The sequence below is a fragment of the Nelumbo nucifera genome, chromosome 3, assembly GCF_055504915.1.
Source record: "Nelumbo nucifera cultivar China Antique chromosome 3, China Antique-T2T, whole genome shotgun sequence".
Lineage (NCBI taxonomy): Eukaryota > Viridiplantae > Streptophyta > Magnoliopsida > Proteales > Nelumbonaceae > Nelumbo > Nelumbo nucifera.
Window position 1 is genome coordinate 13515265 of NC_142651.1, and position 71146 is coordinate 13586410.

Genomic DNA, 71146 nt, shown 5'->3' on the forward strand with positions numbered 1-71146 from the left:
CCTTTCTTCCAGTTGTTCGTCTTCCCATTTCTCATCTCACTGAGGCTTTCGTCTGTCACATTAACATATTCATTGACCATGCTTTCTAAATTAAAACCAGACAGCAGGCACCTCCCTCTCAACAACTCAGCTAGCTATCTACATCATAAACTAAATTATCAGAAGAAAACCCAAATTTTTATAAAATTTGGTTAGTTTGATTGGTGCTGGTGGAACCCACTGGTTTCAATAATTTTAAAATACACAGAAAAAAAAAAGTTAGGTCACTCCTCCTTATCTTTGGTCATTTTCATTTGTCTCCGGAGTTGCGTAGTAAGATGCATTTCGTCTGTAATTGATCAGTAGTGGACTGTCATGAGAAGATGAGATGGAGTTACTAAAGCTGCCTTCAAGTGCTAAGTAATAGCCTTGTGGTCAACTATATATGGGCTGCTGGATGAGTTGAATTGTTAATTTAGAGGAGGAAGGTTGTGCAAAATGGAAACACATCCATGTGTTCGACTTTAGTCCATCACTCATCTGTTCATCAACTCGATCACCTCTTCCATGCATGAACCACCAAACCAGGCCTATTTGCAGAGAGAGAGAGAGAGAGAGAGAGTAGGTAATTTGTAGTAGGATGACGTTAACCATCTAATTTGTAGAGTCTTGTAGTTATCCTTGACCATAAAATACAACTAGTCGGCGTTTTGTTAATGAATTTTGTAGGAAAATTTCCCTCTCACGTAGAGTCTTTGTCTCCTTCGAAATTAATATTTCTTGGCTGCTTAGCTCCTCCTTCCCATGTTATATGATCATGTCAAATATATATATCTAACTCAACCCGTGTTATTCTGGACCTTGGAGTTGACCATGAATCGGGTCCGCTTGGGTTCGGTTTAAGCAGGTCCAGGTCCTGCTTAGCTCCTCCTTCCCATTCCCATGTTAACACCATTTTCATATTAAAGTTAAAAGTAACAACGATTTCTTTTCTTATACAAATATAGGGGTAAATTGGTCAAAACAATTAGGATCCATTACGGTATACGCACGTAAAAAGATGTGAAAGCCGAAAGCGGGGGGGACACACAACATAACAACAGTGTAATGTTTTGGATGTGCTTAAGTACAGCCTGGGAGGATAAAGAACAACTCGAGAAGGCGGTGCGGGTGCGCGCGCATGGAAATTGTGAACTAGCGTAACCGAGATAAGGGTATGATAGTCATTACACGATCCTGAAGTCATAGCCTTCGTCAACTTTTGAAAGCCGAAAACGGAAATCAGAGAAAGAGACCGGGAATCTTGATGAGAAGAACTACGGAGAGAGAGAGAGAGAGGTCGGCCACGGCCAGTCCAAATTTTCTACGCTAAACAAAAGCTTGCCATCCAAATCCGACGGAGGAAACTCGGAAAGTCATGACAAACTGGGACCCACAAGAGCCTAGCTGCCGGAGTCTGACGACTGAAAGCACGTTTATTTGGCAAAGCCACATAAGCCACCTTGACTCATTACAAGACAATAGGTTCTTTTCCTTTTATTTTATTATTCATATTTTGGTCTTTAGGTAAAGATTCTTTTTCTTTCTTTTTTTTTCCATTTTATTTTATTTTTTTTGGGGTTCAATTCTTTTTATAATTGAGGTGGGGACTGGGGATGCAGGATGCTTACATTATCTCAAAATTCTCATCTGAGTCTGTTTTCTTTTTCTTTTTTTTTTTTCTTTATTCTGTCAAAGGGTAAAAGCTCTTGGGTAACCGAGACAGCCACTTAATTAGATATATAGTTTTTTTGTTAACCTCCTGCAACCCAGATAGCCACTTAGCTCTAAACCCTGTTGGTTTATTACAATCAAACACTATCAACTTATGAAATCTATTCCACCCCAATTCGTTTGACGATGGTTCTTCATAGAAATGGTTGCTTAATTATTAAATGTTATTTAAACTTTTGAGCTAAGTTCTGCTACCAAGAAACAAACCATGAGATGTCATTGACTTGATCCAGAAAATGTGGCGAAACATAAGGAAATTAGAATTAGAACTGCATCTTCACAGTTGCAAAAGTAAGACCAGTAGCTAAGGTTCTGTATCTTATAGACATAAATATTATTATAGCTTGCTAATAATCTTCATCAGCATTAATTCGAGATTCAGTGGATCAACAGGGTGTTGAATAAAAAAGGTTTTAAGTAAGTTATAATATGACTAATATATCATAAATATTTGGTATTGGATAAACAGGAATATACATCTGACACAAGGAAAATATAATGTAATGTGCATTATGTTTGAGCTACTATTTTCCATTAACAGATTTTTATGACACATCTTTCTTAATGTTTTGTATGTAATTTCTACAAACATTTTAATTAGTGTGTCCCTACATGCATTTTAGTCCAGCTAGCATCTCATAATAGTCTGAGTCACTCATCATTTCACATAAAAATTTAGATGAGTAGTTTCAGAAATCCATCTTATCAAAAATGTAAAAAGGGATCTGATCAAATTTGTAATCAATTAAGGGATTGGGAATGAGAAAAGAGAAAATTGGAAAAATCTGTCATGAACCCTAATGATTTAATATTGGAGAGATAGGACGATTAGATTGAAGGGCTGTTTGATAAGTCTTTCTAAGTAGATCTTTCAACAGTTCAGTAAATGAGAAGACACATGGAGTTTCTGGGGTCTTGTCTTTAAAGACCAAGACTGTTAGGTAAGCGTTGTGGTTTATTGAGCTGTTAAAAATGGCAGAAAGATCAAAAGCTTCATTTGAGCCTTCCTGATTTTTAGTTTTTTCGATATTTCCACACACTCATCTTTGGGTTTTTCAGTCTACCTGATACCAAATGGGAAAAGACCTTTTTTTTTTTGTCTTTTAATTAATCTTCTTAGAAATTGAAAGAAACGTTGAAAAGACCCACCAAACACCGCCTGAATTTTTCATATCTCTTAATGGAAGGGGTAAGTGTGTTTGTATTGGAAGTAATATTACAAATTACAATAACTTGGTCTTTTGGTTCTCCAGATTTCATGGCCAGCATTTTAGTGGAGGAATCCATCCTTAGAGATATCAAAAAAAAAAAACATGGAATAAAAAAATAAACTAAGCTACCAGTTTATTAGCAAGTTCCAAATCCCAATACTCTGGAATTATATAAAGGAAATAAAAAGCTTTAATGTTTACTGATTCCAATTTCATACGTGTTGCTTATGTCAAGTTAGCAGAGATTTCAGCGCCATAGCATTGGAAGTTGAAACTTAGCTCACAATTATTTAATCTCTTACTACTACCTATGTACATCTATCATCTTTACTATTATAATGGAGAATTAGATAGTAGAAGATAGTAGGTTTACACTGTTTACACAATTACACCTCCACCCCCCCCTGTAATTCAATGAGCATGGATGGATCTCTGATGTGTTTAAACGATATAATCAATATTAATTACCACTTGTTAATTTGAAGGATGTCTTAATTAATGATCATCAAGAAAAAAGGAAAAAAGAAAAGAAAGAAAAAGCTGTTGGGGTTTCATATAAGTTGTGGTCCCTATCCTCAACCAGAAATAAAAATAATCATCTGCTGGACCTTCTTCTACTTTCACCCCAGAATATAATGAACGTCCTCATGCAGACATTTATGAGTTCGAGTTTGACATTCAGCGTAAATCTGTTGGTTGGGGCCCATTTGAAGGATGGCCCAGATCCCCACCGTCCTGCACTCAGACTCAGTCCGTCACATGGATATGATCCATAAATTCTGGGGACTTCTGGGTGGGGCCGTAACATAAAACCGAGCCATCGACTGGTCAGATGTGTGGACGGTGGGAATTTGTGACATGGACAACATCACATCTCGCCCCTTGTGTGCTAACACGCGTTTTGAGTTTTGACAGAAATCTGACAATAAAACACGAACATCTATGGATTCTACTGACTAGGAAAACACGTAAAAACAGAAACTCCAGTCACCGGAATCAGTTGACGGCGGCGTAAGTTTGACAAAAAACCAGTGGCCCTCTGACGTTTACCCGGTACGAACCTTCAACGATGGTACTTATTGGGATTGGAGCGACTAGAGCGGCATGAAGCACTGCTCTCTCTTTCTATCTCTCTGCAGTGGGATCACAAAATGGTGTAAATTATTTCTTGAGCGTTGAAGTTGAATTCTTCTTCTCTCTTCTTTTCTATTGGCCGAAAAAACAATTAAAAAAACGTATATTTGCTTCTAAGAGTGAACTTGGGCGGTTGACATTTGTGTGTATGATGGACGAAAGATAAGCACTTGGGGTTAGAATTTTTTTAAACATTAAACAAGTCAAACCAAGGTTCTTCTTTATAAAAAGAGAAGTGCTGTATATGGATGTTACAGAGAGAAGAAATTGATGAACATTTTAGACAAGAAAGAGAAAGAGAAGATCTTCCAAGTGATGGAGGACACGAAAACAGCGGGTCTTGGAGGTCTTGTTAAGGAGGAGAAGAGAGCTGAGTCCAGCGGTGACGAGGATAACTCTAGAGAGCTTGGAAAGGTGAACTATTCTCTTCTCCTTCACCTTTCGAACTACACTAGTTCTTGGTTTTCTTCTCAGTAATCCTGGTGAAAAATATGCGACTAATGGGATTTCTAGATGAAGAATTGAATTTTCTCTAGAAGGTCTCTCTCTCTCTGGTATGACCAATTAACTGGGTCTTGGGTATTGGGTTGAAATAATATTGGAATTTGTTTAGAACTGCATCGTTGATTGATTGGTGAAACTTTAGTATGTCGTGGTTAATTTTGTTTTTCCTACAGAAGCTTCTATACCCTTTACGTAGTTTATCCTAATATGCTTTCAAGATTGACAGTACAATTCAATCTTCTCGAGAATTTCAGAAGCTTCGCTTCAGAATGTTGGGTTGTTTAGACTCTTCTTTGTCTGCTTAAATTCCATAGGGAATACGGATATCCTTGTTCTAGTATACAGAAATAGAAATTTCAAATAAGGATGCATTAATTTTTCGTCTTTCAGATCACCAACGGAAGACAAGTCTTCGAGGACAGTAGTTCTAGTTCAAAATCCATCTTCTCCTAGCCAAAAAGATTCAGCCAATAGCAAACACAAACAGGTAGTCAGACGATCGAAACAAACTGAATTGTCTGACCTTAGTAATAATTTTCGACTATTCTTATTTTGGTTATCAAACGTTGAGTAACAGCTGGATACATGACTTATATTAAATGCTTAATTTGCTCCAAATAATTGAAATAGAATGGTCCCAGAATCCCAGAACTCTCCATATTCCAAGCTGGTATATGGCTTTCTAATTAAATACCTCTCAAATTCAATGAACAACTTTAATTCAAAATGAGGAAGGTTTCAGTTTTCTGAACTATAACATAAATATATTGAAATGGTTGTGGATGTAAATGGAAATAGTTCATCGTATTCCATATATAGTTGAAAAACTACAAGCGCACGCAGATGCAGCTGCAACCACTCTTACCGAATAACCAATCTATGGCTGTTAGCTGAAAGTGATGATTGATCCATTACCATTGATTTCTCTGCCCATTTTCGTGGATATGAGGTCCAATGATGCTGGGAAATCACATCAAGGTCTCATGATGATGTTGACCATAAAATGAATATATAGTACTATGCTACAGAGCGGGATCCAATTGCATATGACTTTTGAGCCATGGCGCATGGATCTCCAGCAAAGCTCCATGAATTCAGTCGGTGGGTCACCAATTCTTTAAGTTCTGAAACCCGAGTGAGAGAAAGGTTACCCATGACTTTTTCCATAGAATTTTCTGTAAAATAGGGAAATTGTTCTTCTGATATGCAAATATGATCTGAATTATCTGTCTTTATATAGTTCAGTTTGACATGTTTTGTGAGTGCTCGATCTAACCAATAAGGTTTGATTGATCGATATGCAGATTCCTACTGTAAGGACTGAAATGTCGTCCATGGAAACCATTTTAAGAGCATCATCCACAATCAAAAAGGATCAGGTAAGATCAGAACAGATTGCCGCCTGTACTATTTCTTCTCAAATCGTATTATTTAACGCTTTGTTATTTCTTAATTCACGGAATAGACATGCTCGAAACAAATTTCACTGTTAGGAATTGGTAAAAATTAATGAACGCATGAAGAGTGTGTTGCATTCTCTGAATTAATTCAATTGATTTTGCCGTTTTGTTGATACAGGAGGACCCGCTTGAATCTGCCAAAGCAGAAATGGGTGAAGTGAGAGAAGAAAATGAAAGATTGAAGATGATCCTATCGCGAATTGTTAAGGATTACCAGTCTCTCCAAATGCAATTCTATGGCATCGTTGAACAAGAAGAAGCTAAGAAGTCTGGAGATACAGCTCCTGTGGATCAAGAAATCGAAGAACCCGAACTTGTTTCGCTTAGCCTAGGAAGAACTGCGAGTGAACCCAAAAAAGATGAGAAGAATAGCAATTCCAGCAAGAGTAAAGAAGATGATGACCAAGAAGGACTATCTCTTGGGTTGGACTGCAAATTTGAAGTGTCTAAGCCGGCTTCGACTGAAAAGGCGTCAAACCCAAGCCAGGAAAATAGCTTTGAAGAGCCGAAGGAAGAGGATGCCGGGGAGACATGGCCACCCAGCAAAATTCTCAAGGCCATGAGAAGTGGAGATGATGAAGTTTCACAACAGACTCACGTCAAGAAAGCTAGAGTTTCTGTCAGAGCAAGATGCGACACCCCAACGGTTCGTTTCAATTTTTAATCTACTCCATCGGTTAATATGGATTATATGTTGAATGGGTTTCAGCTTTCAAGAGCCAATATGTTTACTGGTGCATGTGTTCGACAGATGAACGATGGATGCCAATGGAGGAAATACGGGCAGAAAATCGCTAGAGGCAATCCATGCCCTCGAGCATACTACCGCTGCACTGTTGCACCAGCTTGCCCAGTAAGAAAACAGGTATTATATTCTTTTTAGTCTTCTCCTTCACGCACCACTTGATCAGTTATTGGCTTCTTCTTAGCAAATATTCAGTTGAACCCTTCTGAGTTCCGACTGTCAAAGGTCGATAGAATAATGCAAATCAACCTTAACCTTACATTCTTTATATCGAAACCTGCTTGTTGGTACAAAACAAAACTTGCTTCAGCAATCAGCACATTGGTGGTCTTGGACTGTTCAACCCAATGAACCGTGGACCGCCTATTGGTTTTCAAGATATAATATCTTTCAGCAATATATGTACGCATACAGAATTGTCCGCTTGGCATGACCAATGGATCAGTTCTTAATCTTTCATTCTCAAAGACGTTTGACTACTCTTCATCTTTCCCTGATCACTGTATTTGTTTGCTTTCATGGAATTTCATCAGGTTCAGAGATGTGCCGAGGACATGTCCATTTTGATCACCACATACGAGGGAACCCACAACCACCCACTACCGGTCTCAGCCACAGCCATGGCTTCCACCACCTCCGCGGCCGCTTGCATGCTAATGTCCGGCTCATCTAGCTCCCGATCAATCCCCGGGTCCTCTGCTACAAATACCACCTCTGCTGATCTCCATGGTCTAAACTTCAATCTAGGAGATAATACAAGAGCCAGGCCATCGTTCTACCTACCAAACTCTTCAATCTCATCCGCTACTTCACACCCCACCATCACTCTCGACCTTACCGCTCCCCCTTCATCGTCAGCCTCTTCTTCCTCTCAGAATAATAGGCTATCTCCAAACTTCCCGGTTCAAAGATACTCTTCGACAAGCTTTAACCTTTCTTCTACAGAACCTAATAACTCCCAACTAACCTGGGGAAATGGATACCTAAGCTATGGCGCCCAGCCCTATACTAAGAACCAACAACTTGGGCCTTTAAATCTTGGCAGGCAACCTCAACCTCAAGAGCATTTCTACCAATCTTACATGCAAAAGAATAATCCAGCTCCTTCTCAGCAGTCTTTAACCGAGACCATTGCAGCTGCAACAAAGGCCATTACATCAGACCCAAGTTTCCGATCGGCGCTAGCAGCGGCAATCACATCAATCGTAGGTGGCGGCAGCACTGGAGCCCAGGGAAACCAAGGTGGATGTGAGAATTTTGGCCAGAATTTGAAGTGGGGTGAGAACATTAATACCATTACCTCCTACACATCGACTCCGAATGGGAACGGATGTGCATCGAGCTACTTGAACAGATCGTCTTCTTCAAATACTCAACAAGGAAGTTTGATGATTCTCCCACCTGCGCTGCCATTTTCAACCTCTAAGAGTGCATCTGCGTTTCCAGCTGACACTAGGGACCATATCAACTGATGTCTTTTTGTAATTATTGATCGTTTGGAACTCTCTAAATAATTACAGTTGCTTGGCCGCTGTGAAGAAAAAATTGCATGGTGCAGGTGATGACAGCAAGCGAAGTATGTTGAAAACAGTTATTAATTAATTACCAGTGTTTTGAACGGGTTTCTTTGACAACTTATGTTGATATATATATATATATATATAGTATAGTATAGCTAGGATAATACGGCATCAGGAGAAAGGCTGAAAATTCAATGCCCACAAAGTGGAGCTTCACTTTGGTTAGGTTCTGTAGTTTATATCCACGACCACGTCCACGTGAATGATAAAGACATTGTTTTCTTTTTGTCAAAACTGAAGCAGGATACGTTCATCCTCCACCGTCGCTGCAACAAACCCAGAAGCAGTGTCGTTGCTTCCTATCCTTCTTCCCTCCTCTCTCACTCTCTTTCTCCATTTTCTTAAACACTGAACAGAGACCGCCGAACCCGCCAGTTACAGAACGCGGCAAGTAGAGAGACGAAGTTCAATCTGATCCGATCACCTCCAGTCACCACAACCTCTCTTTCCATTTGTTATTTCAAGCTGTTCCTTTCCTGTACTTTTGGCTAAGAGAATCTTGGTTATAAATACTTCTTCCCCACAGCCATGGAAACGTGTTATGGTCTTGCAGGAAGCTACCAAACAGCCAAATTAAGTCATCCTTCAGGAGCAATCATCTTCTTACTTGCAAGATTAAGAAAACTCCACATATAGTGATAGCATGGATTGTTGTTCACATTTGTTAGTCTACCCCGAGTTCATTAAACCAAGTGCAACAATAACTCTCCAGTTTTAATTCATCTAAAACTCGGCTGAGTCCCCACCAGATTGAGACACGTCAAAAATAACTCATTAACTACTTGATTATTAATTAATATACTATTTTCTTGAGACGTTGTTTTCTTCTAACTAATAAGCTTGGAGATTATTTAATGAAATCTTCAAGGTGTGGAGCAAATGATGGGATATTTTCTTAATTTCTAGGATGGACTACTTACTCCTCTCATTATAGGCTGCAAAGACAATCACTATAGTTCATCTTGACTACTTTTCAAAATTTGCAGCCAAATTGCCTACTATGGATACAACCAAGAACTTAGAACTTAAGACAAGATTCGACTGAAAACCAAGGTTCTGGTCATAATGATAAGATATTTGCCATGTGTGAAAAAAAATTGGAATGCTAGATTTTCTCCACTTAACTTTGAAGCCAATTATATAGTTCTGTCTGTCTTTGTTGTTTGTTGTATGCCTACTTTACTAAGTAGTAAGTACACATACATCTTATTTAGGGGTGCATTGGGTCAGGTTAGGTTGATAATTTGTTAAATTTTCAATTGGGTCAAACCCTAACCCTAGCGAGATGGGTGTATATGTTAAATTTTCAATTGGACTGTAACCCTAACCCAAGCCCAATATAGTTGAAATTCCTTAAACTGAACAACCCAACTTGAAGCCCTAATCTTATTCAATTGTTTCCAATCAACAAAAAAATGCAGCGCATTATTTCATAGAACTTTTGACCTAAGAATCCGAACCTTTGATTTGATTATTAGTGATTGTGAATGACACTCAAGATGGTTAGGTGCTTGAATCTTTCTAATGTGCAAAGAGATTGTACCAGCCATGCAAATGGACTGCTTGACATTTTTGAAAATGGGGTCTTTGTGTATATATATGTGCTTTTGGCATAACACAATTTAATGCGAACGGAGAGTCAAACACAAAGGATCGATGCATTGTAGGTTAATGACCTTCAGCCTCCATTTCTTTATTGCAGTTTAATTTAGAATAGTATGGAAGTGCAAATTTTGGTTTATACTGCGTTTGGAAACAATGCAAATGGAGTGTAAATCCCAGTTCAGGGTAAATTGTATTCCGGTTTACTTTTGCCAGTATTTGGCATCATTAATTACATTTATGCATTGGCAAATGATAGACCAATACATATTTACATTGATAATAAGATGTAAAAGTACATCAATAAAAAAGAAGTAAATTTACATTTCAAGTGGGCTTTTGATAAAAAAAAAAGCATATGCTTTATTGAAATTCATGTTTGCATCCATTCCAGCTAAAAATCTGTTTGGTAAGAAGATAAATTTCTTGGTGCAAAACTAACTCAATTTTACACTCTACATATTTGCATTCACACTTATTAATTTGCATTGTTTCCAAATGCAACATTTGGCTCAGTTTGAAAGTACAAATACAAATATATGCAAAATATAAGGATTTGCACTCTACATATTTGTATTTGTACTCCTTCCAAACTGAGCCTTCATGTTTCACTTTACTTCATCTACATTACAAACAAGCAAAAAACACTAAAACAAAAGATAAACCAAAATTTAAACTCAGCTCATTTGCATTCCCACATATGAACCTTTGTTTAATCCAGTTCAATAAAGACTATAATAATAGAGCCCAAAAGCTTGATTACTAAGCTGCATTTGGAATTCTTTATTCCTTTTTGCTTTTAAAAATTCAGTGTTCATAGGGGTATTTTAACTGCAAAAAGAGATAAGTCCTTAAAATAAGGTATGCCAAATGCAGCCTAAATGACCTTCAATCTAATCTTCACCAAAAAAAGGCCCTTCAATCTAATGCTACGTACATACTTAGCAATATCATCCAACACAAAGTTTTTGTCCATGTGGCATAGATGCATAGATATGGACTTAAGCAATGTTTTAAAAACCCAGCCTAGAGACTAGAATATTTTTTTTCTTGGCTAGACAAGTCATCAGTTCAACCATCTTTAGAGTTTGGATTTCCTCCTCAGAATCTTCCTCACACCACGTTGCAGTTGCACATCAGAAACATCTCTCATACTTGTATGTTTTCATTCATGGGGAGATGTTCCCAATGCATGGCTGCAAGTGCTGACATGGATGTGAGGAGGAAATCCGGATTCCCATCTAGATCAATAGGTCAACTTGTGACATCATGATAATAAAGAATTAAGGCTCAATTAAGGCTCATGATAATAAAGAATTGTGCAACACTTGGTTGGTTCGGTGTCAGTTGGGGAAACTTCTACTGATAGTGGTATTGGGAGAGGTTGTGCAACACTTGGTGCTGGTGAAGCTGGTGCTACTGGAACTGCTGCATTTGGGCTTGCACTGCCCGCATGCATTGCATTAAGTCGTCCAGCCGATTTTGGCTAGCTGCCAGGGGGACGGCGGTTGGTTCAGTGAAGGTAGTCTCGATGGGAAGAGGGAAGGGGATGTTTGCGGAAGGCAGGCTTACAGGTGCCACTGCTTGTGGCGTAGTCAGATTGGGGGTTCCATCCACTGTGAGGGGGATGGTGAACTACCCAACACACACCACGGGAACTTGGAGCTGTTCCCCGGTGGTGTTTGTCTCTGTGCCACGTCCGGCGTTGCTGGATGAGGCCATAAGTAATGAGTTTTTCAGAGAATAAGGAAAGGGTATGAAAGTTTTGGAGGGAGGCTTTTTGAAGCGTTCCCACAGACGGCGCCAATTGATGATGCACAATCTGGCCGGTCTTAGCTGTCGATGATCTTACCTCTGAACCGAGCGACAGGGACCTGAAACGGGAGGAGAAGAGAAGCTCTGGGGAGAACCCGGCGTAAGGGCTCCGAAGCTCAAGTTAGAATCCTTCAAAGGCAAGAATAACCAGATAGCGCAAAAGTTAGCATACCTCGTCCCTGGGGGGGTAGAAGCCATTTATAACCACCTCACGCACTCACTTCCAGGCCTCCGTCAGGTCGGGCATGATTACTTCTGAACTCCTGCCAGTTCGGGTGTCATTTCCTCTGGTCGGACAGAACCGCCACTGTTCCTATTGTCGGAGCCGTCTCTGCAGCTAGTGACGACGTTTGCAGGTGGCGGTGGCAGGAAGCCGTTTGAAATGCGGCTGTTAGGCGTCAGATCCCAAATTAGTCAGGTACGTCGCCCTTGGATAAAGACGTCCTTGGTGTCGAGTACGTTTGGCTGGCCTGGTGTTTTGGAAGTGAAGTGTTGGAGTGGCGAGCGAGGTGCCTTGAATTCGGTTTGGAGTGTTCCGAGCTGCCACGGGTCAGCTCGGGTCAGCTTTGTGAGGCTTGGGGCCCAGTACAGTTCGTGCTCCTTGCAGGGAGCTCGGGTTCTCAGTAGGGAGCTCGGACTCCCAGGAGGGAGTTTGTTCTCAATAGGGAGCTCGGGTTCTTACTTGGGGAGCTCGGACCCTTAACAGGGAGCTCGCTCTTAACAGGGAGCTCGGGCTCCTAGTACCGAGCTCGGACTTGGGGAGCTCAGGTTTTAGGGAGCTCCTGTCCCGAGCTCGGACCTTTGATAGGGAGCTCGCTCTTAACAAGGAGCTCGGACTAAGTACAATGGTATGGAGTTCGGGCTCGGTAGTGAGTTTGGACTTGCTTCCGATGTTCGCTTTGGGTGTTCTACTGTCCCGTGCTGCTTGCCTTTGCCACGTGTCAGGCGATCGCGAGGTCGGGCCAAATTTCCCTTCATCAATTGCCCCGCACTACCCCCACACCGAGGTCGGGCCAAATTTAGGGCGGCGACGTAGCACTTGCGGGACTCGAGCTAGTCGCCCCGCACTACCCCCACACCGAAGTCCGTAGGGAACTTCATCGCCAAATAGTAGGTTGAGACCACCGCCCACAGGATATGCGTGATTGGACGTCCTATTATGGCGTTGTATGGGGAGGGGGTCGCGACCACCAGAAAATCGTGGTTGAGTCTGACCGCACAAGGCCACGTGCCGACTTCCACGGGCACCGTTATCTTTCCAACGGGCCTGACTTCCTCCCTGCTGAAGCCCACCAGGGGAGTGCTTGCAGGTTTTAGTTCGCTCCTTGGCAGCTGTAGCCGATCAAATGCCGACTTGAATAGGATGTCCGCCGAGCTGCCTGAATCTACGAGCACGCGCCTAACCTCGAAGTCACTGATCCTGAGTTTAATGACAAGTGCGTCGTCGTGAGGGTAGCGAACTCCCTGTGCGTCGTCTTCTGTGAAGAGGATTGGCTCCTCGGACTTCGGCCTCTTCGGGGGGTTCCGCTCCTCGAGGACTGCCTCGCGAACTGAGGTCCGAGCTGCCGCTGATGTGCACCCCGCCACCACAGAACCTCCCACAATTACATGGATGGTTCCCCGAACTGGCCTTTCTGCTGGAGGCTTGTCGCTGCATCGGTTCGGCAGGCCTGCTGCTGGTCTCCGGGGCGTCTTTTAAGTGTTCGCCCGGCTGATCCGCTTTATTGCTATTATTGTTGTGCTGTACAAAGTTTCTTAAGTATCCGCGACGGATGAGCCCCTCTATCTCGTCTCGGAGGTTATTACATTGCTCGGTACTGTGACCGTGGTCCCTATGGAAACTACAATACAAATTCTTGTTTCTTTCGTTCGGATTTCCCTTTAGGCGAGGTGGCCATTTCACGAAGGGGGCGTCCTTGATCGTCATTAGGATCTCGGTCCGCCTCGTGTTCAGTGGCGTGTAATCCGTCTGAGCTGGCAGGGGAGCTCGGAACGATTGGTTCGGTTTTGGGTCCCGGGCCGGGTTTTTTCGGTCGGCCGAGCTAGAGGGCTCGCCGTCCCTCTTTCTTTTCTCGTTTCCGCCCTCGGTTCTTTGGTTGATTTCCTCCTCCGTCCTCATGAACTTGTCTGCGAGCTTGAGGAACTCGGCCACGGTCGCGGGCTGGTTAGCTACCATGTGCCACTTGAATTCCTTGTGCGTCACCCCTCTTTTTGCTACGGCGAGCTGTACCGCGGGGTCTAAACGAGGTATCTGTAAGCATGCCTCGTTGAATCGTTTGATGTAGCCCTGTATGGGTTCTCCTTCCCTTTGGACTACTCCGAAGATGCTTTCCTCTGCTCTGGGGCACCGTTTGCTAGTGACAAAGTGTGCAGTGAAGACCTGCACGAACTGAGCCCAACACATTATTGATCCGAGAGTCAGGTTCCTGTACCAAGTGCGGGCTACCCCCTTGAGGGTGGTGGTGAAGGCCACGCACATGCATGATTCGCTGGCCCTGGCGAGGTGCATTTGGGACTGGAAAGCGTCCACGTGGTCGTTGGGGTCGAAGGATCCGTCGTACTTGTCTAGGGGCGGGAGCTTGAAATGTCTAGGCAAGGGGACTGCCAGGAGTTCTGAGGCGAGGGGGGAAGGAACTGAGAGAATCGGGGCGACTCCTACCTCGTCCGAGCTCGTCTCGCCTTTGCCTCTGAGCTCGGATAAGACGCGGGTGGCGGTTCGTCGACTCCGACGGCGTCTTCGCTGCTGAGTGGGCCTTGTGCTGGCGCTGCTGGCCTCCGTGTTGCCGAGCTCGATGGGCTCGGAGTTCTGGTAGTCCGCTGCTGCCAGTGCGCCGAATCGGTTTCCCACCAGTGGGGACTCCGGTTTGGAGACCCGAGGTGCTGACCTCGCGGGCGAGGTTCCTGATCCGCCTGCGAGCCGCGAGGCGGGGATGACTTTTCTTTCTCTACGGCCTGGGGACGAGGCCTGGCTGTTTGGGGGATTCTGGGGCCTGGAGACTTTCCTTGGTGGAGGCGCCCATCCTGCGGAGAGGCCTTTACTGGCTTCGGGGCAGGGTGGCGAGGTTGAAGTAGTGGTTGGTTCGGTGTCAGTTGGGGAAACTGCTACTAATAGTGGTATTGGGAGAGGTTGTGCAACACTTGGTGCTGGTGAAGCTGGTGTTGCTGGAACTGCTGCATCTGGGCTTGCATTGCCCGCATGCATTGCATTAAGTCGTCCAGCCGATTTTGGCTAGCTGCCAGGGGGACGGCGGTTGGTTCAGTGAAGGTAGTCTCGATGGGAAGAGGGAAGGGGATGTTTGCGGAAGGCAGGCTTACAGGTGCCACTACTTGTGGCGTAGTCAGATTGGGGGTTCCATCCACCGTGAGGGGGATGGTGAACTGCCCAACACACACCACGGGAACTTGGAGCTGTTCCCCGGTGGTGTTTGTCTCTGTGCCGCGTCCGGCGTTGCTGGATGAGGCCATAAGTAATGAGTTTTTCAGAGAAGAAGGAAAGGGTATGAAAGTTTTGGAGGGAGGCTTTTTGAAGCGTTCCCACAGACGGCGCCAATTGATGATGCACAATCTGGCCGGTCTTAGCTGTCGATGATCTTACCTCTGAACCGAGCGACAGGGACCTGAAACGGGAGGAGAAGAGAAGCTCCGGGGAGAACCCGGCGTAAGCGCTCCGAAGCTCAAGTTAGAATCCTTCAAAGGCAAGAATAACCAGATAGCGCAAAAGTTAGCATACCTCGTCCCTGGGGGGGTAGAAGCCTTTTATAACCACCTCGCGCACTCACTTCCAGGCCTCCGTCAGGTCGGGCATGATTACTTCTGAACTCCTGCCAGTTCGGGTGTCATTTCCTCTGGTCGGACAGAACCGCCACTGTTCCTATTGTCGGAGCCGTCTCTGCAGCTAGTGACGACGGTTGCAGGTGGCGGGGGCAGGAAGCCGTTCGAAATGCGGCTGTCAGGCGTCAGATCCCAAATCAGTCGGGTACGTTTGGCTGGCCTGGTGTTTTGGAAGTGAAGTGTTGGAGTGGCGAGCGAGGTGCCTTGAATTCGGTTTGGAGTGTTCTGAGCTGCCACGGGTCAGCTCGGGTCAGCTTTGTGAGGCTTGGGGCCCAGTACAGTTCGTGCTCCTTGCAGGGAGCTCGGGTTCTCAGTAGGGAGCTCGCTCTTAATAGCGAGCTCGGACTCCCAGTAGGGAGTTTGTTCTCAATAGGGAGCTCGGTTTTTAGGGAGCTCGGGTTCTTACTTGGGGAGCTCAACCCTTAACAGGGAGCTCGCTCTTAACAGGGAGCTCGGGCTCCTAGTAGGGAGCTCGGGTTCTTAGGGAGCTCGGGCTCCTAGTACCGAGCTCGGACTTGGGGAGCTCAGGTTTTAGGGAGCTCCTGTCCCGAGCTCGGACCTTTGATAGGGAGCTCGCTCTTAACAAGGAGCTCGGACTAAGTACAGCGGTCTGGAGTTCGGGCTCGGTAGTGAGTTTGGACTTGCTTCCGATGTTCGCTTTGGGTGCTCTACTATCCCGAGCTGCTTGCCTTTGCCACGTGTCGGGCGATCGCGAGGTCGGGCCAAATTTCCCTTCATCAGACCCACACCATGGACATGCTCTATGTTAAAATAAAATTGTATCTGACGTTATGTTCCAAATTTATTTCTTTCACTATTTTGTTCAACTTTCATTGGGAGATGAGCAATACCCTCATTGTGTAGCTCCTTAGAGCAAAAAAAATGGATATTATCTAAAACTCACCACAACCTTTTCCTATTTCTTTTAAATTCACCATGATTTTTCAAAACCTCTATAACCCATGCTGGTAAGTTTTATTATCCAAAGTTCATCTTCTGTTAAGGTTTCTGATGTAACCGTTTTTGGTCACGTACCATTTTTTGTGATGTATAAATTTTTTGGCTAAGTACCTCGTTGTTTGACCTGGTGGTGACGTGCCTTCGTGATGAACAAATTGGTGGCGAACTCCCTGGGGGAGAACTGCTTGGTGACGAACTGCTTGGTGGCGAACTGCCCGGTGGTGAGCTCCCTGGTGGAGAGCTACTTGGTGACGAACTGTCGAGGGGCGAACTGCCTGGTGGTGCTCCCTGGTGGCGAAATCCCTGGGGGCGAACTGCCTGGTGGCGAACTCCCTGGTGGCGAACTGCCTGGTGGCAAACTGCCTGGGGCGAACTGCCTGGTGGCGAACTGCCTGATGGCGAACTCGTCACTTGACTTGCTCCTAGGCGGTCTGCAACTCAAAGGATGGTGGAGCTCCCTGGTGCAGCGCAACCCGACTACCCTCCGCGTGAGGTGATTTTCTCTCCTTTGTAGACGGTGGGAGCTGAGGGACCTGCGAGAACTGAATCAGAGGACCCGGGGGTATTTTCCCGGCGGGGACTCTCCGATGCCTAAGTTAGCATTCTGATTACAGAGGGATTGGAGAGAAATGAGAGAGCTAGAGAGCGGGGGTTACCATCCTTTTTCCTCCTCCCCTTTGGCTTTGGGGGTTGGAGTCCTTATATAGTGGTGCCCTCGCGAGTTAGGTGGGAGAAAATCCTTCATACGGTAAGACGTCATATCCCGTCAGAACCGGGGTACGGTGATGAACTCCTCGAGGTTGTCAGGCTGGCGCTTGTGTCAGGCGGCCAGGTCGGCGCCTGGGCCAGGTTGTCTGGTCGGCGCCTGTGTCGGTCGGTGGGTCGGTGTCTGGGCCAGGTTGCCAGGCCGGCGCCTGTGTCTGTCGGCGGGTCGGTGTCCGGGCCAGGTTGCCAGGTCGGCGCCTGTGTCCGGGTCAGGTTGTCAGGTCGGCGCCTATGTCTGCCGGCGGGTCGTTGTCCGGGCCAGGTTGCCAGGTCGGCGCTTGTGTCCGGGCCAGGTTGTCAGGTCGGCGCCTGTGTCAATCGGCGGGTCGGTGTCCGGGCCAGGTTGTCAGGTCGGCGCCTGTGTTAGTCGGCGGGTCGGTGTCTGGGCCAGGTTGCCAGATCGGCGCCTGTGGCAGGCTGATCCGGACAGGTCGCGCAGGCCGTGCGCAGGTCACGGGTAGGCCGCGCACAGGCCGCGCCAGGTCGCTCGCAGGTCGCGCGCAGGCTGCGTCAGGTCGCGCGCGGTCCGCGCCAAGCCGCCCGCAGGCCGCGTGCAGGTCGTGCCAGGCCAGCCAGACCGGTGCCCGGGGGGGGACACCAACTTGGTAAGTTGTTGCCTGGGTGTTTGCCTAGTTGTCACGAGGTGCCACGTGTCGCAATTTCACTGGAGGGCCAAATCTACCCTCATCAATTGCCCCCCACTCCCGAGCTGAGAGTAACTCAGCGAAGGGAGTAGATTTCTTTTGGCCCGTAAGTCGACGAGCTAGTAAGTGTTGATCCAATTCCTTAGGCTTTGGGAGCTGCCTATATGTGGCGAGCTGCCAGTAAGACGAGGGGGTCTCCGCCAGTTCAGTAGTGTAGCCCTTAGGCTCTAGGGCAACTTGTAGTTCACTTTTGCTGATTTTGTTCCTGCTGAGGAAGCGACTGGATATTTAGCTATAGTGTGGCCCGCAGGCTTTGGGAGTGACTCGTAGTCTACTCTTCTTTGACTTTTGCTCGTGTCGGAGAGGCGACCGGGCCTTAAGCAGTAATGTGGCCTGTAGGCTTTGGGAGTGACTCGTAGTCTACTCTTTTTTGACTTTCCCGTGCCGGATAGGCAACCGGGTCTTAAGCAGTAATGTGGCCCGTAGGCTTTTGGGAGTGACTCGTAGTCTACTCTTTTTTGACTTTGCCCGTGTCGGAGAGGCGACCGGGTCTTAAGCAGTAATGTGGCCCGTAGGCTTTTGGGAGTGACTCGTAGTCTACTCTTTTTTGACTTTGCCCGTGCCGGAGAGGCGACCGGGTCTTAAGCAGTAATGTAGCCCGTAGGCTTTGCCTGTGAGGTGTCGAGCTATGATTGTGCTGCATCAGCTTCATAATGCCGGTCACCCATTCCTACAAGAAGCTACTAGGAGCTCGACCTTCGGGGGCAGCACTACTAACTTTAGGTCGCCAGCTCACACGGGAGCCTTGGAAGGGTCGACCGGTAAGGGCGCCTATGTAGTCTGTTGGCCGTCAACTCCCGCGGAAGCCACGAAGAGCTCATCTTTGTAGGGGGGACCTTGCAGAGAGGACTGATGAGGCATTATCTGAATTGAAAGTAAGGTTGGTAGAGCTACTTAGTCTGTTAGCTCCCTGCATAGTTTTTGAGTTCATAAGAAATGTAAACTATAAAGTGATAGCTTCAAAAAGGTGAGGACTTAGCTTTGGTAAGATGAGAACTTAGCTTTTGTAGGATGAGAACCTAGCTTTTCGTAGCGTGTTCCCACAGATGGCGCCAATTGATGTAATCGTTTTTTGTCACGTACCATTTTTTGTGATGTATAAATTTTTTGGCTAAGTACCTCGTTGTTTGACCTGGTGGTGACGTGCCTTGGTGATGAGCTACTTGGTGGCGAACTGCCTGGTGGCGAACTGCCTGATGGCGAACTCATCACTTGACATGCTCCTAGGCAGTCTGCAACTCAAAGGATGGTGGAGCTCCCTGGTGCAGCGCAACCCGACTACCCTCCGCATGAGGTGATTTTCTCTCCTTTGTAGACGGCGGGAGCTGAGGGACCTGTGTGAACTGAATCAGAGGACCCGGGGGTATTTTCCCGGCGGGGACTCTCCGATGCCTAAGTTAGCATTCTGATTACAAAGGGCTTGGAGAGAAATGAGAGAGCTAGAGAGCGGGGGTTACCATCCTTTTTCCTCCTCCCCTTTGGCTTTGGGGGTCGGAGTCCTTATATAGTGGTGCCCTCGCGGGTTAGGTGGGAGAAAAGCCTTCAAATTGTAAGACGTCATATCCCGTCAAAATCGGGGTACGGTGATGAACTCCTCGAGGTTGTCATGCTGGCGCTTGTGTCAGGCGGCCAGGTCGGCGCCTGGGCCAGGTTGTCTGGTCGGCGCCTGTGTCAATCGGCGGGTCGGTGTCCGGGCCAGGTTGCCAGGCCGGCGCCTGTGTCTGTCGGTGGGTCGGTGTCCGGGCCAGGTTGCCAGGTCGGCGCCTGTGTCCGGGCCAGGTTGTCAGGTCGGCGCCTGTGTCAGTCGGCGGGTCGGTGTCCGGGCCAGGTTGCCAGGTCGGTGCCTGTGTTCGGGCCAGGTTGTCAGGTCGGTGCCTGTGTCAGTCGGCGGGTCGGTGTCCGGGCCAGGTTGCTAGGTCGGCGGCTATGGCAGGCTAATCCGGACAGGCCGCGCCAGGTCGCGCGCAGGTCACACGCAGACCGGTGCCCGGGGGGACACCAACTTGGTAAGTTGTTGCCTGGGTGTTTGCCTAGTTGTCACGAGGTGCCACGTGTCGCAATTTCACTGGAGGGCCAAATCTGCCCTCATCAGTTTCCTTTAGAGCACTGTTGGTAATCATTAATAAAAATTATTCATAAAAGTATTTAAGTTTTTTACATAACCAAACTATCCCTAAATGATCATTCAACCTTATTAAATATGTTTATAACAAAATTACTATTGATTGTTGTAGGCATAGTGTAGGCTCAGGCCTAGATCGGGGAAATTTTATCATGAAAAATATTTTCTAAGCTTGAGTGGTCATTCAGAAATAAATTGATCATGTAAAATATTGAAAATACTTATATGAACAACTTCTATTAGTAATCACTAACATAACACTGAAATAATTAAAAGGAAGGTTAATTTTAGACCAAAAAAGTCACTAGCATGGGCTTGGACTCTCCGAGGTTTTGAAAAGTGACAAAGAATTTAAGAGAAAGTAAGTTTTAGATAAACTAGTGAGGACTTGTGCGGCCCATGGGCTTTATTTATAAGAAAAATTGAAGATAAAGCTCTATGACATTTCCAATTAAGTGGTGCCCATCTAAGGCTATGTTTGGTGACTAAGTGGTTGTTAAAATAGGTACTTGTTGCACAAGTGCTCATTGTAAATGCTATTCTAACAACTACTTAAGGTTGTTTGGTGACCCACTTGCCAAATCACTTATTCTGTTTTTAAGCACTTATTCGGGTGGGGATGTTTGGTGAGCTAGTGAGCTACTATCCCCACAAATGCTCATTTTATCATAAATGACAAATTTAGCCCTCATTTCACACACACACATATAAACAATTTTAGCCCACGTGGAATGGCACGTGGGCTCAAATAGAAAAAAATGAATAACAACAATGATAATGATAATAATTATAATTATAATAGTGAAAATAAATATACACAGATAAATGAACGTCCAGATATTTTGAGACAAAGGATAGCATTTATTATTCAACTTAATTATACACAAACAAATGAAAGTCCATATCAATCATAAAATAAATAAATGAGAGTAGGATAATAATTATTATTCATATTAATGATAAAAAAGCAAATGAAAAATTTGGTTTAATAAAGAAAATATAAAACACATCACAAAAATGCAAAAAGTGAAACTTACAAAAAATAGGATAATAATTTTAATTCATATTACTAGTATATTAACAAATGAACTTTTGCTTTAATAAAAAATATGTAAATAACATCAAAAAATGTAAATCCAAATTTAAAAGAAAGTAGCATAACAATTTTAATTCATAATAATAATAATAAATTAAATTAAGTTTCGGTTTAATAAAAAAAAATGTAAAAAACAACAAAAATGCAATGATAAATTTAAAATAAAGCATGACAACAATTTTTATTCATTTTAATAATAAAAAATTAAATGAAATTTCAGTTTAATAAAAAATGTAAAACAATTGCAAAGAGAAATTAAAAAGAAAAGGATAACAATTTTTCTTCATGTTAATAATAAAAATAAATAAATGAACTTTCGATTTAATAAAAAACATATAAAACACATCAAAAAAATTGCAATGAGAAATTTAAAAACAAGTAGGCTAAAATAATAAAAAATAAAGAACATAACGATGAAACAAAATAAATTCACATAAATGAAGCAATAAGAATGCTATAAGGGTTTAAAAATGGAAGCAAAATAAATTTACACATTCACCAATTATTTACATTAAAATTCCACAAAAAATGAAACAAAATTCGACCAACTTGGTAGGACCTTAGGTTGGCATAAGAGGTGACCTGCTTCCACCAATTTGACGTCACTTCGGTTAGCGACCTGCCTGGTGTGTCGAGTGACCTCCCCCTTAAGCAGATTATCACCTCCGAATTCCCTGGGATCATGATGCCACGTTGGAAGAGTTGGTTATCACCCAGCCCACTTTGGGCGGGATCGGATAAATATTATCTGCTTGCATGGAGTTCATCTCCTGGTGTGAAACCACTTCTGAACCAGACAGGTCGGAGATCCCGAACACGTTTTGTGAGGTTCAAGGCAGCCTGCCTATATAAGGACCTCACCTCCAACCTCATAAGGTATGCATGATTTAGCACTCAAGCTCTCTAGCTCTCTCTTGCTTCCTAGCTCTCAAAAAAACTCTAGTTCGTTGACTTAAGCATCGGAGTGCCCACATTGGGTAAAGTAGCCCAAGTACTCTGATCTTCTCTTTTTCTTTGCAGCTCAACCAAGCAACCTAACTAGTCCGACGTTCGAGATGTCCTCCAGAAGGGAGATCGCACACCATCAATAACAAAATAAATTCACATATTCACCAATTATTCACATTAAAATTCCTGAAAAAATGAAGCAAAATTTGGAATCAGCAATAATATAACAAAATAAATTCAAATAATTACATAATATTTTTGTAATATTCAACAATAATGGAAAAAATCATAGTGTTCATAACATGCACCAATTTTCAATTCATGTAACTGAAAAATAAAAAAAAAATCGAGTTTCACTAAAATATACCAGAGAAAAGCTAAAAATCTAAAAACGACCAAAGTGGTAGGTGGAGGGAGCCTTACCTACCCTCCACTAATTTATTTTGACGGACAACTTTCAAAGAATAATTGTCTTCACCGTTCTTGAACGAAGGCAAAAAGGCTAAAGTGAAGTAAAATTAATGCATTAGATCAACATTTTTTATTTGGAATGATGACAAAACAAAGGTATTTGCACCTTTTTTCTAAACAATACAGGAGTCTTTTGTTAAGGTCAAAATATTATTTTTAAATGGAATTTAAATTGATTTTAAAATAATTAAACTATATTCAAAATTGATATTTTATATTTGTTTTTGAAAAAAATAATAAATTTAATTAAGTATATTAAGTTTCTATTAAATTTAAATTACTTATGAAATTTAATTAACTATATTAAGTTTTGATTTTTCAGTAGAACTTAAGTTGGTTTTAAATTAGTAAAAATTAATTATAAAACTAATAATTGTTATTACTTTTATATTAATTTTAAATTGATATGTTTTTAATTTATCTTATTCCATTTATTAATTAAACTATTCTTATTATATTAATAAAAATATTTTATCAATAATAATAATTAATAATTATTTTTATTTTATTTAAGTAACTTACTAATTATTTTTATTATGGTTAATTAATTCTTATTATTTTCAAATGAAATATAAATGAAAGTAAATAATTTGGTGTTATAATGTGTCATTAAATATCTCAATTTCAATATAATTAATCTTTATTAATAATTATTGATGATGCACAATCCAGCCGATCTTAGCTGTCAACGATCTTGCCTCTGAACTGAGTGGCAGGGACCTGAAACGGAAGGAGAAGAGAAGCTCCGGGGAGAACCCGGTGTAAGGGCTCCAAAGCTCAAGTTAGAGTCTTTCAAAGGCAAGATAGCCTAGATGGCGCAAAAGTTAGCATACCTCGTTCCTGGGGGGTAGGAGCCTTTTATAACCACCTCGCGCACTCACTTCCAGGCTTCCATCAGATCGAGCATGATTACTTCTGAACCCCTGCCAGTTCGGATGTCATTTCCTCTGGCCGGACAAAACTGCCACTGCTCCTTTTGTCGGGGCCATCTCTGCGGCTAGTAACGACGGTTGCAGGTGGCGGTAGCAGGAGGTCGTTTGAAGTGCGGCTGTCAGGAGTCAGATCCCAAATCAGTCAGGTGCGTCGCCCTTGGATACGGACGTCCTTGGTGTCAGGTACGTTTGGTCAGCCTGGTGTTTCGGAAGCGAAGTGTTGGAGCGGCGAGCGAGGTGTCTTGAGTTCGGTTTGGGGAGTGTTCCGAGCTGCCATGGGCCAGCTCGGGTCACAGCTTTGTGAGGCTTGGGGCCCAGTATAGTTCGTGCTCCTTGCAGGGAGCTCGGGTTCTCAGTAGGGAGCTCGATCTTAATAGGGAGCTCGGACTCCCAGTAGGGAGCTCGCTCTTAATAGGGAGCTCGAAATCCCAGTAGGGAGCTCACTCTTAATAGGGAGCTCGGACTCCCAGTAGGGAGCTCGCTCTTAATAGGGAGCTCGGGCTCCCAGTAGGGAGCTCGGGTTCTTATTAGGGAGCTCGGACCCTTAATAGGGAGCTCGCTCTTAATAGGGAGCTCGGACTCACAGTAGGGAGCTCGGACTCCTAGTAGAGCGGTCTGGAGTTCGGGCTTGGTAGTGAGCTTGGACTTGCTTCCGATGTTCGCTTCGGGCGCTCTACTATCCCGAGTTGTTTGCCTTTGCCACGTGTCGGGCAATTGCGAGGTCGGACCAAATTTCCCTTCATCAATTGCCCCCCACTCCCTGCGACAAGGGTCCTGTCTTGGCGCGGGGAGTTCGTAAGGTAGCAGGAGGGTTTTGGTCCGTGCTGAGGGCGCTCGATTTAATTTGATTTTCAAAAAAGGGCGCGCGTTTGGGAGACATGACGACAGTCGTTCGAGAGTTGGGCTGCAGACGCTTTTATTGTGAGGAGACGTGCGCCGACACCCCATCAGTTTTGAGAAGGTGCGTGCTGACACCCATCCTCTGACAAGACGTGCGCAACGCTCCGTCAATTTCGGAAAGACGTGCGCTGATTGGCCTTGGAAGACGTGCGGTTTAGCGCGGTTGTGGGCCGTTGGATTGGCTTCGATCTGGGCCGTCGCTTTCCGGCCGCTGTTGATATAAATAGCGCGTGGGGGGGGCCCGTCCTTGCTACCGTTGTACCTCTTGAGCGCGCACCTAAGTTTCAGTTCGCGTCCAGGCTTTTCAGCTCGCGTCCCAGGTTCCTTGCTTGTTCGAGCTTTCGTGGTCTACTTCAGTCTTCTTCCCGGGTGAGTGCTTTTGGAATCCCGTTCCATTTCCCGATGTCTAGTTCGGAGGGTTCAGACTGTTCAAGCGGGTCTGATGTAGGTTCTACGAACCAGTTTGCGTCCCCCGATAGTTCAAGTGAGCCCGATGTAGGTCCTGAGGAAGGGGTCGAGCCTACAGCCCGAGGTGCTTCGGGTAGGTCGGCGTCCACCTCCCGTCGTGGCCGGGTTGTAGATCAGTTCGGCCCTTCGACTATGACGCCTGAGGGACTTCAATCCCTCATAGACTACTACGACTTGCCCGGGGAGCACGGTTACTTCATCCCTACGGGTAGCTTCCCTTGGGAACACGGTCCTAATGAGATCGTGATTTTCCGGGAACAGCTTGCTGCGGGGCTGCGACTGCCCTTTCATCCTCTTCTCGTCGAGGTTCTAAACCACTTCGGTGTGACGGTCGGCCAACTTCACCCGAACTCCATTAGAAATTTAGTGGGGACGATCTCCTTATTTTGTGACGAGAACTTTCCTTTGGATCTGGAGATTTTTTCCTCTATTTTAATGCTGAAAAAACAAGCGGGTCCCCTTCCTGGGCGTAGGCGGGCATACTACCTGTCTCCTCGCCCGGGCTTCAAGCTCTTACACGGACTCCCTAATAAGGTCCCGGCGTGGAAGCGGGACTATTTCGGGGTGCGAAGTGCGCTGGGGTGGCCGTTTCAGACCGGCTGGGGGATGGCCGCTCCCGACTCCGGCGTCACACTTGATAAGGAGACGGCGAAGGGCCTCCAGCAATGGGCGCAGCTTGGGCTGGATTGTCAACGGTATCGGACGGAGGCCAAGCTTATTGCTGCGGGCCTGAGTTCGGGTAGGTTCTTTCCCTAGTGATCCTGTCTTGCTCTTCTTTTACGTGTCTTATTGATGCCGAACTCCTTTTCGCAGGTACAATGGACTCTCGAGGGACCCGAGGTGGGAACTTGTTCCAGGGCATGAAGAGGAGAAAACGGGTGGCTAAGCGAGCTCGCGCCGAACCATCCCAGGGTGCGGAGCCCGAGGTGCCGGACTATCCGGCGGAGCCCGAGATGGTTCCTCCTATGCAGGAGCCGGCGGGGGCTCCTTATGCCGAAACCACACACATAGGGGCTCCCGCTTACTCCGAGTCTGCCCATATGCGAGCTGGGCTGTCGGGCTCGGAGGCCCCAGGGGACTTCAGGAGCGTGCTGTCGCCTGTTCATGCTCTTCAACGGAGTAAGGAGACGATGTTTCCCGAGGAAGTTGTGGCGTGGACCGAGCTGCCTCTGCACCAAGTGGCCTGCCGGGCTGTTACCCATGCCATGGTGGTAAGTGCTCCCTTCTTTAGAGTTCGGCTTTTATTCTTCTATTCGTTCCTTTGATCCCGTTTTCCTTTGATAGGTGAACTCTTCCATTCACGCCTTGGCGAACCGGGTGGAGAGATGCTCGAGGCAGGCGCGAGCTGCTGAGGAGGCTGCTCGAACTGCCGAGGAGACTGCTCGTGCTGCTGAGGCTGCTGCTCGCCTCGCGCAGTCTAGGCAGGCGAGGTCTTAGAGAGATGCCGAGGCCATGGGAGTGGTGGTGAAGCATATGGCGGAATTAAAGCTGGACCTGGAGCACCAGGTCGAGTATCTTCAGGAGGATATCAGGGAGAGGACTCAGATCTTCTCTCAAGGCATCAAAGACGCGAAGAAGAAAGTTGTCAGTGATTATATTGCTTCGCCGGATTTCGATGATCTGATGGTGGACTCCTACAGGAGGGGTTTCAAGCTAAGCCGGTGGATGATCCGGAATACGTACCCCGACCTCGATACCAGCACCATATCCACTTCGCACATTACTCAAGAGATGGCTAATGTTGCGGATGCCGAACCGGACTCCGAGGGGGAGGCAGGTCCTTCGGGTGTTGTTGAAGTGGCTTCTGATAATGATGTAGCCCTTGGCTTGTAAGGGCTCTTTTTTTCTTTTTTTTGAATGTACACATCTATCTGAAATGAAATGGCTTTTTGTTCAAGTGCTGGTTGTCTTCGAGCTGCATTTTTTGCCGAACTGACCATTTCGGTCCTTCAGTTCGTTTTCTAACACCTTTATATGAAATGAAATTGCTTTTTGTTTAAGTTCTGGTTGTCCTGTCTTCGAGCTGCGTTTTTTGCCGAACTGACCATTTCGATCCTTCAGTTCATTTTCTACCTAGGCTTCGGGGTACTTGCCTTGGTGGTTTATAGGTAGTATCTTCTTAAGTTGACGACATTCCATGCTCGGGGTACTTGTTTTCCTTCTAGGGTTCCGAGCTCGTATGCTCCCCCACCGAGTGCTTTCTTTACTCTGTAGGGTCCTTCCCAGTTTGGTCCAAGTTTCCCTACGCCGGGTTCGGGCACCATGACCTTACGGAGAACTTGGTCGCCGACGCGGAAGTTCCTCTTCTTTACTCGCGCGTTATAATACCGAGCTACCTTTTGTTGGTAGGCCGCAGTTCGGATGTGCGCGAGGTCTCTCACTTCATCCAGTAGGTCGAGGTTGGTGCGTAACTTGCCCTCGTTTGTCTGTTCGTTGTACGCTTCTAGTCGCAACGTAGGCACTTCGATTTCCGCCGGGATCACCACCTCGGTGCCATAGGTGAGGTTAAAGGGGGTCTCTCCTGTGGCGGTTTTTTCCGTGGTTCGGTGAGCCCATAGAACACTTGGTAGTTCGTCTGCCCACAAACCTTTGGCTCGGTCTAATCGTGTTTTCAGTCCGCGGAGGATGGCTTTGTTCATTACTTCTGTTTGGCCATTTGCCTGCGGGTGTGCGACCGACGTGAAGTTCTAACTAATTCCCATACTTTGGCACCATTCTTGGAACTTGATATCTTCGAACTATTTGCCGTTGTTGGAGATCAGTACCCGAGGTAGCCCGAAGCGACATACAATGTTCTTCCAAAAGAAGTTCTGTATGTTTCGGGCTGTAACTATTGCCAGGGGTTCAGCTTCTATCCACTTTGTGAAGTAATCTACTGCCACCACTAGGAATTTTCTCCCGCCTGTCGTTGGTGGGAATGGCCCCAGGAGGTCGATGCCCCATTGGGCGAAGGGCCATGGGCTGGTGAGGTATTTGAGGTCGGCAGCGGGCTGATGGTGGACATTGGCATGCTTCTGACACTTGTCGCATTTTCTGACGAGCTCGATTGCCTCTGTCTTCATCATTGGCCAGGAGTATCCTTGTTGAAGTGCTCTTTGGGCGAGGGCTCTGCCCCCCAGGTGTCCGCCGCACAAGCCTTCATGGGTGTCGCAAAGTACCAACTCGGCTTCGGCTGGGCGCTTGCATCGCAGGTAGGGGAGCGTGTAGGATCGTCGGTACAACCGTTCGTCTATCATGACGTATTTGGCTGCCTGGCACAGCACCCTCTTGGCTGCGTTGCGGTCCGCGGGGAGGGTTCCGTCTAGCAGGAAGCTCGCGAGTGAGTCGATCCAGCTCGGCTCTGCTTCAGTGACGGGAGCGACCTCTTCTGCCCCACCGAGAATGCTGGGCCGAGGTAAGTCCTCTACGTACACAATTCTCCTGGCGTTGTGGCTTGTGCTAGCCAGTCAGGACAAGGCGTCGGCCTCAGCGTTCTCTGACCTCAGGATTTGTTTGATGAAGTGTAACTGGAAGTTGAGCAAAGCCTCCTTTACTTTTGCCAAATATGCAATCATTGTGAGCTCGCGCGCTTCATATTCGCCTATAACTTGGTTGACCACGAGCTGGGAATCACTGCAGATAACCATGTGCTTTGCTCCAACCTTGTGCACTAAGTTTAGCCCGGCTATCAGTGCCTCGTACTCCGCCTCGTTGTTGGATGCCGCGAACTCAAAGCGTAGTGCGTATTCCAGTTTTGTTCCGCTCGGGCCGCGTAGCACTATTCCAGCCCCGCTACCTTGTTGGTTTGAGGAGTCATCTACGTGAAGGATCCAGGGCTCCTCATCCCAGTTCGCGCTTGGTCTAACCAGGAGGGATGCCACACTGGCTGCTACTTCACGGGGTTCGGACTCGTTTGGCTTGGGAGCTCCGAGTTCGCCCGAACTAGGGATCTCGGGCTCGACCGGCTCAGGGGCTTCGAGGCTAAACGTGCATTCTGCGATAAAATCTGCCAAGGCTTGGGCCTTAATGGTAGTTCTTGGCTTGTACTGGAGATCGTACTCGCTGAGTTCGATGGCCCACTTCGTTAGCCGGCCGGAAACCTCGGGTTTGAGTAAAACTTGTCTCAGAGGTTTGTCGGTCAGGACGATGACGGTGTGAGCCTGGAAGTACGGGCGGAGTTTCCGTGCTGCTACCACCATTGCATACGCTAGCTTTTCTATCTGCGGGTACCTTGTCTCTGCTCCCTACAAGATTTTACTAACATAATATATGGGTCGTTGGACCCGGTCTGCTTCCTTTACTAGTACCGAACTGACCACCTCGTCGCTAGCCGAGAGGTACAGTTCTAAGACTTCGCCTTCCACGGGCCGAGCTAAGGTTGGCACACTGGCGAGGTAGCCTTTTAGCTCGTCAAACGCGAGCTGACAGTCTTGGGTCCATTCGAACCCTTTGCCTTTGATTGCTTTGAAGAAGGGTAGGCAGCGATCTACCGACTTGGACATGAAGCAGCTTAGAGCGGCTATGCGGCCGTTTAGCCTCTGGACTTCTTTTATTTTCCGAGGTGGTCTCATATCTAGGATGGCTTTTATCTTGTCCTGGTTGGCCTCGATACCGCGTCGATTGACAACGTAGCCTAGGAATTTGCCCGAGGTGACGCCAAAGACACATTTGTTGGGGTTCAATTTCATGCTATACTGACGCAGGATTTGGAAGACAGAATCTAAGTCTTGTATTAATTCTTGTGAAAACTGTGTCTTGACGACCATGTCGTCTACATAGCACTCTATCTTTGTGCCGATTAGGGGCCGAAACAGCCTATTTACAAGTCTTTGGAAGGTCGCCCTGGCGTTTTTTAACCCGAAGGGCATGACCTTGTAACAGTATAGACCGAACTCGGTTATGAAGCTAGTTTTTTCCTCGTCGGATTGGTCCATCCGGATTTGGTTGTAGCCTGAGTAGGCATCCAGGAAGCTTAGCAATTCATGTCCCGAGGTCGCATCCACTAGGCGGTCGATCCTAGGAAGGGGGAAGCAGTCTTTCGGGCAAGCTCGGTTCAGGTCGGTATAGTCGACGCACATGCGCCACTTGCCGTTCGCCTTTTTCACCAGCACAGGGTTGGCCACCCAACTCGGGTAATGGACTTCCCTTATGAAGTCTACCGCGAGGAGCTTCTCGACTTCCTCGTCGACCGCTTTCCAGCGCTCTGGGGCTAAGTTCCGTTTCTTCTGTCTAACGGGTCTGACTAAAGGGTCAGTGTTAAGTTTGTGAGTTATAAGAACAGGGTCAATACCGGGCATATCAGCCATGGACCATGCAAAAATATCTAAATTTTGGAGTAAAAAACTTACCAGTTCGGTCCGTAGGGTTTCTTTGACAGAAGCACCAATCTGGAGTGCGCAAGCTGGGTCCGTAGGCGAGGTCAGGATCGCGACTGTTTCTTCTGTGGGTGAGGCTCGTTCTTCACCTTGTTCCGCGGGTCGCTCCAGATCGAGGTCGTCGGCCGCCTTGGTCTTTCCCTTTAGGGCGGCAACGTAGCACTTGCGGGACTCGAGCTGGTCGCCCCGCGCTACCCCCACACCGAAGTCCGTAGGGAACTTCATGGCCAAATAGTAGGTGGAGACCACCGCCCGCAGGATATGCGTGATTGGCCGCCCTATTATGGCGTTGTATGGGGAGGGGGTCGCGACCACCAGGAAGTCGTGGTTGAGTTTGACCGCACAAGGCCACGTGCCGACTTCCACAGGCACCGTTATTTTTCCAAGGGGTCTGACTTCCTCTCCACTGAAGCCCACCAGGGGAGTGCTTGCGGGCTTTAGTTCGCTCCTTGGCAGCTGTAGCCGATCAAACGCCGATTTGAAGAGGATGTCCGCCGAGCTGCCCGAATCTACGAGTACGCGCCTAACCTCGAAGTCACTGATCCTTAGTTTAATGACAAGCGCGTCATCGTGAGGGTAGCGAACTCCTCGTGCATCATCTTCTGTGAAGAGGATTGGCTCTTCGGTCTTTGGCCTTTTTGGAGGGTTCCGCTCCTCGAGGACCGCTTCGCGAACTGAAGTCCGGGCTACCGCCGATGTGCACCCCACTACCACCGAACCTCCCACAATTACATGGATGGTTCCCCGAATTGGCCTCTCTGCCGGAGGCTATCGCTGCATTGGTTCGGCAGGCCAGCTGCTAGTCTCGGGGGCGTCCTTTTCGTGCTCGCCTGGCCGATCCGCTTTATTGCTATTATTGTTGTGCTGTACAAAGTTCCTTAAGTATCCGCGACGGATGAGCCCCTCTATTTCATCTCGGAGGTTATTGCACTACTCGGTACTGTGACCATGGTCCCTATGGAAACTACAATACAAATTCTCGTTTCTTTCGTTCGGATTTCCCTTTAGGCGATGTGGCCATTTCACGTACGGGGCGTCCTTAATCGTCATTAAGATCTCGGTCCGCCTCGTGTTCAGTGGCGTGTAATCCGTCCGAACTGGCAGGGGAGCTCGGAGCGACTGGTTCGGTTTTGGGTCCCGGGCCAGGTTTTTTCGGTTGGCTGAGTTAGAGGGCTCGCCATCCCTCTTTCTTTTCTCGTTTCCGCCCTTGGTTCGCTGGTTGATTTCCTCCTCCGTCCTCATGAACTTGTCCGCGAGCTTGAGGAACTCGGCCACGGTCGCGGGCTGGTTGGCTACCATGTGCCATTTGAACTCCTTGTGCGTCACCCCTCTTTTTGCTGCGGCGAGCTGCACCGCGGGGTCTAACCGTGGTATCTGTAAGCATGCTTCATTGAATCGTTTGATGTAGCCCCTTATGGGTTCTCCTTCCCTTTGGACTACCCCGAAGATGTTTTCCTCTGCTCTGGAGCACCGCTTGCTGGTGACAAAGTGTGTAGTGAATGCCTGCATGAACTGAGCCCAACACTTTATCGACCCGGGGGCCAAGTTCCTATACCAAGTGCGGGCTACCCCCTTGAGGGTGGTGGTGAAAGCCACGCACATGCATGATTTGCTGGTTCTAGCGAGGTGCATTTGGGACTGGAAAGCGTCAACGTGGTCGTTGGGGTCGAAGGACCTGTCATACTTGTTTAGAGGCGGGAGCTTGAAATCTCTGGGCAGGGGGACTGCCAGGAGTTCTGACGCGAGGGGGGAAGGAACTGAGAGAATCGGGGCAACTCCTACCTCGTCCGAGCTCGTCTCGCCTTTGCCTCTGAGCTCTGACAGGACGCGGGTGGTGGTTCGTCGACCTCGACGGCGCCTTCGCTGCTGAGTGGGCCTTGTACTGGCGCTGCTGGCCTCCGTGTTGCCAAGCTCGATGGGTCCGGAGTGCTGGTAGTCCGCTGCTGCCAGTGCGCCGAATCGGTTTTCCACGAGTGGGAACTCCGGTTTGGAGCCCCGAGGTGCCGATCTCGCGGGCGAGGTTCCCGACCCGCCTGCAAGCTGCGAGGCGGGGATGACTTTTCTCTCTCTCCGGCCTGGGGACGAGGCCTGGCTGTTTGGGGGGATCTGGGGCCTGGAGGCCTTTCCTTGGTGGAAGCGTCCATCCTGCGGAGAGGCCTTGATCGGCTTCGGAGCAGGGTGGCGAGGTGGAAGTAATGGTTGGTTCGGTGGCAGTTGGGGGAACTGCTGTTGATAGTGATACTGGGAGAGGTTGTGCAACACTTGGTGCTGGTGAAGCTGGTGTTGCTGGAATTGTTGCATCTGGGCTTGCATTGCCCGCATGCACTGCATTAGGTCGTCCAACCGATTTTGGCTAGCTGCCAGGGGGACGACAGTTGGTTCAGTGAGGGTAGTGTCGATGGGGAGAGGAAAGGGGATGTTTGTGGCAGGTAGGTTTGCAGGCGCCACTGCTTGTGGCGTATTCAGATTGGGAATTCCGTCCACCGAGAGGGGGATGGTGAACTGCCCAACACACACCACGGGAACTTGAGGCTGTTCCCTGGTGGTGTTTGTCTCTGTGCCGCGTCCGGCGTTGCTGGAGGAGGCCATGAGTATTGAGTTTTTCAAAGAAGAAGAAAGGGGTATGAAAGTTTTGGAGGGAGGCCTTTTGAAGCGTTCCCACAGACGGCGCCAATTGATGATGCACAATCCGGCCGATCTTAGCTGTCAACGATCTTGCCTCTGAACTGAGTGGTAGGGACCTGAAACGGAAGGAGAAGAGAAGCTCCGGGGAGAACCCGGCGTAAGGGCTCCGAAGCTCAAGTTAGAGTCTTTCAAAGGCAAGATAGACCAGATGGCGCAAAAGTTAGCATACCTCGTTCCTGGGGGGTAGGAGCCTTTTATAACCACCTCGCGCACTCACTTCCAGGCTTCCGTCAGATCGGGCATGATTACTTCTGAACCCCTACCAGTTCGGATGTCATTTCCTCTGGTCGGACAGAACCGCCACTGCTCCTTTTGTCGGAGTCGTCTCTGCGGCTAGTAACGACGGTTGCAGGTGGCGGTAGCAGGAGGCCGTTTGAAATGCGGCTGTCAGGCGTCAGATCCCAAATCAGTCAGGTGCGTCGCCCTTGGATACGGACGTCCTTGGTGTCAGGTACGTTTGGTCAGCCTGGTGTTTCGGAAGCGAAGTGTTGGAGCGGCGAGCGAGGTGTCTTGAGTTCGGTTTGGGGAGTGTTCTGAGCTGCCATGGGCCAGCTCGGGTCACAGCTTTGTGAGGCTTGGGGCCTAGTATAGTTCGTGCTCCTTGTAGGGAGCTCGGGTTCTCAGTAGGGAGCTCGCTCTTAATAGGGAGCTTGGACTCCCAATAGGGAGCTCGCTCTTAATAGGGAGCTCGGGCTCCCAGTAGGGAGCTCGGGTTCTTATTAGGGAGCTCGCTCTTAATAGAGAGCTCGGACTCCCAGTAGGGAGCTCGGACTCTTGGTAGGGAGCTCGGACTCCTAGTAGAGCGGTCTGGAGTTCGGGCTCGGTAGTGAGCTTGGACTTGCTTCCGATGTTCGCTTCGGGCGCTCTACTGTCCCGAGTTGTTTGCCTTTGCCACGTGTCGGACATTGCGAGGTCGGGACAAATTTCCCTTCATCAATTATAATTTAATGTAAATATATTTAATATACATAAAATTATAATTAAATTCAAAATGGTTTTGGATATGAATAAAGTTAATAAATTTTGTAAAATTTGATGGAGTAATGGAGATGAGAGAGAATTAATGGTATAATTAATAAAGAGAGACTATCAAAAGAATTAATATTTAATAGTCTAATGGGAAAGAAAGAGTTAATGAAGAGTGTATAAAAGTCTTAGGTGATTGGTCGGTATTTGAATTATTTTATAATAAAAAATTCAATAAAAACAGAAAAAAAAAGATTAATACTTTTGAGAAAAAACCAGAAAAAAAAATATGTAGTTTTGAGAATAAACAAGAGATTGCATTTTAATATCCTTTTAGATAAATATCCGAAAAAAAGTTTCGTTCAGACTTGGGAGATGGCAAATTCGCAAGGCAGTGATGGCACTATCTTCGTGGTCGCGACACAGAGATGTAAATTCATCTTAACCGGGTCCCATACTGACTTGTCGTTGCCATTGGCCCAGTGTCAACAGAATAGACAGTTGGGTAGCGTGTTCGAGTTTCATTGGGAGAGGTCGCATCATCACAATGAGATGGGATCTGCTCCTCACAAATGGGCGCCTACATCCACCGTGCATTGGAAGCATCTCCCGTAAATAATAATTAATAAATACGGAAAATGTTCCCGATTCATGGTAAGATGTGCTTGTGAGGCGCCCGGTGTGAGGAGCAGATCTGGTCTCCATCGCAAGACAGTGCTGCGACCAGCACCCCGTCGTAGTCGCAGGCTCGCAGCCGATGTAAACTCCTCGTATTGCGATGCGATAGTGGGTTCCGTAATTCGGGAACATGGGTTCTTTACACAAGTTGCTCTTTCTGTGGGCGATTTGAGCAGAACGATGAACGAAGAAGACCGTCCCCCATCCCATTATCCTGACCCTATCCATCACGTCACTTTTTCAGGAAACAACGAATGATAGACACGAATCCCTCAACTGGTACACTTGGCTGAAGTCGAACCTCGGTATATAATATCTACTTTCTAAGTTTGTAATTGCTTCTCGAGGTGGAGAGGGGAGGAACAGTGTCTCAGAAACCCAATCTTCCCTTTGGTTTGAATTTGCAGAAGCTCAAGCGAAAAGGTACGCCATGATCTTATTTTGTTTTCTTGCCATTTTCATCAACGACGTTGTAATAACTTTGAACTCTCTGAACTTGTAAAGTATTCTAAAACCTGGTAACTGATATGTGGGGATTTAAGAGAACGAAAGATCAGGAATGGGAGTTTTTTTTTTTTCTTTTTTTCTTATTTGATTGTTAACTTCTAGTGCTGGAACAAAGGCTTTGTCAGTTTGTTCTGACACTCAAAATATATTGATAAGTCTCAGTTCATAGAAAAAGAAAATTAGCCGAGTCCTCCCATACCGATGTGAAGGAGTCCAAGTTAATGAAGAAATTTATACAACATCAAGTATGAACCAGATGTCCAATTGGCTCTGCCGAGTTGGGAATTGGGACTGGAGAATGTGTTCTGTCTTGTTTCTTTTATTATTATCGAAAGCAAAAGAAATGTGTTTGGGACATGATTTGTCAGTTGGGTGAGTAATTAACGGCATAATGCATTTGATCTCTTTTGAATAGATAAGATAATGGCACAAACACAAGAAGCTAAGGCAAGTTCGAAAATTCCAAGTTGTGATGATTATTTTGCTGCCATTCAGTCTAGGAAGAAATTGCCATATTCCTTACAGGAGACTTTAACGGCCGCATTTGCCAGGATTCCAGTTTCATCCTTTCCGGATGTTCCAGGGGGTAAAGGTGATTCCGCTTCTCTTTTGTTTTTGTTCAGAGTTCATACGCTTCGTATTAATATATCTATCTTCTTTCCCATTTTTTCTCCCACATCTTATGGTCCCTACTTTTTCCTTATTTTTTCTGACTATACTTTATATTTATTTGGTTTTCTTTTTATTATTTGTCTAAATTATTTATTTTAGAGATGAAGGAGCCTAAATTTGTTATCCATGACCTTGAACTGTAGCCTCTGAATTTGTTGAAAATCTTCTGTCCTGAAGATTGCCCTGGTACTGGTGCTTCTAACTTTGGTTGGGTGGGGAAAAAGGTTTAGAAAAGAAATGGTTTTCTTGGAATTTGGAAATAGGTTTCCAAAAAGCCCATTTCCCAACACATTCATTTCTTGTTTGGCTTAACACAAGGAAACCCCATTTTCATTATTTTCTATGACAGCCAGAGACAGGAGGTAGAAGGCTTCAAGTTGGGGTTCTGGTTTTGAGACTTGAAATGAGCCTACTCACTTTTTCTGCCTTGAAAACTTAACCCGGTAGACAACATGAAAGTTTGGAGAAAGGAAATTATTTTCCAAGAAAGAGGGACATTTTGGGAAATGGATTTCCAGAGGAGTTCTTTTTTTCCTACATGCCAAAAGGAAATCAGTTTTTGGAATTCGGTTTCTGCCCAACCAAATAGAGTACGTAAGTTTTGAAAAACAACCTGATCTTGTATTCTTCAAGCATGGTGCCAACTCTTTTCGCCATCATCATGGTGAATGCATCGCTAAGATGATAAGCCCTGCAATTTGTTTTGCATTTTTCTATTCTTGCAATAATGGGCTCCACCCATTTGCACATAAAATAAGGGACAAGGTATAGTTTTCCAGAAAATGCAATTTTGCAGTGTTTGGTTGCAGAGTAGCCATGGAAAATGAATGCTTTCATAAAAGTGAGTAATAGCTGTAGGAAAATGACATTTCCTCTTATTGAGTATGATTTGCATTCATTTTATGCATGCACATATTTTAAAATTGAATAAAATGTATGATTCATAATATATTATATTATTCAGAAGAATCATTTCCTGAACTGATGTATACTATAATATTAGAGCTCCTATTTGGCTCGTCTCTCTCCCTCTCATGTTCTCATGTTTATGTATGTGATTAATGACTAACCAATTTCTGTAAATCACGTGTGTGACAGTTTTCCTAGGTAAGACCGAATTCTTCCTCTAACCTATCAATATCTGAGATTATATCATTTCATTTATCTATTTGCAGTGATTGAAATTCTAGCAGACGCATCCATTTCTGATGCAGTTAAAGTTCTATCTGAAAACAACATTATGTCTGCTCCAGTTAGAAATCCAGATACAAAAAGCAGTATGGATTGGAGGGAAAGGTATCTGGGAATTATAGACTATTCTGCAATCATTCTCTGGGTGTTGGAGAATGCAGAACTTGCTGCACTTGCTTTATCAGCTGGTTCTGCAACTGCTGTTGGAGTAGGTACAGGTGCTGTTGGTGCTATTGGAGCATTGGCTTTAGGTGCAACTGGTCCTTCTGCAGTTGCTGGGTTGACAGCTGCTGCAGTTGGTGCAGCAGTAGCTGGAGGTATGGCTGCAGATAAAGGGATGGGGAAGGATGCTCCAACTGCTGCTGATCGTCTGGGGGAGGACTTCTACCAAGTTATCCTTCAAGAAGAGCCTTTTAAGTCAACCACAGTAAGATTAAATTGTGTTGAGGTTTTGATTTGCACGAGTCCAATTATTTCAACTTTCCACATAAAGAAGAATAATCATATATCCTATCCCTCGATATTGTTTTGCTTATAAAAAAATCTTGATATTGTTATAAGCATTTTTCTCTTTGTTATTTCAATTGTCTGTTTCTGCAAGAATATTTAATATATTTAGCATCAATGGGTTTATATCTCAGATTGTCAATGAGAAGCAAGATTCAAACTTTCTATCTAGCCTTCACAGTTTACCCTTCTATAGTCTAATAAATGACCAAATTGGCATGTTATATTGTATAGCATTTTTTGTTGAAGGTAAAGTATTATAATGCAATAGAAAGAAAACCAAATTCATCAGCCCATGTACAATGAGAGCCTGTACATCGGGAATATACAAAAAGACCTGAGAAATCAGTGATAACTTCCATTTAATGAATCTTACCCACCACGGGGTAAGCAAAAAATTGACTCAAGGAGATGCTTATAATTACCTATTCCAGAAATAGTTTGTTGGTCCATTTCTACCATATCATCTATCCATTCAGCAAACAGGTTGGGATAATCTGACTACATTATCTTTCATATTTTTTTCTTTTTTGTAACAGGGGAGGGGTGATCTTGATAGAACACTAGATGGGCAGCCTTGCTCAACTACCCATGACCCACCCTGTTGATGCATAGCAAATGAACAGCACAAGAAAGGAGAAGAGCTTTTTAGCTTCTCACCTTGACTTGATTACTAATCCAATGATAATGGGTTTTGTAGAATTTACCAAGTTTCAAGGCTGTAACTTCTACATTTTCTTTGAAATCTAGTCTCCAGTATGTGTCTGTCTTTTCTTGGTGGCAACTTCTCTTTATCCTTGTTGTAAATTGATCTCATATTTGCTATTACTAATTATGTCAGGTGAGATCAATAATCAAGTCATTTCGTTGGGCTCCTTTCCTTCCTATCTCAACAGATAGTTCCATGTTGAGTGTGTTACTGCTGCTCTCCAAATATAGATTGAGGAATGTGCCAGTAATTGAAACAGGCAAGCCCTTTATTAAGAATTTTATTACTCAATCAGCAGTGGTGCAGGGCCTTGAGCAATGCAAAGGGAGGGACTGGTTTGATTGCATTTCTGCACGTCCAATTTCTGACTTTGGGCTTCCTTTCATGTCTTATAATGAGGTAAAGATTTGCATAACTTCTACATATATACTTTCTTTAAAAAAAAATGTAGATATATAGTGTTGCCCTGTATCTTTCTGTTCTTTTTGATGGAAGTGCCAACAGTTAAATACATTGTAGCCATTTCCATCTTCATAGGTAATAGAGGACATACTACATTACCTACATTCATTCATCAAGATGTGCATGCACAGCAATGGTCTTTTCCAGTTTTCCTAGAGGGTAATACAGGTCCTTGCACCAGGAGATTAACCATTCATTATGAAGATGATGATGGGTGGAATAGGTGGAAGAGAATGACAGCAATGCTTTGATGTAAAAATAAATAAAATGTAGCTACCTTTCTAATTTCATCAAAATTATAGAAGAGATTTCACACAAAAGAAAAGTACATCAGAAGCTTTAAAGTTTTTCATCCCTATTATGATTCTCTTTTATTTGCTTAGAAGCATACTTTAACACCTCTGTCCAAGTAATTGGTTCTCAATTACATATCTTTGTGATATGTACAAATAAATGTGTTATATTATTACTGTCACTAATATATACATTGTTGTTTAACATGAAATCTCAAGAACATTCTTATTTACTGGTGATCAGGTGATTAGCATCACGAGCAATGATCTAATTTTGGAAGCTTTCAAGCGCATGAGGGACAACCAAATCGGCGGTCTTCCTGTGATAGAGGGACTCTCTAGGAAGATTGTTGGAAGTGTCAGCATAAGAGACATCAGACATCTGTTGCTTAAACCAGAACTCTTTTCCAACTTCAGGTATCTTGGAGGTTACAAACTTACAAATAAGGATTTCAATTGAGAACCTAGAAAGTATACTTAGTCTTAGAGTACCAATTCTATAACTATATTTAAAGAATAACTGGATGAGGGTGGGCCTTGGTGCAATGGTTGGGTTTCTCCATTGCGACCAGGGTTCAAATCTCGGAAACAGCCTCTCTGAATGTGCAGGGGTAAGGCTGCGTACATCTATCCCTCCCCACCTCCCCAAACCCCACATTGGTGGGAGCCTCATGCACTGGGTTGCCCTTATTTAAAGAATTACTGGATCTGGATCATTAGATCTATGATGAACCTGTTGAATGATTTGTCCAACTTCACCATTTCCACCCTCTGTAGTGTATGGCTATATGGCTATAAGCAAATTTACTTTAATATCCATAACCTGTTACTCCTTGCAATAGCGTACTTAGGTAATGTCATATTATGTGGCCTGAAGAAGCTCACTTTACAATAAAATTATTTGTATTTACCAGTTATCGCTGTTTGAAATCATTAGGCATTATTGTTTCAGTTGCCTTCAATAAACACATCAGTAATAATCAGAGAAGTTTCAGAACTAGGACTTACCTTGCATCTGAGGCCATCTGTCCTTTTTTGCAACTTTCTGTTATTTGTTCTACATATTCTGGTTGCGGTATATTCCCTGCATTTTTTTTTTTCTTGCAGGCAACTCACTGTGATGGACTTCCTGAAGACCATTGCATCAACTACAGAAGAATCTGGGAAGGTTGTCCACCCAATAACTTGCAATCCCAATGCACTACTTGGTAGTATAATTGAAACTCTTGCTTCCAAATCAGTTCACAGGATTTACGTAGTGGATGGCGAAGAAAATGAAGTTGTTGGTATCATTACCCTCAGAGATGTGATTTCTTGCTTTATCTTTGAGCCTCCTAACCAATTTGATGAGAACTTTGAGTTTGCTATAAAAGAAATGTTGAACCAGTGAAAGTTTTGTACTTGGAGACAGTAATCACTTAATGAGAAGAATATGTAGAAAATTTCAACTCTGACTATAGACCATTGGAGGGCTCTATCCTGTAATTTCTCCATTGATGCATTATGTAAACCTGGTTTCTTGTGCCTCTCGTATCAAACTACAACCAGCAACTTTCCTTAATCCTCTTTCCTTTATCATCTCCCTTATCCTTTCTACGCCCATCCACCTTCCTTGTCCAGCATATATATTTGAAAGAAGCACATAGGGAGTAGGGTTTCCAGGGTCCGACTCTGAAAGCTTTTCAGCCATTTCTTCACCCAGATTAGCATCCAAGTTACATGTGCAGGCACCAAGCAAGGATGCAAAGACAGAAACTGAGGGTTCTGGTATTTCCTGGATCAAGTCTCGAGCCTCATTGAGTCGCCCAGCTCGACCCAAAAGATCAACCATGCAACAGAAGTGCACAGTGGTTGGAATCAAACCGTAAACTGTACTCATCAGCCTAAAGAGTTTCCATGCTTCGTCAATGAGCCCAGAATGAGCACATGCAGATAAAAGACCAGCAAAAGTAGCCAAATTTGGTTGGACCCTCTCTTCTTCCATCCTGCTGAATATTTCGAATGCAGATTTATATTCCCCATTTCTTCCATACCCAGAGATCATCGCATTCCAAATTGCTGGATCTTTAGTTGTCTGTGCGCAATAAAAAATACGGAAGGCCCAAGAAGAATAACCACACTTCATATACATGTCAATGAGTGCAGTACAGATGAACTCGTCATCAATAAAACCAGTCCTAATAATGTGTCCATGGATCTCTTTCCCGCGTAGAAGAGCAGATAGAGCCGAACAAGCTGGTAGAAGGCTTGTAATTGATTTTAAACTGGGGGCTACCCCCTCTAGTTGCATTCTAGTGAAGAATCTAAAAGCTTCCTCCGCCTTACCTAGTTGTGAAAATCCACTGATCATTGAATTCCAAGTAGTCGAATCTGGTTCCAATCCATCCAATATTAACTGCTCAAATAGCTCAACAGCAGTCTCATACTGACCATTTAGCATTGTTCCTGATATCATGGAGTTCCACGCAACCAAGTTCCTATTTTCACCTAGCTCCTTGAATATTTCGTAGGCCGAGTTCCAACACCTGCATTTGGCATACATGTCTGCGAGTGTTGTTCCTACCATAACATCTGAACTGATATTGTGTTTCAAGATAAGGCCGTGAACCTGTCTACCAAGTCGGGCATCCAATAGAGAAGAAGACGCTGACAGAACAGAAACCCAGGTCACTGTACTAGCTTCTACTCTCGAAGATTCTCTCATTTCCTTAAACACGTTCAAGGCCATCCGAGTGAGACCATTCTGCAATAGCCCGGAGATGAGAGAGTTGTAGCTCACGACATTTTTATCTGGAATCAGTTTGAACACCCTCGTAGCTGAAATTAGTTCCTGGCAATTCCAATACATTGTCACAATTGCAGTGGCTACATAGACATCCCTCTCCACTCCCAACTTTACTGCAAAACCATGAACTTGCAGTCCATGGTCCAGGCGTTCACATGCAGGTAATACGCTGGCTATAGTAACAGAGTTAGGCTGGAACCCACGGGCACAAACCTGTTGGAAGGCCCACAGAGCCTCTTTAGAATTCCCATGTTGTGAGAAGCCAGAGATCGTGGCGTTGAACAAAGCTATATTTCGTTGGGCTATTTTGTTGAACAACTTGAGAGCATCCTCTAAAAGGTGAAACTTTATGTACATAGATATCAGAGCGGTGGCCGCATAAACATCCGTGTGAAAACCAGTTTTGAATACACGGGCATGGATCTCCCGTCCTTCTGAAGTTGCTTTGAGCTTGCCACAGGCTTTAAGGAGAGAAGCGAAAGTGAAGCTGTCAGGACGAAACGAGGAGGATTTCAATTGAGAGTATAAAGAGAGGGCTTCCCTATAGAATCCACCCGAGACCAGTTTTTTAATATCACTTCTCATCGTTATCGACTCTCATTCCTCAAGCTAGAACTGGGCACTGGTCAGCAATTCAGCATAACGGTTGCAGATTCGCAGACTATGAAATGAAACTGTTTGCAATAAAAATCATTTGTACAATGCTGTCAACCGTCAGATCTGTTTCGAGAATGTGGCATGGACCGTTGGTGTTAGGTGGGCCACACGGGGGATCATTACCCATTACTCGTCAGGATTCAGGATAGCTTTTATTCAATTCAATCGTGGTGCAAATTATTGGGATGTTTTAGTAATACGCAACTCAAAAAGGGTATGCTTTTCACCCAAAAACTAAAAAGGGGTGTTTTAGTTAATACTGTAAAGATTAAAGAATAAGAAGTAGGGCTGTTCACGGGTCGGGTTGGGTCGGTTTACTGCGGTTTTTCCAACCGGCCTGACTTGGTCGGGTTACCTGAAATAGAAACCGAAACCGACCCAATGTTAAGCAAAACCGACCTAATCGGTTTGAGTCGGGTTGGGTCGGTTTGGGTTCTAAGTTCATCCCTGTGATAAAATCTTGCTAATTTTAAAAACAGTCATAAATTGAACATCATTTTAGCAATCTCCTATGATAAAATTTAAATGAAAAGTTAATCACAAAAGTTGTTCATTAATCACTATTCACTAATCCAAAGTTTCTTGCAACCATTCAAAAACTAAGTGGCCTAATGAGCTTTGGAACTTCATGTTTGAACTAGGAACTAAGTTGGTTCAGTTCGGGTCGGTTTCGGTTTTCACACAAGAAAACCGAAACTGACCCGTGCTGATGAAAACCCGGTCGACTCGGGTTGGATCGGTTCGGGTTGGTCGGTTTGGTCGGGTTGGACCTTCTTATGAACAGCCCTAATAAGAGGTGTTTTAGTAATCGTGGGCTAGGCATTTGTTAAATTTTGAATGGGCCTGAATCCTAACCCAGACCCAATGTAATTGAAGTTTTTGAATTTGGGTAACCCAACTTGAACCGAAGGTCGTCTTGTCATCTGTCAATGCCCGCTTCTAGTGCCCTAGAGTGTCCATAACCCAACTTGAACCTGTTTCATTCCACACCTGGGTTTGATTATATATAGGGGTGTCAATTAGACTAGATTTGGTTCAATCCGATCCAGTCCAATGTGAGTCCATTACAAATGGACCTGGTCTAATCCAGTCCGATGAATATTTTGGACCGGTCCAGAGATTGTTCAATCTGTTCAAATTCCTGTTAATTTAGACTGGTTTCAACTCAAACCTGGTCCATTGGCACCTATGTTCTTATCTTCTATCAATTGACTAGATATTGGTTTAATCCAATATAAATTCATTATGGATGGACCAGGTCCAATCCAATATGTCATATTAGTCTGTCCAGTCCGTCCAAATTCAATATGTTTTATTGGTCCATCCAATCTGTCCAAATTGATTTTGATTTGGATGGAATCCAACCCAAAACCGGACCATTGACACCCCTAATTATATATGCTTGAGGTCTGATTCTATGTGGGCCATGCCAAGCATCTTGATTCTGGACAATGCCTATATAAACCAATGAAGTCAAATTAATGAAACTATTGTGAAATTAGAATCTTAATTTATATTCAAATCTACATAAATTTGTTCTCATACTCAAAATCACATTTACCCCCTTGTTAGAAATGTAAATGAGGTTACATAGTATTGTACATCGGGTACAATTCGGGTTAGCCCATCTACACTGTTTCGGGTCAGGCTCAGTCCATTCAAATTTTGACAAAAACCCAACCCAACTTACCCAAGTTGCACCCCTTTCTAAAATCATAGCTGCAAATGGATCGAATCGGGTTGAACCAAATTTACCCAAACCTAAATTTGATTTGCTAAACACTGATTTAAATCAAATCTTTCCATGAACAAAAAATGACCTTGATATTATATATCATGAATAAAATGAATTGGAAATAACATGTGTCAAATTTGTAACTTATGACTCTTCAATAAAAATAAAATATTTAAAATAGATCAATATGGAATAATAGTGAATCAAATAAATGGATCCATATTCGATTCCATTATATAAATAGTAAATGGATTAATCTTGGATCACCCCCTTAACCAAATCTCGAATCTAAAAAATGGATATAATTTGCAGCCCAGCATTGTGCCTGGCTTGACGTGGACATGGCCTAGGAAAGGATTGGACCAAAAAAAATGTCTGGGTCTGGAAACTTTTGGGCCAGCGGGTTGGGCAATGTGGACCCGGTTGGTTTTGATCATTCCTAACATAATGGCAATGCCTTATATTTGTGCTCATGAGCTCATGACACGTGGGCCACGAGTGTTTGCCAAGTGTGTGTTTTGGTGTACGAAGCAAAGTTTGATCAGCCTTTACATCTGATTGTATGTGCAAGATTGTCTGCAGCAAGCCATACGAAACAGATCCGGATGCTCCAAATAAACGACAAACTGTTAATCGAATGACGTAAAATTATACATGGTGTAAGTACATTTTGGCTGATATTGTGTTTACTTTATACTTTATTACTATAAAAGGAGGTTTCGTAGTCGCGTCATAATTACCCTGGCATTTCAACAAAGGAGCTCGAAGAGATACTATGGCTGACGATGAAACCGTAAGCGTATCTCTGCGAAGCACCAAACCCTAACTCTCCAGTTCTCTGTCCCTGCGTCGATCCTCCGCTATAGAAAGCTTTATCTGATCCGTTCGGCTTTCTATCCGATACATCAAGGATCTCTTTCTGTTAGTGATCGTGTAATTCATGTACGAATAACCAAAGCCGGTGGAAGAAAACCCTAGCCCTTTTTGATAGTCTGAAACCATCGAAGAGTCGGAGCTTCTTGCCGTGCTTGTTTACAGGTGAGTTATTATACTGATTGCTTTCTTCTTTATGTTCCAAATTTGTGGTCTGTTATTATATTGATTGATTGATTTCTTCTGTATATTCCAAATTTGTGTTGCTTGATTTAGTTTTAGGTTGAAGAACATAAGAATTTTCTATTTTCCTTTAGATTGTTTTGTTTGTTTGAATAAGGGAGAAATCCTAATTTGAGCTGCAGTTGTTTGAATAAACGATTGGCTTACATTAAATTGGGGATGAAGCCCTCGTTATTAGATCTTTGGGTTTCTGATTGTGTTGGTATTAGGTGAGTCTAATGGCTTTTAAGGATGTCACTGAACTTCACTTCATTTGCGGCAAATGTGTCCAACTCAATTGATATTATTTTCCAGAGTTGAAAATAAGATACAATCATGATTTATGCGGAAAAACAGTAATATCATTTTGTATTTCTTTCGTTTTAATTTGTCATACGTTTGAACTAGATTGGAGTGATTGTAAATGGCACGGTGCTGAGAATGAAGTTCATGCTTTAAACCTTTGTGGTGGGATTTTCTGGCTGTAAATTCTTGTCCCAGAATTCTGGGACATACAGAATTCTGTTTATTGTCCCACTTTGTGTTTGGTTTTGCTTCTTACTTACTCATTTGGTTGTATTTGCACCATTGAGCTAGGGCTTTTTTTATACTATCTTTTAGATTTTCAGTTAATATAATTCGATTCCTAGACCAAAGAAACTGCTTTGATTGTACATCCTAGTAATTGGTCTATTTCAGAGAGGACAATCTCTGAGTTTAGGATTCTTTTGGTTGACTTCTGGTTGAAATCTATAGGCAGTGACGATGTCTACTCCTGCAAGGAAGAGATTGATGAGGGATTTCAAGAGGTTGCAACAAGATCCTCCTGCGGGCATCAGCGGGGCACCTCAAGATAACAATATAATGCTTTGGAATGCTGTTATATTTGGGTAACCATTTCTATCCATTTTTTTTTTGTGGTTTTCTGACGCACCTTTGGGATTACTATCTGGTTGTGTCTTACCAATGTATTTGTCTTGGTTTTGCATTTCAGACCTGATGACACTCCTTGGGATGGAGGTGAGTCAATTCTTGAACCCCAATATTTGACTTGATGTGGGTGTTATATCATGTGGCAAATGGGTCAATTCCTTTTATCAAATAAGCTTCATGAATGGTTGTCTTGGTTTCAGATGATAATCTCTCTATATTCTTTATCAGAACATCAATTGATTGCTACTATTTGGTTCAAAAGTAATTCATTATGGCTTAATGTTTTATATTGATCCCACCATTGGCATAATTTTGATAGTATATGTGGTTGTCTTCCCAATCATTGTTCTTACAAGACCTTTCAATTCTAATCTGCATACTCTAATTATGCGGGATATTTTGTAGGCACCCCCACCAATGGCACAACAGTTGTTTTTATGAGACCTTTGAGTCACAGCCTCTGTACTCTAGTATCTTATTTGGATGTAGTCTATGGATGGAATATTTACACCTTTTCCATGATCATGATCAAGGAGTGCATTAGCATCTTTGGGGGAGAACTACAAATCAAAGGCCATCTGGGAGCCCATACTGGAGAAGGTAGATAGAAAATTAGCATCTTGGAAGACCAAGTACTTGTCCAAAGGAGGAAAAGTCACTCTGATTAAAAGTGTGTTGTCATCCCTTCCGGTATTCTATTTATCTTTATTTCCAATCCCAGCCAAGTGGGTGGCAGCGTCGGAAAAGATAATGAGAAACTTTTTGTGGAGAGTGCATATGGAACCCCCAGTTTAGAATGGACAGTGCATATGGAACCCCCAATTTAGAGGAACCTGAACGGCTGGGAAGTGCTGTCACTGATGAGCTTGCTCCAGATTCTTTATGATTCAGAAATGTCTGGTCTAGGGGAAGACAAAAGTTAGAGAAGTCGAGTGGCTTTTCTGTAAGATCCGTTTTCAAATCTGTCGCAAGGGAAGAGACCACACCATATCCAAGTGACAGGATTTGGATTAAAGTTGTCCCTTCTAAACTGGCCTTCTTTGTCTGGTCAGCAGTGCTGGACAAGATCCTAACAAAGCAGAATCTGGTCAGAAGAGGTCTACAAATGACAGATTTGGATTGCCTCTTATGCAATGGTAATGTGGAGTCTTCTGGTCACTTACTGATTCAATGTGAATTTACTCATTGGATCTGGTTAAGGGTAGTATGTGTGTTTGATGTATTATGGTGCTTCCCAGCTGAAGTGAAGGGTCTCATTGAGGCATGGCATCTAGAAGGTTTAAGTAGAGCTGGAAACGTAGCATGGAGTGTACTTCCTTCAGCAGTTTTATGGGCTGTGTGGAGTGAAAGAAACAGGAGACTGTTTGAAGGGATTCAAGCTTCAAAGCAAGAAATCCTATGTAAAATTCTGGGGATGGCTCATTCTTGGTTGGCAGTTCACCCTTTGTTTAGAAATAGACATCCTAGTTCTTTCTTTGATTCGGATTTTCTTTTTTGTAAGGAAAAGTTAGTTGTTTTCTGGGTTTTGGGCTGTAGGGAGCAGATTGTATATCCTCTGTTCAGTTTATCATTGTACAGGGGCTCTTTGTTGGCCTTTTGATTTAATGAAATACTTTACATTGCAGTTCAAAAAAAAAGGGGTGCATTAGTGTGTAAGTCCTTTCCACCCAAGTACTGTTGGGAAGCCCCCAGTACTTAACAGCCATGGGAGTATTTGTCACAAAGTGAAAGTTCAGGGGGTCTTTGCAATTTACCCTTTGGTTTATACATTGTTTGATCATAGACATGGTGGGATAGCATAGCAGGGTTCATGTAGAAAACCTCATAGTTGGGGACTTGGGGTAAGGCCTAGCTGAGTTGTGTTGGAAGTTTATGAGTTGCATAGGAAATATTCTTTTCGGTGCTTTTTTTTTTTGAAAGAAAGAATTTTCTGTGCATTGTGGCATGAAGATTACTACATCCATGTTAGAACTGGATGCCTTATTTAACTATACATGCAAAGGAGTATCTTTATGTTACTAATACCCTCATACACGGAAACCATGGTCTGGAATGATTCTGTTGAATTACATACTGTATACCACATTGTTGTATGATATGCTACTACATGGTATATACTAATTACTAACAGTTCTTATGATCATTTTTGGGCATTTACTAAAACACCCCTATAGTTTGCAACCATTTTACTTAATCGACCTGGTATTAGACGGAAGTGGAAAATGACAGTTTTCACCATAACATCTGTTTGAAGAAATTTAATCAAACGAAAATAAAAATGGAAATGTTGTTCTTGCCCTTGGCAAAGTGCATGGAAACTCTTCTACCACATAGACAAAAAGATGAAGAAGAGACATCACAATGAGGTCACACGTTCTAATTAATGTTTTAAAATGTGGAGGCGTGACACAAAAGAGAAAGTTTTCCACTACCTAGAGGCATGGGGCGTAGTTCAGAATGTAAGAGGCGTAAGCCTCCCGAACGCCTCCTTAAGAGGAAGGGGAGGAGGAGGAAGAAGGGGGGGAGGGGGGAGGAAGGAATGGAAGGAAGATCTCATTTTTCTTTATTTTTAATAAAAATATTTTATTTTTGGAAGAATGTAGATGCATAACACTAGCTGAAATGGAACCCCCAGCCCACCTTCTTTCTCCTTCTCTTCTCTTCCCTTCCCTTCCCTTTTTTTTCTTCTCTTTCTTTATTTTTCTTTCCCTTCCCTTTCTTTTCTTTTTATCTTTTTTTTTCTGTCTTTTTATATGAGGTGTGTGTGAGGTGCATTAGGCATAACACCTCTAGCATGCCTCATGAGGTGCCAACGCCTCTGTCATATGCCTTGGGCCGTTTTGGGGGTGCCTTGCCTGGAGGCATGCCTCGAGGCATACGCCTCCCATGCCCTTTAAAAGACTGGTTCTAATTGATGCAAGCCAACTGTAGCTTGTAAACATGGACCATGAGAAGCAGAAAATCACCATGATTGGCATCTCTTCTTCATCTTAAGTCAGGGTGTATGATAATTACTCTCTAAATCTATTATCATCAAACAAAATATGGAGCTAAAAGATGGCACCTGATGTAAAGCTTCAATCTAACACATCAAACATCTTCTCCAACCAAGTTCTGTTGTGGAAGGGAGGGTTTTCTTCCTTGAAGCTTGATATGAAGTGCTAGGGGTACTTTTGGGATAAACAACCATGGGCCCATGCCTTAAAACATTTCCAACTCGGTTTAGGTGGTCATGTGACCATTTTCAGGTGACAATATAAATGGTTCTTAACGGAAGGTCAATTAAGTAAACTGGTTTCCGACCACATGAGGGTGTTTTAGTAAAACACGATCTATAGGGTAGGTCTTAGTAAATTGCACATCTTTTTTCTTAATGGCAGAGTAATTGAAAGTGGATTTATTGAAGTTTGTAGATTGATGTATTTGTTTTTCATTTTGCTGATATCTGTTTAGTTATAGGAATTTGATCCTTTTATGTTTGCTTGTGGCACGCCATTTTACTTAACTACATTTGTTGACATCTTGCCTTGCTTGACTCTTCAGGTACGTTTAAGTTGACACTTCAGTTTACAGAGGACTATCCAAATAAGCCACCAACTGTGCGATTTGTTTCTCGCATGTTCCATCCAAACAGTAAGCAGAGAGAAAACTATACACCACATTACCTCTGATTCTGATATTACAATTTATAGTTAGGATCACTATATTATCATTTTTCCCATCCTAGTCTCTGTTCTCAACCTGTCATAGAGCCACAAATTGCATTCTCTTAATTGTATTTTTTGTACTGTAATTTCCCCCACCTTTTCATAAGTTTGCTGTCTTTAAAAAAGATACTGAAATTTCTTCGGGTGTCTTGGGTTCAAGTTTACCTATTTATATAGAACACACTTGTGCTTTTGATAAATGCTGGTTTATATGCTTCCCATATGTAGTGTATCTTCCTTCTCTTCCAGTGAAAATTTATCTGCATTGGTTTAGCATATGTTATTTGTTCGCCTTATGCAACTCATAACTTTCTTTTGGTTCATCAATTTTACCAGTTTATGCCGATGGGAGTATTTGCTTGGATATTCTACAGAACCAGTGGAGTCCAATATATGATGTTGCAGCCATACTTACATCTATCCAGGTTCACCTGATTCTTCCTTTATTCTATGGTGACTGTTTACACTATACCATTTTCTACAAGACTACAACTAATGGGGAGTGATTCAATGAGGAATTATTTACACCATGGTTTTCTACAAGATTTCACTACCTATGGTTTAATGGAATTTTATCTTCCACTAATCACAAAAGAAAAGGAATTTGATCTCCAAAACCCCTGTTTCTTCTTTTTATCATACTGAATTTTGAGTAGAAATAGAAAACAATGCCATTGAAATTGTCCTTGCCTTTGCTGAGGATGGAGTGTAGAATCAAAATCTTGGCATGTTAGTAGGCTGTCTTTATTGCTATTAGTGTACTAGTATGTCATAAAAGAATCTTGTTGGTGGTTGTGGGTTGGTGGGTGCTGGAGATGGGGGGTGGAGGATGTTTACAAAAACATCCTCAGCTGGCTACTGAAAAATTCTTTTAGATTATATTGTTCATGAAGGTAAACTTTGCTTAAGGAGCTTAGCAGGACCAATTTCGGGATGGAGTGAGTGCTTTCAAGTTTAAAAATTGTAAGAACATCCTTGTAAGTAATGGCAGAGAGTTCTATTAATAAGAAGGTGGGAAAATGATTGCCACAACTTGTAGGATATCTTAAGTTTCTGAAATTTTGGGGAAGCTGCACAGTTTTGGCTTGCTTTTCTTCTTTTGTGATAAATTTATTCTCATGTTCCCAAAGAAAGGGCTGGTCGTTTTCATAGAAAAGAAACATACCTGTTGAATCCTAACTGTCCTATGACCATCTTGTCATTGTTCTACATGATGGCAAGCCGGACTTGTTGGTAAACAGAGGCAATTGAGCCTCATGAATAGCTTGGCAATTCGGAGCTTTCTGTGGCGAAGGAATAGAAGAAAATTTGAAAGAAAAAAAAAATCTGTAATGATTGAATAAATTCTATATTGAGAGATTTCTTCATTTCTTTTTTTTTTTGTCTTACTCTTTATTATCCCTGTTGACCATGGGTATTCTTGTCTTTTTATCTCATTAGTAATTGACATAATAAAGGAAGAATGGAGGCAGCACACGACTCCCCCCCGGTTCTCTTCCCTCCTGAAACTGTCTTCTTACTTTTTTCTCTCTAGACTCTTTTCTTCGTTCTTTATTCAGGTCAGATTATTTTCTACTTTTGTTAGACAATTTTTAAGCCATTTGACCCATGTAAAGAGTGTAGGCTTTTATTCTCTTCCCTCCTGAAACTGTCTTCTCACCTATTTCTCTCTCTTGACTCATTTCTTTCTTTCTTCTGCTAGAATACATTCAGATCAGATCAGATTGAGCTGGGTTTTTTGTTTACTTGATTTAGTTGGGGGTCTCTTGTTTTTATTCCAGGGAGACCAGTTTTTTGTTGGCTTTTCTGTATAGTTTCTGGCTGTACATGGAGCTTCTGTGAACTATGATTGTTTACAGTTATACTCATTAATACAATTACCTTACTTTTTCTCAAAAAAAATCAGATCAGATTATTTCTACTTTTGTTAGGCAATTTTTTTAGCCATTTGATATTTGATTTAATAAAACTACTTTCATTCATAAAAAAAAAGCCATTTGACCGTGTAAAGAGGTTCTGTAGGCCATGTACAGGGCCTTGGTGTATATGCAGAAGACATCTGTATAAATAATTAGATATTATTTTCTTCAATTAGGTTGTCTTCATCCAAGTAAGATCTTAAGTGTCTTTTTTAATGCATATGCAGTATGTACAGCGCATGTACAGGGCCTTGATGCAGATGGTCATGCTTTTGTAATCTTTTTTTTATTTTGGAAATATATTATATTACCCGTTCAAAAAACAAGTCTTTTTAATGCATCAGTCCACATGACATAACTAAGCCGTTGTTTCTGATTGTAGTCGTTGCTCTGTGATCCAAACCCAAACTCACCTGCAAACTCAGAAGCGGCACGGATGTTTAGCGAGAACAAGCGCGAGTACAACAGGAGAGTACGTGAAATTGTTGAGCAGAGCTGGACGGCTGACTAATATTCTCCTGGTTAGGGTGCTTTGGATGTTTTCAAAAGCTTGGGATATGTTGAGTAATTGTGACACTTATAAACCATTGTATTGCAAACTCCCTTTAACTTCAATGTTAATTGTATGTTGGCTTCTTTTATGAGGATGTTAGGCCACTTTATGTTGATTTCTAGTAAACTTCGCACATTGCATGTCCTGGAAAGTTCATGTACATACTACATAGCACTCCCCTGTATTAACTTGCTTCGGTTTATGAATTAAATGCATCAAGATGATGAATTGATGATCATGATTGATTGTGTGCTCAGTAAAATTGTTAGCTGAATGATGAGTAGAGGAGAGATATGGTGGATATGTTGGTGGTGAACCACTGCAACTTGTAGGATGGTCTCTATGTTTCCAGTTTCCTATGTGCAACAACAACCTTCTGAACCCTAATTCCATGATCCATTCATGCTTTGATAAAAGATAACTAAGAACATGCATTAGGACCAGTGTGCCTAATATCCTCTTAATATGTTTGCTTGCTCACCAAAGCTCTGAGAGCCTTTTATTTGCCTCGAGGGTGTGGCACAAAGGTTGTTCGTAGAATCATGAAAGAAATATGATTTACATCACATTAGCTATTTGAAGTAATGTAATTGAAGAAAAAAAAATGTAGGTTTTACATGAAAATGTTTTATATGTTTGATTTTATTTTTAAATTTTCGTTTGAATATATTTTAATATGTTTGCTTGTTCACCAAAGCTCTAAGAGCCTTTTATTTGCCTCGAGGGTGTGGCACAAAGGTTGTTCGTAGAATCATGAAAGAAATATGATTTACATCACATTAGCTACTTGAAGTAATGTAATTGAGAAAAAAATGTAGGTTTTACATGAAAATGTTTTATATGTTTGATTTTATTTTTAAATTTTCATTTGAATATATTTTACATGTTCTTTTTATATTTTAATTTTAGATAATAGGTTTTTTAAACCTTAATTTTAAAATTTATATTTATATTTTTTATTAATATTATGTTTAATCTTTTATTTTTGATTTTTTTGCAGTTTTTTTAGTTTTTTGGATTTTTTATTTTTAGCTTTTTTCTGCATTTTTGTGCCTTGTTTCAAAAAGGCACATGCCTTGTCTTGCACCTTTTTTGTGCCTTGTGCTTGGTTTGGGGCACCTTGGAGGCTCAATTCCCCTAATAGCTTATGTCAAAAAAAAAAAAAAGTGGAACGAAAAAAGAACTCGAGATTCTAAAATCTTGGGAAAATTTTAGGGATTCTAGCTGATAAGGGCAACTTTGGGCCCTAATATCAATAAAAAATAATCTTTTTAATATAATTTCTATAATGGATTAACTTTTTATTTAAAATATCAAAAAGGGGCAAAAACATTGTTCATCTTCTTCTCCCTTAAACCACCGAACAAATCTCTCCACCTCTATCTCTCTCTCTCTCTCCCCCTTCTTCAGATACCTCTACCCTTTTGTTGTTCTTGAATTTCGATTTGTTTTCTTTGTAATCCATTAGGAGTGCATTCCTCTGCTTGATTTTCTAGAGAAACCAGCACTGAATCTGGCTAGCCCATTCCTTTACTTTTTGATTCTCCATCTCCAAGCTTCCCACCCCTCTGGTAAGCAAGTCGAATGGTGGCTCTTTGCTCGACCCAACTGATCTTCCCTCAAAGAAGCTCCATCAGTGGTGAAATTACGCCAAATTTCACTTCTTCTGCCTGATTTTCTAGAGAAGCCAACATTGAATCTGGCTAGCCCATTCCTCTGCTTTTCGATTCTCCATTTCCAATCTTCCCACCCCTCTAGTAAGCAAGTCAAACGACGGCCCTTTGCTTGACCCAACTAAACTTCCCTCAAAGAAGCTCCATTAGTGGTGAAATTACGCCAGATTTCACAACTTCCTCTGCGGACCTTGTTCATAGTGTAGGAATCGATGACGTGAGTGGCATAGTAGGAATGTAAATATTCTGGTACTTGAAGCAACTTTGGACGCCATTAAAGCTTAAAAATCAGGATCGGGGGAGATCTGTTCGATGGTTTAAAGGAGGATAGGAGATGAATAGTCTTTCTGCCCCTATTTGATTTTTTTTTTAAAATGTTGACCTATTTTAATAATTATTTTAAAAATATTGTTCTTATTGATATTAGGGCCCAAAAGTTGCCCTTATCGGCTATAATCCCAAAATTTTATTCTGACCTAGGGGTGGCAACGAGACGAGCTTTTCACAAGCTGCTCGAGCTCGGTTCAACTCGGTTTCAGTCGAGCTTGAGCCTAATTCAGTGGCTTGATTATTAAACGAGCCAAGGTTGAGCCTAGTAGAGTTCAGCTTGTGAGGCTCGCGAGTTGGCTCAAATATATATATATATATATATATATATATATATATATATATATAATAAAAATATTATAATTATTAATTATTATAATTAATTTTTTAAATATAAAATAAAAAATTTTTATATATAATTTTCATTTTTATAAAATATTTTATAATAAAATATTTTTATAAAATATAAAACTAGCCGAGCCGGGCCGAACTCGAGCTTATGAACTTTTGACTTGAGCCAAGCTCAAGCTCAAGGCTCTGGCTCGAACCGAGCTCAAACCTTGTAGAATAGTCTCGAGCGAAGCTCGAGCCTGATTCTATTCGGCTCGGCTTGGCTCGAATCCACCCCTATTCTGACCTATGAACCTATGATGCTAATAAAGCATTTTTGTTGAGAAATGAGAACAATAACTAAAGGAAAGGAGAACGAAGGCACAAGACAGCCCTCAGCCCGCTGGCCAAGGTAGAAATAACCAAATCCCTCCTCCCAAATAGATTGGATCATTTGGATGCATGGTTTCTTCATCGGGTTTGACATTAAGTAGAGATTTAAACTTTAAGGACACCTGGCCACCTTCTGGTCTCAGTCCCTGCCAGCCCAGCCCAGCCTTTTCTGCCTACATGTCCTCCTTATTGTCCTTGACCTCGTTGTGATGGCAGTAGTAGCAGAGACTTGCGGTGAAGGCGTTTGCAAGGGTTGAAGCTTTTCAATGTCGTAGATGAGAGGAGGAACGGCGGGTTTGGACTTGAAGCGGATGAAAGATCGAAATCGAATTAGGAAATGAGGATTCCAATTTAGAGGTGTTCATACTTCGGTTATTTTTTCAAATTAAACCAATAGTATTAGTTTTTGGAAAGCGGGTAATTAAAATTGAACCGAAGTCAATCAATTAACCGGTTGATTGGCTCGGTTAATCACTGATTCAATTTATTGGTTTGTTGGGTTTTTTATAATATATATTATAAATAAATATATAAATATATAATCAAAAAATAGAAATATATATATAATATCTAATATATAAATATATGCATATCGGTTGATTTGATTAATCATTGGTTTTTTATATTGATTAACTGAAATCAAACTGATACCTTCAATTTTTCGAGAATACCAAACGGAAATTAAACTAATCAGTTTGATTAACAGGAATTTTCGATTCAGTCTCATTGTTTGATTTTTTGTTTTTGGTTTTTCTTCCCTAAGAACTACGACTATATTTGACCAAAAAAGGAATTTATATCAGAACCTAAAAGTATCATCGCACAGTTTGTTTTATTGTAAAAAAGGCAAGAATTTTCCATTTTGATATATTTCAGTTATAACTCTGCCCTTTTAAGGCCAATACTTCCTAGTTCCTACTGTAAATGTGACCTATACAAAAAATAAGACAGACCTGGCAATTGGGTTGGGTGGGTCGGGTTAGGGTTGGGTTACTGTATTTCGGGCTGATTTTGGGTTGGGTTATCAAATGTTAGACCCTAATCCTAAATGTTTGGGTTAGGGTTGACCCATGGGTCAATTAGGGTCATCCCAAAAAATAACTGAAATTTAAAAAATAAAGAAAAACTACATGGAAATGCCAAAATTAAAGGAATTAGCCTTAAAATTTCAAATATAAAATAAAAAAGCTTGAACACTTAACAATTTAAAGAGTAAAGACTAATAGAAAAAATTAAAGAGTGTAAACTTCATAAATAGTCCCAATTAGACTTGACAATCAGGTCAGCGGGTTGACCCATGACCCAACCCAACCCCTTTTTTTGTTGGGTCAGGTTGGGTCAATCTCACATTCGGGTAGCTAAATACAACGTTTTTGAACTGCTGTTGACTCGGACGGCCCGAGAATCGTCTAGGCAACCGATTCAGTTTTACCGAAAACCGGTGGTCAAAACGGTTCCATTTCTGAATCGTTTTTTAAAACGTTGGCTAAATATGAGACCCTAACCCTGTTTTTTCGGGTTGAATTGGGTTGGGTTCACGTGTTGGATCAACCTTTTGCCAGGTCTAAAAATACCCACCTTAAGTAAAGAAAGAAGTGAGGTCGGTTAAAAATTTTGATCTATTGTCTCCATTTTTTTCTATTATTTCTCTCGTTTATAAGTTAAACTCTTACAGTAAAGGGAAAAAAATCAACATAAGAAAAAGTGATAATCAAGCATGATTTGTCGTACCAAACAAATGGGTGTCCTAATCGGTTTTACATTTTGAACCTAGTGATGAAAACCAATGTCTTTTTTTTTTTTCTTATAATGATCATTTTAAAAATTAATAATAATCATTTTAAACTGTTATGGTTTGACCTATGGTTTTAAAAAACGATTAAAAAATGGAATCATTCTGGCCATCGGTTTCTGGGTTGACAGTTTGATCATCTGGTTCGAATGGATGATTCGTTTTGGCAGCAAAATTAAAAATAAAAAACAGCCAAAACCATTGAACGGGTTGATGGGTTGACGGTTCGATCACCCGGATCAATAGGTCGTTGGCCGATTCAACGATTTTTGGCAAAAGATCGGGTTTAGAGTAAAACGGAACCATTGTTTCTAGGCCAAATGGTCTGACTGTCCTAGTTAACGGTGGTTCAAAAACCCTGGTTTTTTCGAAAAATAGCTTTAAAATGGTTTTTTCGAAAAAATGCTTTTTAGGTATTTGTTTGGTCATCCGCATTTTTATTCAAAATAATTTCTTCCAAATGTAAAAAAGTTACATGGATGGGTTTTTTCCTGCATTTTTAAACGGAGTTTTTGTTTAGAAATTTTCTATCAAACACAATTTGACCAGCTTTTGGCCTCTCTAACGCAAAATAAAGCAAAAGGTACAAAAAGCCCGTTGAAAAAATATGGGATAAAACCATTGTTTGATTTAAAGTTTATCAAATAAATAATAATAATAATTAAAAATATTTTTATTTATGTGCGTTGTTTTCACACCTGGGCATTCAAGAAAACGAAATGCTTATGTGGTGTATTTTAAGGTGAAGTGGAAAATAACTTTATATGCACCTAATATTTTTTAATTAGAATGACAAATAGGGGGCTGAACGGGGTATCATAGTAGGGAAGCCGTCTAATGACCTAGGCTGTTATTTTCATCCGGCCAAAGTTTTTCCCTTATCTCAACTTTCAAATTTATGATCGATTGGGTGGGTTGGGGTTTCTTAAAATTGGGTTGGGCAGTAATCGGGTTCTGCCCAACCCGATTTGTCTGTATGCCATGTCAAGTTGATCAGTTTATTTATTTACACGGAAAGAGAAGATATATTAGAATAGATGCCTGATGGTGAGTAATGAGTCTATTGACCATTTTTTGGACTCAAAACAACATCGTTTGATTGGACGGTTAGATCTGATTCTCGCAAAAAGCAGGCAGAGTTCATGATAGACTGGCAATCGGGTTGGGTGGGTCGGGTTCTGATTGGGCCGTGGTTCTTTTGGATTGATTTCAGGTTGAGTCGAGTTTCGGGTTGGTCGGCAAATTCTGGGCCCTAACCCTAAATGTTTCGGTTAGGGTCGACCATAGGTCAATTCGGATCAATCTACAAAAAAATATAAAAAAAAAAACATGAAAATGTCAAAATTAAAGAAAATAACCTAGAACTTCAAAAAAAAATTGAAAATTCAAAAATTGGAAGAATAGAAAATAAAGACGAAAGACTAAATAGTAGAGATTAAATGGTGAAAATTGTTTAACAATATATAAATAATTCTAATTAGACCTGACGATCGGGTCATCAAGATTGACCCTGACTCAAGCTGACCCAACCCAAAAAAAATCAAATTGGGTCAGATCATTCTATAGACCCCAACCTTATTTTTTCGGATTGATTCGTATCAGATAGATCAATTTTTTGCCAGGTCTTTATTCATGATCAATCCATACATGGTCGAAGACTTGGATTAGGGAATAGCCACCATATATATATAACGTATAAAGAATGAAAAGTAAGGAATGAGAATCAAAGCTCCAACTAGAGGTGGCAATTGGACAGGTTGGATTGGGTTTGGTTTGGTTTAGGTTGAGTTTCAACCTAATTCATCTAATCCGCCAACTCATTAATGACCCAATTAGATAGAATTAAATGGGTTGGGTTCAACCCAAACCCACCTGAACCCAATCCAACCCATTTAGATAAAATAATGAAAATTACACAAAAATAATAGAAATTAAACAAAAACACAAAAATGCATAAAATTAATAGAAATTACATGAAAATTTGAAAAAACAAAAACTGCAACTTTCATTTTGTCCATTCTATACATGTGAAAAAACAGTATTGCAAAATAAATATAACAAAATTATTGAAAAACACAAAATGAAGAAAAATAACAAAAGTTACAGAAAAATTTAGAAAACCATTAAAGACTAGGAATTGCAAAAAAAAAATAATAAGTTATTAATAAAGAACAAAAATGCAGAAAATAGCGTAAATTATAAAAAAATATAAACATGATAAAAAATTTTATGCCCAAAACAATCTCACTTGCATAACTATTTCCCATACTCCATTGCAGATGAATTAGCACACGCTAGAAGGACATTCACATCATGAGAGTAATTGGGATTTACCTCTGATTCCACCCTTAACATCTCAAACTCAGAGCTCACAAAAATGCACAGATATCATAGCTAGTAGTCCAAGAAGCAAATCCTTCGTTTTGGTATTCTTTCGAACAACACATCCTCAATTTGCATTGCTCCATTTTCATTTAACTTTCTATCAAAGCATTCCATGATGAAACACTTTTCACATGCATATTGTCAAACAGTTTATGAGCATTGCCTTGTTTACCACATTTTACGTGTACATCAATCAATGAAGTCCCAGCATACAAATCATATTCCAATCCAATTCTTAAGCTCTTTCATAAATGCATTTTCCAATCAGCAGTCATATAATTCTGCAAAACACTTGAAATTTATCATAAGAGTTCTTCCTTGGTACTTAATCGAGTATAGGCATAAATGGTTGAATTATCATGGTTTTCAAAACCGGACCGGATGGTCGGACTGGAAAACTGGGAATCAATCAGGTGATTGGTTCTGATTTTCCCAAAAACTGGATTTTTGCTAAAAAAACGTTGATTTGGTCAGTTAATCGTTGATTCAGGTGGTTGAACCGTTTGAACCATTCAACGGTTTTGACCATTTTTTATTTTATTTTAATTTTATTTTATTTTTTTATCAGAACAGACCGTCCATTCAGTTCAAACGGTCAGACCATTCAACCCAGAAATCAAACCCCTAACTAGTTTGTTATCTGAATCGGTTTTAAAAACCTTGTGAATTATAGAGTGATGTTGGTAAAGAAACTTGACTAAGGATTGTTTCTGTAGAGATCGTATCATTGTGGCTATCATTCATTGCAATTTTTGTACTAAGGAATGCATTCCATTGGAACCCACTGAAGGCCATTCCTAGTTTCAGAAAGTGGTATCGGTTAAGAATTGGAAAGTAGTGCATAAGATACCTGAGAGAGAGAGAGAAATTAATGGTTGCCAGCTGGATAAGCATGCCCCAACCCACCCAATTCATCAAATGTCCTCTTATTGGGTTACCCAACCCGCTATGACCCAAGACAAAATGGATACAACCCAATCCATTAATTAATGGGTGGGTTTGACGGATTAACGGATTGGGTTGAAAAATCGTCAGCCCTATTAACGACTGGTCTCTCAATAAGTAAATAACCCTTTGTATTTAGGAATGGCAACGGAGTGGGTTAGGGGTGGGGATTATATTCCCTATTCTCGATCCTGATTTTGTAATAAATCTCTATTCTCGATCCTGATTTTGTAATAAATCTCTATTCTCGATTCTGATCTCTGTCAAAGATAAAAGTTGTTCTCTATCCCCGATTTCCAATAGGGACAGGTTCCTTATAGGGACTTGAACCTCTGAAATTTTTTAACTAACGGTATTTTTTGAAAAATAATTTACTTAAAATAGATAAAACATTAAAATATTAAATAAATTTTGTTATACAAATAACATAAATAATAATATATATTTAATATATATATATATATATAATCGAGGGGGCGGGGCGGGGACCTCATTCCCCATCCCTATCGCCACCGTGCCAAAGCAATTCCCATAACGGAGTCGGGGAAGTTGGGTATCCTTGGGGAGAAAATTACCATCCTTATCTATATTAAGGTACGTAGATGATATAGAATAAAGTCTGCAGCGAAAAAAAAAATACAATGGAATAAAGTCAATTGGCCGGGTTCGTCCATTCTTTTTTTTTTCTAACCTGTTTCTTGGCATGATGAACTTGGGGTGTTAACGACCAGTAGTAGTATTTCTAGCAAATTGCCCCATGCTCCAATGCTCCAAATGGTCGAGATCGGGTTAGCTGAACGCATTGACCCAACCCGCCGATTATTGGATGGGTTGTGTTCAGGTTGGAATCTTACTCACCAAATTTATGAACAGACAGACACACAGAACCCCCACTATTGTAATATACCCTAGCACACAGATTACATATGCAAATTATACATAAAAGCCATTTTATAATAGACATTTTACAATAAACAATTTTCGTATTATCCTCTCTTAAAATTTTCACATAATTACAAGTTTGATACATTGGGTTCAGGTTGGACCAATCTAACCCATGTTGCATCATCAGGGAGGAGAGAGAGAGGGGGGGAATGTTTAGAGAGAAAGAAAAAAAGCAAAATCTCATATCTATGTCTATATTATATATAAGGGATACTTGCCTTGGATTCTAATAAAAGTTCAATCCAAATATCATAAACTATATATAATTAATACTTGTAGAGCACATGCTCTTACTCTAATTGACTATAAAACAAATATTGATTCATCGGTGTACTTAATTTTCTAATATATATTATATTAAAATATAACATATATAATATATTTATTCATCAATTCTATTCTATTATATATGTATATACATAACATTCTTATTATATATGCGGGATTTCTATGGTTAATGATAAAATTTAGAGGGGTGTTCAAATGTTTGACCCAATGTTGACCCAACTTAAGAAAATTTAATTTTTTTAGGGTTTAAGGTTTTTTTCTTTTCTTTTTTGGGTAAAAGGTTCAAAGGTTAGTTTAGTGCTACCAAATGCAACTTGAGTATGAGCTCTTAATTACTGAATGACATGTAAAATGACTCTTTTACCATTTTACTCTTAAGGCTCAGTTTGGAAGGAGTACAAATACAAATTTGTAGAGTACAAAACTTTATATTTTATATGTATTTGTACTGTACATATTTGTATTTATAATCCTTCCAAACTGAGCCTAAATATTCTATTATATGATTATGTTTGCAGAAAGGCTTAGTTTGAGATGAGTACAAATACAAATATGTACAGTACAAAACTTTGTATATGATATTTCTATATTCCTCCCAAACCGAGCAGCCTTGTAAGGAGAATATGTTGTCTCCAAACGTATTTGTAATCATTATGAGGAGTCATTTAATCATTTATTTTCTTGAGGTGTTATGGCCTCTAAAACTTGGAATTATTTAAGCACTCTACTAACATTCCCATCCATATTTTGGACCAAGTTATCCATTGGTGGAATGCTTATAAGGACTCTCAACTAAGCCACACCATTAGCATTCAGTCTGGATCAGGTAGTCACAGCATTGTAAGCATGTTTGATGAGCACTTAGAAAAATTTTTGACATCTGTCCCTTAAAATACCCCCAGCCTACCCTTGAAAAAGATTAAAAACAACTTTTGACCGTTGTCAAAATATTTATCAAGTGCTTATTGAACGTGCTTACTATGTTGTGCCTAGTAGATCTGGTCCCATTAGTACTATCCCTTCAATAATTCTTTAGATAATTTAGAAAAAAAATGTGTAAAAGAACCTATGGTGTTATGGGCTCTCCTGCTCATAAAAAGAATCAAGAGGTGGCTCGTTTTTGAGATCCTATTGAAGACTTTGAAAAGGAATTGTAGATGGGTAAAGTGGAATCGTCCAACTCAATTTGCTCTTAAACTAAATGTGGATTGTGCATGCAAGGCAACCCCAATTGATGAGGGGTAATTTGGTCCTCCAATGATGTCATGACATGTGTCAATGTAGAACAGTAGAGTGACATCTCAGCACCATGTAAATAGACCCCATGAGCACTTTAGACACTTCACAACCGCCCTAACAACCTCGGCGTAAGAGGTGACCTACTTCCACCGGTCTTACTCGACTCCGATTAACGACTTGCTTGACGTGCCAAGCGACCTCCCCCTTAAGTGGACTATCGCCTCCAAATTCTCCGAGACTACGACGCCACGTCGGAAGAGCCTGTTATCACCCTGCTCACTTCGGGCGGGATTGTATAAACGTTGCCCTTTACGCAAAGTCCTCCCGCTTCGCAATTCTCTAGCTCTCTTGCCTTCTTGCAAACAACTACCAACTCGCTAACTTAAGCATCGAAATGCCCACCCCTGGTCAAGCTACCCAGACACTCTAATATCTGTCTTCTTGCAGCTTGACCGAGCGACCTACTCAGTCCGACCTCTAAGCTGTCTACCATTAGAGAGCACTAGACCGCACATCATTACCAATGAAGGAGGAGGTGTGGGTATTCTCAAAAATGCTTATGACACTTCTTTTTGCTTTTCAGAGCTTGATTTAGGCTGAGTTTCATGCTTCATATGATACCATTAATCTTAAATTTCTTAATCATTAATGGCATTGCATGGAATTAAAGGTTGAAAGTGATAACATAATTTTTGTTAATATTATGCTATTGTAAGAAAGGTTTTAAAAACCAACCTAGAAATTGAACCGCTTTGGCCACCAATTTTCGGGTTAGTGATCCAGTCGTTCAGTTGAATGGTTCAAGTAGTTTGACCCTTAGATTGGAATGTTAGAGTAAAAATGCATGCATGCATGCATGCATGCATACATACATACATACATACATACATACATGCATACATACATACATGCATACATACATAGCCCGGCCCGACCTATAGATTAAAGTTAAAAAACCCTAGTCGAACCCCTCTTCTCTTTCACCTCTTTCCAGTCGAACCTCTCTTCTCTTCAGTCTTCACATCCTCCTCAGTCCTCAGTCCTCACACTCTCAGGCAGCCACACAACCGACGAGGCGGCGAACATTCACCGTTCCTCTTCTCACTTTCTCTCTCTTTCTTTTTCTCTCTCTCTCTCTCTTTCTCAGACGCGAACTGATCACTGTTGAAATCGTAGCTTACAAATCTCAGACACCGCGAACTCAGCTTACAGTCACCGACGAGGCAGTGAATATAGGCACCGGCGGCGGCGGTGAGTTCTCTCTCTCTCTCTTTCTTTCTTTCTCAGACGCGAACTGATCACTGTTGAAATCGTAGCTTACAATCACCACGAACTCGGGCTTCGGGCCTAACAAATTTCCATTCATAAAGAGTAAAAGCCCGACCCGAGCCTGGCCCATGAACAAGTCTAATCATGACAACGACGATGATGATGGTAGTGGCTTTTCTCCTCGGCCATTTCAGATCCCTCTCTTTCTCTGTTCTCATATCTGACGTATGAGATTTTGCTTCTCTCTCAAATCTCAATGATCTCATATCTAAGATATTGTCTAAGTCCTTCCCCCATCTCTCAATCTCATTTTTTTTTGTTAATAATCTTTCTTAAAAAATTAAATAATTTTTTTATTAAACTATAAACCATTGCTCGGGTCAATAGTTCTTTGACCAATTCAATGTTTTTTTTTTTCAAAAAATAGTCTAATCTAAAACCAGACCCAAAACATGATTGGTTCCTAAGTCAAACAGTTCAACCATCCAATCCGATCAAGTTTTCAAAATAGTGGTTGTAAGTTGTACTACTGTCCATGGAATTCTACATATATTCTTTGAAAGAGTTGAAAGATTAATTGTGTAGCACAAGATATGCACCTCATTGTGAGCTTCGGGAAAATAACTCACTTGGGCTAGAAATGGAGTTGCCACCCATCAGTTATAGAAATGGAGGTGATGGGACCTCCAAGAATGATTTTCAAAAATTGCTTTGTTTTAATAGCGACTCCAATAACCCGAGGCTAGGGTGATCATTTCAGCCCGGCCCGGTCCGCACAAGCCTGGCCCAGGAATTCCAAACTCGGGCCTGGGTTTTGTGTTCAAGCCCAGCCCGGGCCTGGGCCCACATTAGGCCCACAAATTTTAGGGCCGTGCTTGGGCTTAATACTTCAAGCACGGCTCGGGCTCGGCGTGCATAAATTTAAACTTACACATTTTGTGTATAATGTATACATATGTATACATGTTATTTTATATTATATTATATATTTTATATATAAATATTATAACATGACATGTATAATTTATATTATATGTGATATTTTATATTATATAATATATAAAATAAACGTTTATATGCATGTTATGTTATTTAATATAAAATATTATAGATATGTAATGTTTTATATATGAAAGACATTGACCCAATGTTGACCCAACTTAAGAAAATTTAATTTTTTTAGGGTTTAAGGTTTTTTTCTTTTCTTTTTTGGGTAAAAGGTTCAAAGGTTAGTTTAGTGCTACCAAATGCAACTTGAGTATGAGCTCTTAATTACTGAATGACATGTAAAATGACTCTTTTACCATTTTACTCTTAAGGCTCAGTTTGGAAGGAGTACAAATACAAATTTGTAGAGTACAAAACTTTATATTTTATATGTATTTGTACTGTACATATTTGTATTTATAATCCTTCCAAACTGAGCCTAAATATTCTATTATATGATTATGTTTGCAGAAAGGCTTAGTTTGAGATGAGTACAAATACAAATATGTACAGTACAAAACTTTGTATATGATATTTCTATATTCCTCCCAAACCGAGCAGCCTTGTAAGGAGAATATGTTGTCTCCAAACGTATTTGTAATCATTATGAGGAGTCATTTAATCATTTATTTTCTTGAGGTGTTATGGCCTCTAAAACTTGGAATTATTTAAGCACTCTACTAACATTCCCATCCATATTTTGGACCAAGTTATCCATTGGTGGAATGCTTATAAGGACTCTCAACTAAGCCACACCATTAGCATTCAGTCTGGATCAGGTAGTCACAGCATTGTAAGCATGTTTGATGAGCACTTAGAAAAATTTTTGACATCTGTCCCTTAAAATACCCCCAGCCTACCCTTGAAAAAGATTAAAAACAACTTTTGACCGTTGTCAAAATATTTATCAAGTGCTTATTGAACGTGCTTACTATGTTGTGCCTAGTAGATCTGGTCCCATTAGTACTATCCCTTCAATAATTCTTTAGATAATTTAGAAAAAAAATGTGTAAAAGAACCTATGGTGTTATGGGCTCTCCTGCTCATAAAAAGAATCAAGAGGTGGCTCGTTTTTGAGATCCTATTGAAGACTTTGAAAAGGAATTGTAGATGGGTAAAGTGGAATCGTCCAACTCAATTTGCTCTTAAACTAAATGTGGATTGTGCATGCAAGGCAACCCCAATTGATGAGGGGTAATTTGGTCCTCCAATGATGTCATGACATGTGTCAATGTAGAACAGTAGAGTGACATCTCAGCACCATGTAAATAGACCCCATGAGCACTTTAGACACTTCACAACCGCCCTAACAACCTCGGCGTAAGAGGTGACCTACTTCCACCGGTCTTACTCGACTCCGATTAACGACTTGCTTGACGTGCCAAGCGACCTCCCCCTTAAGTGGACTATCGCCTCCAAATTCTCCGAGACTACGACGCCACGTCGGAAGAGCCTGTTATCACCCTGCTCACTTCGGGCGGGATTGTATAAACGTTGCCCTTTACGCAAAGTCCTCCCGCTTCGCAATTCTCTAGCTCTCTTGCCTTCTTGCAAACAACTACCAACTCGCTAACTTAAGCATCGAAATGCCCACCCCTGGTCAAGCTACCCAGACACTCTAATATCTGTCTTCTTGCAGCTTGACCGAGCGACCTACTCAGTCCGACCTCTAAGCTGTCTACCATTAGAGAGCACTAGACCGCACATCATTACCAATGAAGGAGGAGGTGTGGGTATTCTCAAAAATGCTTATGACACTTCTTTTTGCTTTTCAGAGCTTGATTTAGGCTGAGTTTCATGCTTCATATGATACCATTAATCTTAAATTTCTTAATCATTAATGGCATTGCATGGAATTAAAGGTTGAAAGTGATAACATAATTTTTGTTAATATTATGCTATTGTAAGAAAGGTTTTAAAAACCAACCTAGAAATTGAACCGCTTTGGCCACCAATTTTCGGGTTAGTGATCCAGTCGTTCAGTTGAATGGTTCAAGTAGTTTGACCCTTAGATTGGAATGTTAGAGTAAAAATGCATGCATGCATGCATGCATGCATACATACATACATACATACATACATGCATACATACATACATGCATACATACATAGCCCGGCCCGACCTATAGATTAAAGTTAAAAAACCCTAGTCGAACCCCTCTTCTCTTTCACCTCTTTCCAGTCGAACCTCTCTTCTCTTCAGTCTTCACATCCTCCTCAGTCCTCAGTCCTCACACTCTCAGGCAGCCACACAACCGACGAGGCGGCGAACATTCACCGTTCCTCTTCTCACTTTCTCTCTCTTTCTTTTTCTCTCTCTCTCTCTCTCTTTCTCAGACGCGAACTGATCACTGTTGAAATCGTAGCTTACAAATCTCAGACACCGCGAACTCAGCTTACAGTCACCGACGAGGCAGTGAATATAGGCACCGGCGGCGGCGGTGAGTTCTCTCTCTCTCTCTTTCTTTCTTTCTCAGACGCGAACTGATCACTGTTGAAATCGTAGCTTACAATCACCACGAACTCGGGCTTCGGGCCTAACAAATTTCCATTCATAAAGAGTAAAAGCCCGGCCCGAGCCCGGCCCATGAACAAGTCTAATCATGACAACGACGATGATGATGGTAGTGGCTTTTCTCCTCGGCCATTTCAGATCCCTCTCTTTCTCTGTTCTCATATCTGACGTATGAGATTTTGCTTCTCTCTCTCAAATCTCAATGATCTCATATCTAAGATATTGTCTAAGTCCTTCCCCCATCTCTCAATCTCATTTTTTTTTGTTAATAATCTTTCTTAAAAAATTAAATAATTTTTTTATTAAACTATAAACCATTGCTCGGGTCAATAGTTCTTTGACCAATTCAATGTTTTTTTTTTCAAAAAATAGTCTAATCTAAAACCAGACCCAAAACATGATTGGTTCCTAAGTCAAACAGTTCAACCATCCAATCCGATCAAGTTTTCAAAATAGTGGTTGTAAGTTGTACTACTGTCCATGGAATTCTACATATATTCTTTGAAAGAGTTGAAAGATTAATTGTGTAGCACAAGATATGCACCTCATTGTGAGCTTCGGGAAAATAACTCACTTGGGCTAGAAATGGAGTTGCCACCCATCAGTTATAGAAATGGAGGTGATGGGACCTCCAAGAATGATTTTCAAAAATTGCTTTGTTTTAATAGCGACTCCAATAACCCGAGGCTAGGGTGATCATTTCAGCCCGGCCCGGTCCGCACAAGCCTGGCCCAGGAATTCCAAACTCGGGCCTGGGTTTTGTGTTCAAGCCCAGCCCGGGCCTGGGCCCACATTAGGCCCACAAATTTTAGGGCCGTGCTTGGGCTTAATACTTCAAGCACGGCTCGGGCTCGGCGTGCATATATTTAAACTTACACATTTTGTGTATAATGTATACATATGTATACATGTTATTTTATATTATATTATATATTTTATATATAAATATTATAACATGACATGTATAATTTATATTATATGTGATATTTTATATTATATAATATATAAAATAAACGTTTATATGCATGTTATGTTATTTAATATAAAATATTATAGATATGTAATGTTTTATATATGAAAGACATTGACCCGGAATCAGGCCCGGCCCGGCCCAGGCCCGTGTAGACTTGGGCTAGGGCTTATGTTATAGGCCCAGAACCCCGGGATGGACCTAAGCTATAGCCCTTATCATAAGTGCAAAACCCGGCCCGACCCAACCCATGATCACCCCTACCCGAGGCACTGGCTAACCAGTCCGGGTAAGACTTGGATGGGAGAGGAAAGGGGTTAGGCACCCCTCTCCCAAGTCCATTGGTGGGGCCCACATGAGATGCCGACAAGCATAAATGCAAATATTTGATAAAAAAAACCTATATACTAATACCATACGCGACAACAAATCAACACAAAGCAAGATCCTCCCTAAATATTTTATTTATTTTATTTTATTTTTATTACTTTTTTTGTCTTCTCTCATTCCTTTACTTTATTTCCTTTTTCTTTATTTTATTTTTTTATTTTTTTTGGAGCCATTTTATTTTTATTTTTATTTTATTGCTTGTTTCATTCTATTTTTATTATTTTCTGAGGAGATCCTATTTCTCTATTTACTTCTTTACTGTTCTTTGTATTTATCATTTTGTTTGTTGCTACTTCTACCAACTTCTCTTTTTCTATATACTAGTGGAATAGCCCGTGCGATGCATGGGGTATTTGATATTGATGGTGATGTATGACAATACTTTTATATCTCGGGCATAGATGAAAGTTCGCATGATGTTCAAGTCCTAAGACAATTATATAATACATAAAAAAGACTATCCTCACAAAATGCCAAGATCTAAATTTTATAATATGCATATAATGTTGGTTGCAAATGCATCAGATTGAAACATTAATGCACTAAATCAATGATAAAATTACATTCAACAACATTATTAACAAATACAATTCATCCTAATGAAACACAAAATTTATGGAGAATAGGAGATGCCACTCTTAACCGATCTCCTGTTTTGTAATAACTTAAAACCTATGAATAGCAGAAGTAACTATTAAATGACTTACACAACTAACTATTGAATAGCAGAGGTCATTATCTAATATGACTATTAAATGACTTACATTTAAGCCTTAAAACATTTTCTTCTTACTTTTTAACTAAGAGGAGATAAAGAAATTAGTTGGAAGCAAAATAACATGTATGCAAACACCCTCTAGGCATGTTGAGCATCTCCACAAGAATAAAACAATTGAACAATTTATAATGCGTCACAGTGTTGCATACGGCTGAGGACATGAGTTGTATGCCCTACTTAACAACAACACACATGATAACATACAGTCCTAGTGGCCAAATGCCCTTATAAGACTTGGGCCTAATTGACAAACATGTTCAGGGCCCATGGAATGAAATTTCTATATTTCATTTTTCTGTAATTTATGGTTTTCTTTGTTTTTTGTAATTTTTGTTATTTTTCATCTTTTATGATTTTCTAAATTTCTTGTATTTTTTGCATATTTCTTTGTTTTTTTTTTGTAATTTATATTATTTTCTTCATTTTTGTGTTTTTATAATTATTTTGTAATTTTTATTTTATTTTCTTTAGTTTATGTTATTTTCTACATTTTATATCTATTTTTCTATATCATGGATTTTTTATAGTTATATTTTTCTAGAACTGATGTATTATGTGAAAAATTAATGGGTTGGGCAGGTTGGGTTGGGTTATGGTAGGTTTGGGTTGAACCCAAAATGGGTCATTAGTATGTTGATGGGTCAGGTGGGTTGGGTTGAAGCTCAACCCAAACCTAAGTACCTAACCCACCCAATTTCTTTTTAGAAAAGACAATGGTTTTCTTTCTTTTTTTGCCAACAACTATTAATCACCCCAATATAGAATTAGGATATGTCGGAATGACTAAAAAACTGAGTAGAATTAGTATGAAAAACCAGGGTCTTTTGACCACACTAACTTAATCATTCTCATTTTTTATATATGGTAGTAGATATAAATTTTTAGTTCATTCTACAATTTTTTGTTCATTTTTCTATAATTTATGGTTTTCTTTCTTTTTTTTGTAATTTATGCTTTTCTTCGATTTTTATGATTTTATATATATTTTTGTAAAATTTCTCTCAGTTTCTTTGTTTTTTGTAATTTATATTATTTTCTTAATTTTGTGTTTTTTCATAATGATTTTGCAATGACATATATACAATGGGAAAAAATAGAAAGTTGAGGGTAAAGTTGGAAAGTAAAATCAGGGCATTTTGACCAAACCAACTGCAACATTCTCAGTTTTTTAGTATGGTATAGATATAGAAATTTCTATGATTTTCTATATTTTTTGTAAATTTTCTATGTATTTCTTTGTTTTTTTTTTTGTAACTTATATCGCTTTCTTCATTTTATGTTTTTCATAATTATTTTGCAATGACAATATATACAATGGGGAAAATAGAAAGTTGAGGATAAAGTTGGGAAGTAAAATTAGGGTGTTTTGACCAAACCAATTGCAACATTCTCATTTTTTAGTATGGTATAGAAATTTTTATGATTTTCTATATTTTTTTCATAACCAATTGTTTTTTGTAATTTATATTATTTTCTTCATTTTATGTGTTTTTTCATAATGATTTTGCAATG

At 41.7% G+C, this 71146-nt stretch overlaps 4 protein-coding genes across 9 annotated transcripts; 3 read left to right on the forward strand and 1 right to left on the reverse strand.

Moving 5' to 3' along the window:
- Positions 1–3961: 3961 nt before the first annotated feature.
- Positions 3962–8440, forward strand: LOC104596936 (WRKY transcription factor 72A-like). Of its 5 annotated transcripts, XM_088900060.1 has the most exons (6): positions 4374–4511; positions 4992–5088; positions 5906–5980; positions 6180–6707; positions 6813–6926; positions 7340–8440. In XM_088900060.1, exons 3-6 carry the CDS (start codon positions 5927–5929, stop codon positions 8276–8278), a joined length of 1635 nt encoding a protein of 544 aa, XP_088756186.1. In that variant the 5' UTR covers positions 4374–4511; positions 4992–5088; positions 5906–5926; the 3' UTR covers positions 8279–8440. The 5 variants fall into 5 exon arrangements, with proteins under 5 accessions (XP_010256554.1, XP_088756186.1, XP_088756188.1 ...); XM_010258252.3 differs by lacking the exon at positions 4992–5088 and having other exon boundaries at positions 3962–4511; XM_088900062.1 differs by lacking the exons at positions 4374–4511; positions 4992–5088 and adding an exon at positions 4630–4651.
- A 26222-nt stretch (positions 8441–34662) lies between these two features.
- Positions 34663–40475, forward strand: LOC104596951 (SNF1-related protein kinase regulatory subunit gamma-1-like). The gene is made up of 6 exons (XM_010258279.3): positions 34663–35106; positions 35606–35782; positions 37038–37480; positions 38402–38668; positions 39269–39441; positions 40132–40475. Exons 2-6 carry the CDS (start codon positions 35614–35616, stop codon positions 40412–40414), a joined length of 1335 nt encoding a protein of 444 aa, XP_010256581.1. The 5' UTR covers positions 34663–35106; positions 35606–35613; the 3' UTR covers positions 40415–40475.
- Positions 40476–40525: 50 nt separating this feature from the next.
- LOC104596965 (Pentatricopeptide repeat (PPR) superfamily protein) lies at positions 40526–42542 on the reverse strand. The gene has a single exon (XM_010258309.3). The coding sequence runs from the start codon at positions 42392–42394 to the stop codon at positions 40526–40528; it is 1869 nt and encodes a 622-aa protein (XP_010256611.1). The 5' UTR covers positions 42395–42542.
- A 2380-nt stretch (positions 42543–44922) lies between these two features.
- Positions 44923–52646, forward strand: LOC104596973 (ubiquitin-conjugating enzyme E2 2-like). 2 transcript variants are annotated; one of them, XM_010258319.3, is made up of 6 exons: positions 44923–45239; positions 46053–46186; positions 46291–46316; positions 49773–49862; positions 50273–50361; positions 52238–52646. In XM_010258319.3, exons 2-6 carry the CDS (start codon positions 46062–46064, stop codon positions 52364–52366), a joined length of 459 nt encoding a protein of 152 aa, XP_010256621.1. In that variant the 5' UTR covers positions 44923–45239; positions 46053–46061; the 3' UTR covers positions 52367–52646.
- Positions 52647–71146: the final 18500 nt, after the last annotated feature.

Excerpts from the sequence above, each read along its gene's own strand:
- LOC104596936 (XM_010258252.3), top strand. The coding sequence starts at position 4,368 with ATGAACATTTTAGACAAGAAAGAGAAAGAGAAGATCTTCCAAGTGATG. Across the intron at positions 6,708-6,812 it reads CAAGATGCGACACCCCAACG|ATGAACGATGGATGCCAATG; the intron begins GTTCGTTTCAAT and ends TGTGTTCGACAG. Across the intron at positions 6,927-7,339 it reads CTTGCCCAGTAAGAAAACAG|GTTCAGAGATGTGCCGAGGA; the intron begins GTATTATATTCT and ends GAATTTCATCAG.
- LOC104596965 (XM_010258309.3), bottom strand. The coding sequence starts at position 42,394 with ATGAGAAGTGATATTAAAAAACTGGTCTCGGGTGGATTCTATAGGGAA.
- LOC104596973 (XM_010258319.3), top strand. The coding sequence starts at position 46,062 with ATGTCTACTCCTGCAAGGAAGAGATTGATGAGGGATTTCAAGAGGTTG. Across the intron at positions 49,863-50,272 it reads TCGCATGTTCCATCCAAACA|TTTATGCCGATGGGAGTATT; the intron begins GTAAGCAGAGAG and ends CAATTTTACCAG. Across the intron at positions 50,362-52,237 it reads CCATACTTACATCTATCCAG|TCGTTGCTCTGTGATCCAAA; the intron begins GTTCACCTGATT and ends TTCTGATTGTAG.
- LOC104596951 (XM_010258279.3), top strand. The coding sequence starts at position 35,614 with ATGGCACAAACACAAGAAGCTAAGGCAAGTTCGAAAATTCCAAGTTGT. Across the intron at positions 35,783-37,037 it reads GGATGTTCCAGGGGGTAAAG|TGATTGAAATTCTAGCAGAC; the intron begins GTGATTCCGCTT and ends ATCTATTTGCAG. Across the intron at positions 38,669-39,268 it reads CTTTCATGTCTTATAATGAG|GTGATTAGCATCACGAGCAA; the intron begins GTAAAGATTTGC and ends ACTGGTGATCAG.